Genomic DNA, 68,682 nt, shown 5'->3' with positions numbered 1-68,682 from the left:
GGCCTGCCTTCTCCTCCTCCTTCCGGCATGCCGTGTTGGGAGCTGGAAGGCCTTGCTCGAGCTGTGGCCCGAACGTGATGTGTGCGGAGCTAGGAACGTGCCTGCCGTTGAGCGGATCTGGGTTTCCAGAGCTTGCCGATGGGGATGGATGTTCTGGCGGTGGGTCTCGGGCCATGTTTGGTTACATGTCAAATCACAATTGCACAAAAAGACAAACGTCTGCATGGAGTACTAAATGAAGTCTATTTGCAAAACTTTTTTAGGAATGGGTGTAAATTTTCGAGACGAATCTAATGAGCCAAGTTTCATCATGATTGGCTACAGTGATGTTACAGTGACCGCGCTCAATCATCCTCTAATCATGCGGTCAAAGGCCTCATTAGGTAGAGCAACTGCTACAGTACCACAGTTGTGGATGTAATTTTATAATTAGACTTTATTTAATACCCCTAATTAGTGGTCAAAGCATCATTTCTCTCTCATCAAAACATTTTCACACTTCAACCAAACATGGCCTCGTACTCTCACAGTATCGCCGTATCACCGTGGCCTTGTTTGGTGATGCTAGATTTCTAGCACGCACAAATCCCGAAAAAAGAACCTCGCATGCATGAAGCACTAAATGAAGTCAATTTGCAAAATCTTTTTAGGAATGGGTGTAACTTTTCACGACGAATCTAATGACGGTAATTAATCGATAATTAGCTACAGTAACCATTCTCTAAATCGCGCGGTCAAAGGCCTCATTAGATTCTTCAGGGTCACTAGCACGGGTTCCGAAATTGGTTTTGTAAACTGACTTTGTTTGACACTATAATTAATGGTCAAAGTTTATACTATTCATATGGTGCTAGAATTCTAGCATGAACCAAACAGGCCCCGTATCGCACGAACAGTGACGTTGTTTGCCAACCGGCACCCTGCCGGTTTGGACTTCGGGCCCTGTACCGGCCATGCCACGTGTGCACTCTTCTGCAACTTCTAATCCAGTACTAGGGCCTTATTTGGCAGGGCTCCAATAGCGACTCCAAAACCGGCTCCAGCCAGAGCCCTGCCAAACGATGCAAAATGCACCGGCTTCAAGTCGGGAGCTGCCCATGGAGCCGGTGGCGGCTTCCACAGGCGGGAAGGAGCTCGGAAACCTGGCTCCACACGACTCCAGCAGCACCCCACCGTTCTGTCATCCAAATGTATCTCTAAACTTCAACGTAATTACAACGAATTTGCCACTCCCTCATTCTACTTCCAACACCTCTATCACTTCCCCTCCCTCCCACACAAAAACAGAGGCGGCGCCCCGTGAATCCTCTTGGGTGGACGCCGGCGGCCAGGGAGGGCACCTTGGGCACCGGAATCGATGGATCCACTCCGGCGGAGGTCGATCCAGGCTTCGGTAGCGGCGGGTCCCTGTACAGGATGGATGGCACCCTAAGGCCAGGCGGAGCTATGGCGGCTGGCCAAGGCGCGGCGCATGCGCTGAAGGCTGCAAGGGGGAGGGGCGTGGACGCGGCGTGGCCCAGCTCCCCGGCGGCCGCTGCGATTACCTCCCCAAGTGCAGGGGCCGGCGTGGTTGCCGGAGGGGCGGCCATGGTGGGGGAGGCGCGGCCGGAGGGCGCCGACGGGAGGAGGAGGTGTGAGCGGAGGGCGCCGCTTGCGGAGGAAGGCGCGGGCGGAGGCCGCCGCCATCGGTAGGTGGAGGCACAGGCAGAGGCCACCGGCCAGTGGAGGAAGGAGGCACACGAGAGAGGAGGAAACGGATTAGAAGAAGAGAGAAAGGAAGGAAATAAAATAAAAATAAAAAGAATGGAGAAAAAATAAAAAATAGCGAAGGGCATATTGGACATTTGACCTCTTCAATCCGTTGATGAAAATATGGTGAAGTCGTTTTGTCAAATATTTTCCAAAACAATTTCAGCTTCACCACAGAAGCCATTCCGCCAGAAAAATCGAAGCTGGAGCTATTTTTTGAGTAACCGAACCCGAGCCAAACAGAACTAGTCTTGTTTCGTGCTGGGGAAGAGGTCAGTGTGGTGGTGGCTAGGTTCTGTAGTGAAGGGCTTCTTAGGGTCCGCTTCGTTTTTATTGGGCCTGGTTTGGTTTTGTAGTGGTGGGCTTGTTTGGTTACGCTTCGTTTTTATTGGACTTGGCCTGGTTTTGCAGTGGTGGGCTTGTTTGGTTCCGCTTTCTTTAGCTCGCTTTATAATGGCTTCAAATTTTGTACCCTGCCGTACCGTTTTATTGGCCAGGTTGGGCTTACCACATCGTAAATGGGCTAGGCCCGTTGACTTGTTTAGTTCGTTTTGTAAAAATTTCGAAATCAAATCTTTTCACATTTAAAGTATCAAATATAGGCTAATTATAAAACTAATTACAGAATTCGTCTGTAAACTACGAGACGAATTTATTAAGACTAATTAATATATTGTTAGCATATGTTTACTGTAGCAATTTATTGTCTAATTACGGGCTAATTAGACTCAAAAGATTCGTCTCGCAATTTACAGTCAATCTGTGAAAACTGATTTTTTTTTTCATCTATGTTTAATATGCTATGTATCCAAATATATTTTTTGAAAGCACGGCAAGAGGATTGCCGTGGCTAAATTTTATTAGAAATGGAAGAGAAAAAACACTGTACAGAGAGAGGGAAAAAACAAGGCAACGAAAGTCACCTGTATCCAAATATTGATGTGTAAAATTTTTTTACGGAGAAAAACAACACTATGGTGCGTAGAACAACCATCACAGACCTATCAGTTGAACTGTTCCAGAGGCAGAGGTCAATGTCATACTGTCATACTATATTTTTGAAACGAGGGCAGGAAGGCAGAGGTAGTGACTAGTGAGGTACGAGTTCTTTTTACTTGGCCATGCATATACACCTCATACAAACCACTACAATTTGTTGCAAACAATTCGTCACCCTACAAGCTGAGGCTAGTCATCTCGTATCATATGCAATGCGACCTAGGACTGTACTGACAGAGCAGCGCCGGCTTCAACCTTCTCGCTGCTCTTGGTCCCAAGATCCGGCGCAGCGGGCAGGGCGGCCACCGCGCTCGCGTCCCTCTCGTGCCTCCTCGTCTCGCTGAGCTCCGCGACGTGGCGGATCATGTCGGTCAGGTCGGCGTACGACGACCCGCCTTCCTCCACGGCTGCCCTCGCCTTCGCTGCGATCTCCTTGGCCCTCGCCCGCCTCGCGGCCCCCTCGGGGCCCTCGTCCATCAGCTCGGCCACCGCCCTCTCCACGTCGACGCTCAGCACCTGCACCCCCTCGGCCTCCGGGGGCAGGTTCATCGCGGGCACCGTGACGCCGGACCTGACGCCGACGTCGAGGACGTCCACGAGCAGCCGCTCGCTGGAGAACTGGTCGACGAAGTTGGGCCACGTCAGCACCGGCACGCCGTGGGCGATGGCCTCCAGCGTCGCGTTCCACCCGCAGTGCGTCAGGAAGCCGCCCACCGCCGGGTGCGAGAGGATGGTCACCTGCGGCGCCCAGCCCCGGACGAGGAGGCCCCTGTCCCTGACGCGCTCCTCGAACCCCTCGGCGAGCCACGCCCGCGCGTCGGCGTCGGACTTGGCCTCCTTGACGGCCCAGACGAACGGCCGCCCCGACGCCTCGAGGCCGCGGGCGAGCTCGATGAGCTGCTTCGCCGGCAGGCGCGCGATGCTGCCGAAGCTGATGTACAGCACGGACGACGGCGGCCGGGCGTCGAGCCACGAGACGATGCGCCCGGCGTCGACGTCCGCGCGGTTGCCGCGGCCGGCCTTGGCGTCCGCGTCGAAGCCGGTGGCGCACGTCGGCCCGATGGCCCACGTCTTCCGGCCGAGCGCCGCCGCGTAGCGGTCGACGAAGACGCCCTCGATGTCGCGGAACGTGTTGATGACCAGGCCGTCGGCGGTGGCCTCAGCGTCGTCCACATCACGCTGCAAGCTCTCCACACCGGGCCACTGGAAGAAACCCCGGAACGTGGCCTTGCTACCGACGGCTCGCACCGGGAAGTCCGGCACCTCGAACGTCTCCAGATCGTCGGCGACGCGGTCGTAGACGCCGTGCTTGGCCAGGTTGCGCGTGGCGAGGAGGTAGTAGGCCGCCGGGCAGTGCAGCACCAGGCGCGGGATGCCGTGGCGGGCGCACACCCCCGCCGCCCACGGGCTGCACGAGTCGGCGACGACGCAGTCCGGGCGCCGCGGCAGCGACCGCACGTACTCCTCCAGCGGCGCGTCCATCTTCCAGACGGACTGGAAGAAGGCCACGAAGTGCTCCCTCTCCACCACCATGTCGACGTTCTCCATCCCCTCCGGCAGCCCGAGCCCGGGCCCCGGGAACGCGATCTCGGCGAGCTCGACGTCGAGCCCCGCGCGCCTGGCGCTCTCGACGGCGGCCCGGTTGCGCGCGGCGTTGACGGGCGTGGTGACCACGGTGGCGCGCGCGCCGCGGGCGGCGAGGAGGCGCGCCAGGTCCACCATCGGGATGATGTGGCCCTGCGCCACCAGCGGCACGAGCAGGAAGTGCAGCCCCGCCATTGCCGCTCTCGCGCTAGCTGCCATGGCGGGCGCGCGCGCGCACTTTATAAACAGAACTGCTACCGACAGCTCGTCGACGCGCGGCACGACCGATGCCGAGGCTGCAAGCCCGGAGAGCTCGAGGTTGACGGCGTGACGGGCACAACCACGCCTGGCGTGCACGAGGATCCAAGGAACCCTTCTACTGGCCGAGAAGGGCCGACGACACGGAGCGTGAGGCCGAGCCACGGGGTCCCGGGGAGATGGCACGGGCGCACAGTACGTCAGAGAACATGGCAGGACAGGACAGGTCAGGTCAGGTCAGGTCAGGTCGCTGTAGACTGTGGTGGCTGGTGGGCGCAGCGTCGTGTTTGGAGTTTGGGTTGGCGACACGGGATGTTGCGGCGGTGGCCAGACTCTGTACAACGCAGATGGCAAGTTGGCAACCACGGCGGGCGGAGCTGTTCTAGAAGAAAGGGGAAAGCTTCAGTGGCCAAGGAGGGGTTGAAGCGCTGACGTCGGCGCCGAGCGAAGCTCCGCTGTCGCCGTCTCCGGAGTCCAGCGTCTCTTGGCCTCTCGTGGCAAGCAAGTCCGCGGAACCACATGAATGGTCGCCGCAGTGCACATCTCGTGTTCAAATCATCAATGTGCGGTGCCGGTGCCGGTGCCGGTGCCTGACCTGTCTGCAAGTGATACTGCCGTGATACTGTCTCGTGTTCCAATTCGATACAGCCTTTTCTTCTAGAAGAAAGAAACAATATTGTTTCAAAAAAAAAGAAAGAAACAATAGGCTACACTGCTACAAAAGTACCTTATTTGCTAGTGCTCCGACTGTCTTCTAAAGCCTCTACTTCTTGGGCAGTCATGATACAAATTGTGCATCTTAGCTCGGATAAGCCGTTCAAAGATACTCCCCTCCGTCCCAAATTACCGATCATTTTAGCTTTTATAGATGCATCTATAAAAGCTAAAATAACTAATAATTTAGGATGGAGGGTAACAGAAAATTGATCCCCAGTCGATACATCAGATGTGGAGATAGCAGGTCACGGACTGAAATAAGATGCATGGCATATCGTCATGAATAATGATGATCAAAGAAGGAAGTGGACATAGGAGAGCGAACAAAGTAATAGACCAAACCAAACGCCAAAGAGGAGAAACTTTCAACCAGCATGCGCCAATGCATCAAAATCAGACAAGAGACTATCTTTATCCTGGCAGTAGAGAAGCAACCGAGAATATCCTAGAAATTTATATAATACCTGCCGATGATGTGACAGATTCCCATGAGTAACCACAACAAAGTATTTCTTGGTAGGCAGTAACTATCGTGCAAAGTTGCAAGTGCATCTTTCCAAAATGATGAGACCCAATGACCCAGTTTTGCATAACCTTTGCCCCAACAATAATGCTGGCAAGTCGAACCGAGTATCACCAGCAAGATCAAATGTTGCTGCCTTTTTCAGGCTGAACCATGGCTAAAATGAAACATGCAAAAATCATTTGGGCAACAAAAACAGGATACCATAGGTAGGGGATAGGACAGCAACACCATGTAACGATTTGGATGTGACATATCAGAACCAACGGTGATTGGATTAAGTATTTGCTTACCCGTTTTATCCACAGGAGTATTTCAGAAGTGCACGGCTATAAATTACGGGCCATGCGACATATTAGGCAGTAACACTGCTAATCTCCACCACCTGTTGTCCAGTCGGACAGCCTGAAAATCACTATCATGGTTCAGGACTAAAAGAGCTCTATCCATATAGTTTTAAGTAACCACGTTTCTATAAGTGACGTGTGAACATGCGTCACCAAAGCTGTAGGCAAGTTGATCTCCTGCTGGCCTGCCACCGCACCAATTGAGCCCCGACGCTTATCACCTGGGCATGTCGCTTTCATAACACGATGAGGCCCAGGCACAGGCACTGCATATATCTCAGTTGCCATCTCCTTCAGTTCAAACAGCATACAACCTATCCAGAACAACTTGCGCGTGCTTCTGCAGATCTCATCAGTCCTAGCTTCATTTCACCATCTTACAACCATGGCCTTTGCCGGCCAAGCACTCACCGATAACCAGGAAGCCTCAGAAAGGAAGCACTTCGTGCTGGTTCCACTGATGGCACAGGGCCACACTATCCCCATGACTGACATGGCACGCCTGCTAGCCGAGCATGGTGCACAGGTTAGCTTCATCACCACACCGGTGAACGCCACAAGGATGGCAGGGTTCATCAACCACGTGCAGGCAACGGGCCTCGCAATCCAGTTCGTCAAGCTCAACTTCCCCGCTGTTGAGTTTGGCCTGCCTAACGGATGTGAGAATGCCGATATGATCCAGTCAAGAGATCTGTTCAAGAATTTCATGGAGGCCTGCGCAGCACTTCGGGAGCCACTTACAGCATACCTCCATCAGCAACACCCATCTCCAAGCTGCATCATATCTGACATGTCACACTGGTGGACTGCTGACATCGCAAGGGAGTTTGGTATCCCAAGGCTCACGTTTAATGGCTTCTGCGCCTTCGCATCCCTTGTAAGGTATTCTATGTTGATATAAGGCAGGCATATGTTCTTATTAAAAATACCTGCCACCCAAAAATAGGAGTGAGAAGACATAGATTCCTTTTAGAAAAGAAGCACATTAGCATACAGTTAGGAACATCTTTTTATGACTGTAAAACAAACGAAAAATAATAATCTGAGTACTACTGCTTAGTAGCAGTATTTTAGTTTACACTCGAACGTGTTACATAAAAACTGCCAGTGAATACCTATAGTATAACTATATCTTGCAGGTACATCATTGTCCGCGACAACTTATTGGAACACGTTGAAGATGAGAACGAGCTCATTAACTTCCCAGGATTCCCTACGCCACTTCAGTTGACAAAGGAAAAATGCCCTGGAAGCCTATCTGTTTATGGTCTTGAGCAAATCCGTAAAAACATTTATGAGGAGGAGATAAGATCCAGTGGTGTTGTCATGAACAGCTTCCAAGAGCTGGAGACTTTGTACATAGAGTCCTTTGAGCAGATTACAGGGAAGAAGGTCTGGACAGTGGGGCCAATGTGTCTGTGCAACCAGGACATAAACGCAATGGCTGCAAGGGGAAACAAGGCCTCAATGGATGAGGCACAGTGCTTGCGATGGCTTGATTTGATGAAGCCAGGTTCGGTGACCTTTGTTAGCTTCGGCAGCCTTGCCTGTACTGCACCCCGGCAGCTTGTTGAGCTGGGACTAGGACTGGAAGCTTCCAAGAAGCCATTTGTCTGGGTGATTAAAGCAGGAGATAAGTTTCCACAAGTTGAGGAATGGCTCGCAGAGGGTTTCGAAGAACGAGTGAAGGACAGAGGCTTGATCATAAGGGGCTGAGCGCCACAGGTATTGATCCTGTGGCACAAGGCCATCGGAGGTTTCATGACACATTGTGGGTGGAACTCAACAATAGAGGGCATCTGTGCAGGCATACTGTTGGAATATAAGTGAATTGCCCACCTCTCCCCATCAGCTTAAGCTTTTGGGTTGAACTGGTCGGTGCATGCAACTCAATATGGTATCAGAGCCAGAGATCTCGTGTTCGAAACCTGGTTAGCGCAATTACAACAACAACAACATAGCCTTTTTTTCCCAAGCAAGTTGGGGTAGGCTAGAGATGAAACCCAAAAGAAATAAGTTCAAGGTTCAGGCACATTGATACCTTGGCCTGGTTAGCGCAATTAAATAAAATAATTGCTGCTCGCTCCTATTCCACGTTTGAGGCATGAGGGAGCCTCCACGTGAGGGGGAGTGTTGGAATATAAGTGAATTGCCCACCTCTCCCCATCAGTTTAAGCTTTTGGGTTGAACTGATCGGTGCATGCAACTCAATACATACCAATGATCACATGGCCACACTTTGCAGAGCAGTTTGTGAATGAGAGGTTGGTGGTGGATGTGCTGAAAACTGGGGTCGAGGTTGGAGTGAAAGCAGTGACACACTGGAGGCAAGAACAAACGGAGGTTACAGTGACAAGGGATGCGGTGGAGAAAGCAGTTTCCAAGTTGATGGATGATGGGGAGGCTGCAGAGGAGATGAGGACAAGAGCGAAGGAATTTGGTGTTAAAGCAAGGCAGGCTTTGGAAGAGGGTGGATCTACATATAACAATATAAATATATTGATTCAAGAAATGGGAAACCAGGCAAATGCATCTGGCTGAGCGTAAGACAATACAAAAGTCCGATCATTATAAATGTATTTTCAGATTAGCCAATATTCTGAATCAGGCAGACTATCTAGTGATAAGATCAAACTCTTAAGTTACCCCACAATCTGGTCTGCACATTGTTACTTAGTTTCATAGCAATCAGCATATTGTGATGAGTTGTATCCTTTAGAATATGCTAAGTTGCTAACCTCTTCTCTTGTATGCCTTTAAACCATACTTCAGGACTAACCTCAATAACTCCATTGCTCGAACCTGTTGTTTGTTCTCTTTGAAAGACCACACCATACTAAGAATGAAGGTTACTCTAAAATAAATCTTAACAAGTAAAGATATTTATCAACCAACTGTGTGCATCTCTACACATATCACTGTTTGAAAATTCCTCATGGCATTAAAGGAGGTATATAAAAACTGCGTTTCTTAGATCTTATTAAGATTTATCAAGATTCACGAAGAAGGTGTGAACCCGGACTTAAATACACTTTGTGTAGCTCAATATTTCAAATTCGTTAGAGTTTCAAATCCAACAGGATCAAACCTATTGAAGCCACAGATCTGAGAAACGATGAGCGTACCTTGTTTTATGAAAGCCCAAACTGTAAGAATCCACAAGACAACCAATTAATCAAATGTTTGATATCATGCAGCTTTGCCAAAATAAACTGTTTCACACCATAGACAAGCCAATGCTACAGCAAGTATTTCTTCAATGGAAAACTCTACAAAGTTAAATCTAAGAGTTACATAATGGTGACATTTAAAGTACCTAATAAATTATGTAGCACTATTTGAATTTTCAACATGCAATAATCTGAATCGGAAATATTCTGAATAAGACAACGAAATATTCAGATGAAAAGAGAGAAAATCCCCTTCAATACCTAACAGACAAAGATAGAACACATTTCTTATGACATGTCGTAGAACATGTATTAGTACCTTTCTTTAAACAAATGATGTGCCAGCAGAACCATCAGCTATGCCAAGGTTTACATCAAGGTGTTAACATGCAACAAGAGGAGCTCAAACAGAATATAACATGAAGGCTCTCCTAGATTAATGATACTATCAATCTTCTCGTTTCACTTCCTGAACTGCAGTGAATACTACATTTCAAGTGAAAGCTTGTGCTCGCCATCAAGTGATCACTCAAAGCTTAGGCCCCATATATTCAGTCGTCTTATCTAGCTGATGCATATGATGTTACCAATAGTCTTTACAAGAACAGAGTCCATGTCGAAAATGATGGAAGCGTGTCCTGTCCCTCACAACTATCACCCTTCCATACAACCTTGATATCAACTTAATTGCATTATGGCAATCCAAACACATCCTCAAGTTTTTCACAATCCTTATCACAGTATTAGGTTCTGAACTGAGTAATGCAAAAGCAATTGCTAGCTTCTCGCTGTGCCAATAAATAACCTTCTGCTTTTCCTCCTCTGCAACTTCAACAAAGACCTCAGTTACATCAGGAAAATACCCAACATTCCTTAAATCGGCGATTATATTCTCCAACTTAGAGTAGATTTCGTTGCTCATAGGATGAGACCGCTCACCAGCTACAAATTCATGAATCATGCCATTCATTTCGATCAGACTGCAACCAGGTTCTTTCTTTATTCCTTTCTTCATTATTGCCTGCCTAAGCCGTCGGACATCTTCCCATCTGTTAGCTTTTGCATACATGTTGGACAAAAGAATGTAAGCTGTGCTGTTCTCTGGATCCAGCGCAATGAGGCGCTCTGCTACCGATTCACCTATCTCTGAATTGCCATGAACCCTGCAAGCTGCCAGCAGGGTCCCCAAAATAGTGGAGTTGGGTGTCATTGGCATTTGATCTATTGTCTCCAATGCTTCCGTAATTTTCCCAGCTCGGCCAAGAAGATCTACTATGCATCCATAATGCACCACATTTGGGGCAATATTATAGGTCTCAGTCATGCTGTGAAAGAACTCCTGTCCTTTGTGAACCAAGCCAGCATGGGTGCAGGCTGTGAGAACACCAATGAATGTCACCTCATCTGGAGCTTCCGAAACACTGATCATTCTGTGGAACATGTCAATTGCCTCTTCCCCATGACCATTCACCGCGAGACCAAGTATGATAGCTGTCCAAGTAAACTTATCTCTGCTGTGCATCCCGTTAAATACATCCAATGCTCGCTCAACACTTCCACACTTGGAGTACATGCCTATAAGTGCATTGCCAACAAAAACATCCATCCTAATCCCTTGCCTGCTCATGTAAACCATCACCCATTCTCCGATCTCCAATGCACCTAGCTGCGCGCAAGCAGTGATCACGCTCACCATGGTGAACTCATCTGCCGTCACATTGCTGTACTGCATCTCACGGAACATCTCCAATGCCTCCCTGAACCTGGCAGCCTGTACATAACCATCAATCATTGCAGTCCACAGAACAGCGTCCCTCTCAGGCATACCGTCAAACAGTTCTCTGGCTCGATCAACCTGGCCTAATCTCGCAAGCCCAGAAACCAAAGATGTCCAGGCCACCACATTCCTCACTTCCATGTCCTCAAACAACCTCCAAGCCGAGTCTATGTCAGCGCAATCGACGTACATACCAACCAGGGCGCTCTCCACCTTCAGGTCCGGCAACACCCCGCTCTCCACCACACGCTTGTGCACCTGCACCCCGAGCAGCAAGTCCCTGCCCTTCCCGCAAGCAGAGAGCACCGAGACGTACGTGACCGGCGTGGGCGCGGCGCCGGCCCGCACCATGTCAGCAAACGCGCGGCTTGACTCCCCGAACCGCTTGCCCCTGCAATGGCCAGAGATCAGCGCGTTCCACGCGACGGGCGCGCCGCGCGAGTCCAGCAGCGCCGCGCGCGCCGCCGCGCCGTCGCCCACGGCCGCGTAGGCCGCGACCAGCGCGCTCGCCTCGTGGGCGCCGTGGCCCAGCCCAAACTTGACCACGTGCGCGTGGACGGCGCCGGGCGCCGCCGCGGCGGGGCCGCCCCGCCGCGCCACCGCCTTCAGCAGGGGCGGGAACGTGTAGGCGTCCGGCCGGAACCCGCGCGCCAGCATGCCCGCGTAAGCCGCGAGCGCGTCCCCATCCGCGGGGGCAAGCTCGCACGCCGCGCGATAACCGGCGGCGGCGGGGGGGCCCCGGCGCGGGATTCCGTCGAGCAGGCCGCGGGCGCGCGACGGCCTCAGCAGCATACACGCCGCGGCGCGAAGTAACAGTGGGTAACTCGCCGCCGGTTACCGCGCAGCGGGGGACCCCGGAGGGGGGTGGGAGGGGTGTGGGGATGCCGGAGGCGCCGCGGTGGCTAACTGCGGAGAGGGCGCGCGCAACGGCAACGCGAGCCGCCGTCTGGCTAGCCTGTGCGCGGGCCAGCGCCGGCGGACGGGTAGGTGTTTTTTTTTTTGAGTGGGCGGACGGGTAGGTGGGTGTGGGCCTGTGGGGTGTGGGAGAGGATGGGAGGGAGATGAGGCCCGCCAGGACCACCCGATTGGGTACGGAAGCGGCCCCCGAGCAGGTAGAGACCGCGGGCTGCGGGTTGGTCGCGGCCTCCTCTGTTTTCAGGTGCTCTGCTCGGCTTCCGCCAGAGCTCAGCTCAGAGCTTCAGAGAATGATCAGAGTGACAGCGGGAGGAAAGCAAGAGAGGACAGAGGAGGCAAGAGGCTGCTCGCCTGCTCGGCCGTCCGATCACACAATCACCGATCCGCCGGTCAGGCCACAGCCGTCAAGATCGACGGTGCAAAGGCACGCTCAGCGCTGGATCTAGGCCACGTAGTTTACGAAGCGAAGATCCCGCTCTCGCATGGAGACGAGACGGGAAGGTGCAGCAACGACCTTTTGGTCTCGGGCATGATTGCGTCGCGCCAACGCGCAGGTCCGCACGAAAAGGACCCCGGTGGCGCGGCGCTGCACGTACGCACGCCGTGCGTGGCGACGCCGGCATTGGTGCCGTACGGCCACGGCCACACCACCATGCCATAATACCATCCGGCTGCGCAGGAGATGCGATCGCGGGGCGAGGCAGCCACGCCGTGTCTCGCCCTCGCCGCCGTCGCGGCGGGCGTGGCGCGTGGCCGCCTGACAGTCGTGGCTCTGGCATCTGGTTTGTCTCCTCGATTAGCCGGGGTCCCATGCGAGCGAGAACTAAACCATGCAAGCCTGCCCATGGATCCAACTGCCATTCTGCCAAGATGCGAAAATTGAGCATGCATGGTTCAGCGGAGAAAAGTGTGTGTGCAAGTAGCAAGCTGGTAGGTGAAGTGGTAGCTGGAGCACGGGGACAAAGAGGCGCCTTTGGCTCCGTTGGGGACATGAGGTGATAGCCGTTTTTGTAACCCCTTCTCGTGAGTCAGCACTCCCATCCGTCAGTATATATACATGTTGCATGTGGACAATTACCTAGTTAGATAGATACTATAAATGTACGTGATCCTCCATTCCCTTAAGCAGATGATATTTTACAGGAGTGGAGTCAAACTTTGGTCATTAATAAACAGATTAGCATTTGATGCATGAAAACCGTAAGTATTAGCAGTTCTGCAAAAGTTTTCACAATAAATTCTTTTCCAGGGATATTGAGCATTGAATCTATAGACTGTAGTTTTTCCATACAATATCTACATGTAGTTTTAATTTGTGAAGCTCTGGCATGGTAAATATGTTGTTTTATAACATGCCCTCTGAAGCCTGTAATTCTGCCATGAATTCGGCAAACAATATAATCAATCTCTAATTGTAAATTTCATACATTGCGGTCGTTTAAAGTAACTGCGGTAGGTATAGTACACCCTGCTGTTCGAGAAGGCCAGGGTGTACATTACGGGCGGCAGCAGCCCCTGGAACTCTTAATTTGGCCTATAGTGAAATTAAACCAACCAAGCATGTAACCGTTATTCGTAGTACAGATGTGCAAGTAGTCCATAAAACATGTACATGTGGTGGACGACTACGTGGTCCTTTCGAGCTTTGGCCCAAGTGTGGTGTGCCGATGATACAGTAAATTGAGCTGGCATTGTGTGCACAGTAGATTCGCTTGCATGGCTCTGGATGTACTACTACTCCTTGTACAAGGTCCACACACAGCTACTCTACACTCATGCCCTGGTGCACATGCCGCTGTTCTTGTTTCTTCAAATCCACTCCATCTTATCCAACCCCATTAACCTGAGGAAGCTTGGCCCCCAGAGAACATGAAGCATCTGTAGACTGCACTGTACAGGCATGCTTGTGAATAGTGGGTTTCAGATTTCACCTCCAGCTAAAACTTGGTTTAGGCCCATTAGCATATGACAATGCCAATAATGATATATAGCAACACAGGCATTTTGTCAATTTATACCAACGTTTTTTGGACGTGTTAGGACGCTAACGATGGTGGCGTCCGCGGCCATTACCTGTGCGCCCACTCCGATCCAAGCACGTCAGCGTCTACCCCCCCTGCACCACAGCTTGTTCTTTGGTCCATCTGCACAGGGACACTCAAGTGAGTGAGCCTGCAGCTGCAGCTGCTGGCACGTCTCTCCCTCTTGCTCACCAACTACTATTACTACACGCTCGGGCGAGGACATACACGATACACCAGTCGAGAGAGCTCTCCGAGCTTGCGCGCGCGCGCCCCGCCAGCAGCCATGAAGTCGGCGTCTCAGAGCCAGAGCCCGAAGACCCCGTCGCCCCGCGGCAGCGGCGGCGGCACGCCCGGAGCCGGGGCCGAGCACGCGCGCTCGGCGTCGGAGCCGTGGCTGGCGGCGGCGGCGGCGGCGGCGAGCGCCAGCGACGACTCGTGCGTCAACGACGTGGACAACTTCGCGCGCACCGTGGCGGCCGTCAAGTCCAAGTCGGCGTCCTGCGCGCGCCCGGACATGCTGGCCTCCGTGCTGTCGCACTACGCCGCCAAGTGGCTCCCGGACGTGGCGCCGCCCTCGGCGTCGTCCCCGGCGTCGTCGGCGTCGGGGCGGTTCCTGCCGCCGGAGAGCCCCACGGCGACGTGGCTCAAGAAGCGGCTCCTGCTGGAGTCCCTCGTCGCGGCGCTCCCGCCCGACCCGCCGGCGCCGGGGTGCAGCGGGGCCGCCGGCGACGACGGCATCACGTGCGACTTCCTGCTCAAGCTGCTCCGCGCGGGGAGCATGGTGGGCGCGGACGCGGCGCTTCTGCGGGACCTGGAGGCCCGCGCGGCGCGGCGGCTGGACCAGGCCACGCTGGGCGCCGTCATGATCCCGGCGTTCGGGCACGCCGGCGGGCACGCGGCGCTGCTGCTGGACGTGCCCCTCGTGCTGCGGCTCGTGCGCGGGTTCCTCAAGGAGGGCGCCGCGGCCGCCTCCTCCTCCGCCAGCAAGGCCAGCTCCGCCGCGGCCGTCGGCGGTGGCGGCGCGGCGGCCGCCAGGGTGGCCCGGCTGGTGGACGCGTACCTGGCCGAGGCCGCGCTCGAGGCCGGCCTGCGCCCCGCCGAGTTCGAGGAGCTCGCCCGCGCCGTCCCCGCCCACGCCCGCCCCGCGGACGACGCGCTCTACCGCGCCGTCGACACCTACCTCAAGGTGCGCGTGCGCTCGCTCGCATCCCTCCTTTCCATTCCTGCTTCCTCCTTGATTGCACTCCATGACCATTGACCATGACTCGGCGCCACACCGCGCGCGCGTGCCCGTAGGCGCGTACGTGCCCATTCCTGCTCGCCGGAAAGGGCAAAAGGCCTCGGCAAGTTTCTCAAAAAAAAAAGGCCTCGGCAACACTGTGTGTCTGTGTCAGTGATAGCTTTTCAGATAACGGAAAATCGTTTACAGATGCACATTGCCGACTTGTCAGTGTTAGTGCACGGTAACTTTGCAGAGTTTGCATTGCGAATTTGCAATCGCCATAGCCTGCTGTAAGATTGGTCAACAGAGGAAATCTTAGCAGCAGAGGCTGTTGATTTCCCTTGGCAACGCCTTTTTGTGCACGGCGAAAGGCCGAAAAGGCACGGGTGGTGGTGAAATCCGAGTTGATGGGCAGTGGCGGGTGCCTTGGCCTTGCCTTGGGTTGCACATAGACCCATCCCATCCTTCCTAGGCATTGCAAGTCTGCGACGTGTGTTCGAATCCGTGCTGGAGACAGTAAACTAGAGTAGTTCAGTACTGGAAAAGAGAGAGAGGTATCAGGCATGCATATTCTGCCTATTATTCTGGACGGCATGCTCATGTGGTTCTGTGTTTGACTGTACTGTGATTTGCATTAGACCATGTAGTGCAAATGCTTAAATTAGTAGGGTATATATAGTACCATCGATGCCCATTTTTATTGCATATTTGCATAGGGGCATCTCCTGGCAGTAGATCCAATTATTCTGCAATCATAAGTTAAGGTCCTGTGTGTACCATCAGAGCAGGATCATTGCAAGCCTCCAGCACACTAGTATGCATATTCTATGATGATTCTATATCGGGAAGGGAGCAGCTACACGCTTGTTATTTTTATCCACGGGTTTGTTTGTGCCTGGCCTGTGAACTGAATGATGGATTAGTTGCTTCCATGGCTTTGCTAATGCAAAATTAAAACCCATCCACTTTGTCGTTAAAGCTCCTGATGTTGTTAGCATCTGTCGCGCGAAGAACAGACCTTTGGGAGAGAGATGTCACGTGAGCTCCACCCGCTACCCAACAGGGAGAGTTTGTACCTGTTATTACACATGGGAATAGGTGCTTCGTGGTATCAAAATCCCTATTGCCCCTTGGTGCTTGGTGCCCTGTGCTGTGCACTCAACTATTCAGATTCAGCCATATTTCTCCTTGTCCTGCTATGACAATCACCAGCAGTGTTACTGTACACCTGCATCTGTCGCAGGAAACTAGATGCGCTTGATGCTAATATTCCATTCAGATTAATCCAAAGTTGTGTGGATACTGGATAGAATTCCCAAGCAAGCAGTGCCTGCAAGGCTGCAGCCTGCTCGGGGATCTTGCAGGCGTGAACAGAAAATCTAGATTAGAACAGTGGCAGGATCTTTCCTTTGATCTCTTGGGCCTGACTATCAGAAACATCACCAGTTTCAGATCGAAATGCAGCCAAAGAAATCTTGGAGAAGCCTGTTCCATTGCTCTGTGCATGTTTTGGAGCTGAAACACTGTCATCAGAAATGGCGACAGCGCTGGCCGAGAGGACTTATTCTCATGTCAAATCGATGATGCACTAGTCGTGAAAAGTCGTGTCAGATTCAGAATTGCTAGTTCTGCGATGCAAAATTGATGGTGCACTAGAATAAAATTGCTACGATAATCATGAAAAAAAAATGGTTACTGACCCTTGGTATGTATGGTTCCATTTCCTTCCCTGATTTCTGTCAGGCGCATCCAAACACGTCCAAGGAGGAGCGGAAGTCGCTGTGCCGGCTGATCGACGCGCGCAAGCTCACGGCGGAGGCCGCGGCGCACGCCGTCCAGAACGAGCGCATGCCGGTGCGCTCCGTGATGCAGGTGCTCTTCTCGGAGCACGGCAAGCTCAACCGCCTCGCCGAGCTGAGCGCCTCCTTCAGCGGCCTGCGGAGCCCCAACCCGGCGCTGGAGCTCCCCGGCCGCTGCCCTTCCAAGCGCGAGGTCCTCGCGCAGCACCAGGAGGTGCGCCGCCTCCGCGAGGACGTCGCCAGGCTCCAGGTCCCTCGTCGTCCCGAGCTTTCCAGTCTGCGCCCAGTTCGATGCTCCGATCCAGTACGCTGACAACCTGACTCCCTGACACTGAAACGGATCTCCATTGCAGGTGCAGTGCAACGCGCTGCAGGCCCAAGTGGACAGGCTGACCTCGGACAGGAGGCGGCGCGGCGGCGGCGGCGGCTTCTTCAAGTGGAGCGCGTTCTGGTTCGGCGGCGGCATGGGCGCGGACGTCGCGAGGGTCGACGACTCGGAGAGCGGCATGGAACGCCGGACGCCGGCCAAGGGGAAGAAGGACAGCGCCGCCTCGGCGACGCCGAACGCCAAGTGGCGCAAGTCAACTTCATGACATGGAGTTGGAAACGGGCTGATGAAGGGATGGGTTGTTAATTTTTGTTTCTTTTTTTATTATTTTTGCTTTTGGTTTGGTTACAGCAATTTCTGGGTTTGAAAGCTCTGTTGTGATACTGTCATCTTGAGTTTCTGTTCATGATGAAATTATCTCACTGAACTGTATGAAGTAGCCTAAAAGCATCAACTTCTGACGGTCTGAAACCACAAGACAAACATTGACTGAAAAATTGATGTTCTGAAAATGCCAATAAATCTCACACTCTCGCAGCGCAGAAACAAGAATAATTCATTTCTTTCACAAATCAACAAATAGTTGTACACACACTAACCTGATCACAGTAGGGTGACCATAAACAATGCAGTACTATCTCACATGTAACAGGCAGAGCCTCAGACAGAAGTCTGCAAGCAATGCTTCACTCACTTATTCAGCTACAGAAACAAATAACAAATGGAGGTAACTTTGCACACACCGAAAAAAGAATAAATAGGTCCAGACGTATGGTGCATTGACTTATTTGTTTACTGCTTTCTTGATCGCCTGCTTGCATCTGCTGAGGAACTTGCCGCTGCTTGTGGACACTGGATCCTCATAGCCATATTTGCAGTCTTCCTCGCCAGCAACCTTAGGCTTCCTGCCAATGCATTCAACCCCTCTTCTCATTCCAAGGATCTTGGAAGGGGATGAGGGCAGTGACCGGAAACCCCTACTGCTATCGGACCTTGGGAACCAAATCTTCTTTTCCTCCCTCTCCTTAATGCCAAAGCTGTCCCTGCATCTTGCTGTTCCCTGGTCAGAAGCAATATCGCCCTCAACCTCAACAATCTCATCAGAACATTCAGTAATTTCATTCCTGCAGCTTTCTTCGTCAATTCTGCTTTGGATGTGCTGCTCTTCCGAAGCATTCTCCTCGTCACCGTCGTGCTGTTCATCTGAAGAATGGTATACAGCAGGACATTCTTGCTGGTTATCTATGAGCATATGAAGCCACTTATCCACATTTCCTTTGCTAATATGGTTCATTGTTTCATCATCTTCAGACCTGGGAACATGTCGGTGATGAAGAGCTTCACTTTTTTGCAGCAGAACTGACTGATCTGTGGGATATCTAGGAGTTGCATACATGCCAACTGCTCTATAGGGTGGACTTGGGGGAAGTGATGAGGTCCTCGGTACTGAAACTGTCTCACTGGCATGATATTTTTCAGTCTCGGACTCGTAGCACTGCTGCATGGTCGCTTTCCCCTTGTTATCTCTTGACCTCATAGGTGTACCAGTTCCCCTAGATGTCATAGTCTCCTTTATTTCTCTTCTCCTGCTACGACGCCCTTTGATCGCCAACTCTTCTAGCTTCTCCCGAACCAATGCTCTGCCTCTTTCAGAATCAACAGTGTTCTGTTCAATGAAGAGATACCTCCTTGGGAAGTTTATCACATTCGATGGTTCATTTCTAGCATTGCTGAATGCTGAAGGGCGAGTTGAGGTACCTTCTACAATTTCTTCTTCACCTAGGGAATTATATGCTTCTGAATTCCTCTGGCCTTCCTCCAGAAAAACCCTCAACTCCTGCTTGAGAGGGCTACTCCTCAATCTTCTTGCTGAAAGATACTTTACACTCTCACTGTGCCTTTCCTCAAGCAATCCATCATCAACACGATATCTCTTCCTTTCTGGCTTTATCTGCCTCTCCAAATCATCCCTCTGCTGGTACCTCTTACGGAGCTCGGTTTCAGATGAGTCGCACATTGCCCTTTGTGCCTCCAATCTGGCCATGAGAGTACTGGTTGCAGCTTGGTTCAGCCTAAGTTGTTCCTTGTACACAACAGACCTGCATTTCGTATCACAACAGATAATAATTTACTAAGCTTCTTATGGAAACATGCTAATGTTCTTTTATAAGGCAATCATGCTTACTGGTGCATGGCATCTCTGATCATCTTTTCCAGCACTGCCTTGTAGTTAGACTGAGCCTCTGCCAAGCGACGGCATTTCTCGACTCGCCGCTTCCTTTTTATCAGGAGCGCCTCCAAGCCCTGGATGGCCACCCGCTCCTCTTCATTCTTCTGCTTCAGCTCATTAGCCTCGTTCTCCAATTCAGCGAGCTCAGCCTGCTTCTTTTTGGCCTCTTCTCTCTGCTTCAACGAGTCCCTAGCCATAGCTATGGACAAGTAAGGATTGCTAATGTAGCCATCAGCATCCGGGTTATTATTCTCCTTTGTTGAATTAGCCCCGTGGCCTGAGATTGCCAAGTTGACATTCTCATCCTTTTCGCCCGTGAATTTCTTAGAAGCTACACAAAGAATGATCAATTAGCACTCCACCGTTCATATAAGAACAGGCATACCAACTAGATAGAACTGGGGAAACAATTACCGATCAAAGGATAATTAAGCCTGAGCGGTCGGTTTGCATCAAGAGATTTGAGCACCGAGTTGTCAGAACCCCTCGTGGAAACGATTGCAGCAGGGGCAAGCCCCACTTTCCTTGTCATCTCAGAGAAGTGCTGCGGGAACGCGTGCGCCTCCACCACCTGCAGCGAGCTCAATTCCTCGCTGGAGCCATCGGCGAACAAGAACGCGAATGCTCTATTTCTGCACATACATGAAGATCCATCAGTACAGTAAGGCAAGCCAATATCAGGTCCGTAACTTGTCCGCTGCGGCGGCCGGCTTACCTGAAGTCGGAGTTCTTGGAGGCGAAAATGGAGAGGAACTGGTTGACGGAGATGCCGAGCTGCAGATCCCACCACGGCATGAGGAACTCCAGCTTGTTCTGTTTCTTCCTGCACACTTGCCACTGCACGATCCGCAGGTTGCTGGGCACTGTCTTCCCTCCCCCTGCAAAAAACCACAGCAACGGTCAATCGGTCAGAACTTGAGGAGCGTCAGACTGACCAAAATCAGACACAAAAAAAACTCATCAGATCGCATCGTTTTCTTACTTGCGCAGGGGAACCAGTGGTCGATGTCCCAGCCGAGAGGTGAAGCGGAGTCGGCGTGTAGGTAGAGCACGTTCCCGTACGCGTCCACCCGGAAGAGCGCCGGATCGAACCCCGCGTTCCTGCATCCAAGCGCCGCAGAAACCAATCAGCCGAGATGGAGGGTGTGGAATCGCGAGTCCGAATCAAATGGCGACGCCGGAAGCAGCAGCAGAGCCGTCTGAGGGTTCGTCACGCACCCGAGGTGGTCGAGCTGCTTCCAGAGGAGGTTGGCGAAGCCGCGGGGGTTGGCGGTGGGCGGCGCCTCCGCGTCGGTCACCGGGAACATCTCGTTCATGTCCTTGGCCCGCAGCGCCTGCGCCCACGGGAACCACTCGGTCAGCTCAGGCGCACTCGGATCACACACAGGCGGCGGCGAAGGATCAGGCCAGGCGACCATTGGAATCTACACACGTACCTCGTGAGGTTGGAGGACGTAGGGGAGGAAGGCGTGCGGCGGGCCGTGGCCGTAGGGCAGGCCGACAGCCGCCCCGCCGCCGCCGCCGCGGCAGAGCCTGGCGTAGGCCTTGGGGTACCCCAGCGCGTCGTCCACCGCCTTCTCCTCCTCCGTGAACGCCGCCGCCATCGTCGCCGCCGCTGCCGGTGCGGGATGCACGCACGTACAGCTGCCTATCGGGATCGGGAGCGGGAGCGGAGGGCGTGGGAGTGCGGAGCAATTTAGCAGGACTGGATTGGCAGGCGCGGACGAGGGGAGGAGCGTTTGGGGTCCGAGGAGACGGGATAGGGACGGGGAGAGAGCCGTTGGGGGTTCAAATCCGGCAGGTGGGGGGCAAGTGGGAGCGAGCGGGACGGCGTGGCCTGGGGCGGTTGGGAGGCTGGCCTGTGGGTCCGTCGAAGAATGATTTGGAAGACCGTTGGAGCCATCAATGCAGGTGCACAGTGAGGTACGTGCCGTGGAACTGGACACACTGGACAGGTTGGGCGCGGATCTTTTCTTTATTGCGGCGCCAGCTGGATTGTGTCGGGTTAATGACATTTTTTTGTTGCGCGACCGAGTCGGGGCCGCGCAATATTTGATCGTTTGGCTTCGTGATTTCTCTATGTAACAGTAGCTGAGTACAAATCGAATTACGGGTCCCGTGTGGTGATTAAAGAAATAAAAAAGAAGCAGCATTCTCTTCACTAAAGGACATCCATTTACCTTCCACGTATGAGTTACTGCCTGCCGATTTTTCTATTGCTCATGGTTCAATATTTTTTTAAAGATTATCAATTTCCCATAGTTCGATTTGTCAGCAGAGTTTGAAAAGATTCATGTACAGTTCAACTGCTGTTGTGTATAAATCGCCTGCTTCTTCGTCTATGTTCGATTTGGATCAACCCTGGAGCTGTCCGAAATAGAAGAGAATCTGCATATACTCCCTCCACTAAAAAAAGTTGTTTTGAACAAGATTTGGGTCAAACAATAAAAATATAAATCATGAATAACTTTTAAGTTGTTGAGTTTTAAAATATGAAAACCATATGAATAACTTGTCTTGAAAAATACTTTCATAAAAATATAAATACATCAATTCGTGATAAATATTTTTTGTAAAAATAAAAAGTAAAGTTATGCTTTGGAGACCGTACCGCTGTCCAAAATGCATTTTTTCGAGTATGGAGGGAGTATGAAGAAGTAGTCAATAATGCTGATTTCACTCTGATGCATGTAAATTCAAAATAAAAAAACTATAATTATTAAACTGAGCGTCCATATTAAATTTTAATTGCACCATTATCTTATTATGGTGAGATTTTCAAAGCAAGACCACACTTGCTTATGTTTATACGATATTTTTTTAAAATATTTTTTTAATAATAATTAATTAATTTTAGCTATTGGGAACAAATATTTTAATAACACAAAAAAAACTTAAGGATGATGAACAAATAAAAATGTACTACAAATAAAATATTAAACATCATGCATATTTGATTGTATATGATAAATAATAATAATAAATATTACGAACAAATGAGTAATATCACTGAACAATTTAATACAAAAAAGAATAAATAATTTAGAATTGTGAATAAATTAGTTACATCAAGATCAATAATTTTACATGAAAAAACTGGTGCATGCGTCACAACCCTAAAAATAGCTGGTGCATGAGCTACTTGATTTGCTGAGGGGTGGGGGTGGCGGTGGGGGTGGGGGAAGGATTGGCGGGGGAGTCTATTCGCCGCATACACGGGGGCCGGGGCGGCGCCGATGCGTCGCACACCCCCGCTGCCGGCCTCCACCCACCGAGGTCCGGCCTCGGCCAGTCGGCGGCGCTCCCACGCCGTCTTGTCCTCCACCAGCTAACCCGCATCCACTGTCGGGTCACCGCCACCCCCGGACCTCTCCTCTAGATTCGGTGGCTATTGGAACCCCAGCAACCAGGAACCTAAAGTCCGCCACCGCCCACCATCACCCCGGCTGCTGGCGACCTCGCCGGCCGCCGCTTTCCCCACCAACTGCCCCTCCTACCCCTCCTCCTCCCCTAGCTCACCGCCGGCGGGGTCGTTCTTCTTCCTCCCCCACCGCGACACAATGCATCTGCCCCGCATATGCGGGGAATAGATTTCCCGAAGCTGGCTGTTGGTGGGAAGAAAGAGTGGTTGGGATGAAAGCATGGGCAGGGAGGGGCCTGAGGGCACCTGAAACGCGGCGCGTGCCCCGGGTACCAGATGACACATGTCGGCCCTCCGGATGGATGGGGAACTTTTTGGATTCTACTGTAGTAACTTTAACCTTGAGGCCTCTGGATGCATGGCCGCATGGGAACACTTTTTGGAACTCTACATTAACACCTTGAACCATAATGCTATTTATAACTAATGTATCCACTTTGGGAGTATTTCCTTAATTTTGTATTACATTATGCTTCTCCAAACAATTTCTCGCGGAGCTATAACATCTTGTCATGAACATGGAACAATTTCGCATAAAGTCGTAGCATTCTCCTCATGAGAGAGAGTTTTTTTTGGGGGGGGGGTCACAAAAGACCGCTAAAATGAACTTCAAATAACAAACCAGCCCCACCAAAGAAACTTGGATGAACTCTCGGAAGCTAGCACAACCAAGATTACATACTCACCTTACAACCCAACTAGATCAGTTTTGTTTTTTCCAATCAGTCACCTACGCGTAGGAAGCACCTTGCACCATGCAAAGTGAATCGTTAGAGACATTTCCATCAGGAAAAACTTACCACCACCCCATGCTCTTGATCGTTTCATGCATTCTCTCTTGATGGCAAAAGGATCATGCGCCTCTTGTGTGGCATCAATCACTACTTTTTTTTTGAACTCGGCAATCACTGGTTGCATTGGTTTTGAAAAAAGAGAGAAGCATGGAAACAGTGCTTGTGCTTGTGATAAGTGTTCGGTGTGTATAATTCAGAGTACATTTTCAGTAAATTTGAAAGGCATCATCCTTTGCAATTGGCATGAAACAAGAGCAAACCCGATCACGCTGGGATGTGCCGCACGTCGGCAACTCCAGCTTTGGCACTTGGCACCCACATGAGTATGTGACCGTGCTGTGGTCTTGGTAACTCCGCTGCCGGTGTGAATTTGTCGCGCACGCCGCTGAGAGGAGCCGAGGCCCGAGCCGTGCTGGGTGAGCCGAGCTGATGAACATCACTAGCGCGAAGCATTTCCTCGACCCTCGAGCCGAGCAATGGCATCTCTCTTCCACACTTCTGCCAGCCGCCAGACAGACTGCAAGGTGGGCATATCGATCCGACTGCCTCTCATGTTCCTTTCTTTCTTCAAAACCCCTTCTCCAAACTCTGCTTTTCGCGATTTATGTGCATTTGGCCGCATCATCAGCCTTTAATGTTACTTTTCCTCTTAACCCCCTCCAATCTATGTTGCTCATGATGTTTTTTTGTGCGATTTATCTCCGGTTGCTTGGCCGCGTTGTGTTGTAGTGTTTCCGATCCCCTTCGTCTTTATGTTGGTTTAATTAGTTTTTGGTGGATGCGGCTGATGCTGATCGAGCAGTTCAACATTTTTTTCTATTTGCAGTTGGCCGTGTGTGTGTGTTGCTGCTACTGCTGCTGCGTTCGCGTTCGCATTTGTGTTCGCGTTCGCGTTCATGTTCATGCTGGTTACTTTCCTGGTAGAGGGCTAGAGGCTGCTGCTGCTGAGCATTTCCACTTGTTTGTTCTTTTTTTCTTTGAGATTTATCCCTAGATGGAGGCATTGTTTTGTTGCATTTGCCGATCGTATTCATGCTAGTTTAGTTAGTTGTTTTCTCATAGGGACACGGATGTTGCAGAGCACTTGAAAATGTTCATGTGTTTTTTTCCCGATTTATCTCGGTCCCGTCCTAGCTGCGTTTCTCTTTTATGAAGAGGAGAGCAGATCAACTTCCTTTTGTGTTTATTTCTTACCCATAATGATGTGAACAATCCAGATGGCGAAGGGCAAGGGCAAGGGCAAGCCCTCGTCGGGTGGAAAGCGCTCCAACAAGGCCGCCATTGCGGAGAAGACAACAACTCCAAACTCGTTCAAGAGCACTTATGAGAAGATGCACCGAAAGAACCTTGGTTTGAGTTTTACTGTTGAAATATGCAATGCATACTTGGAACATTCTAAAAGATTGTAGAAATCGTAAGAAACTAACTTTGCAGTGCATGAGATATGATCATGCTAAGGTAAGAATGTTCTAGAAGAGTGAAGATCAAGTATGAGTAACAATTTTCATGTTTTATGGTGAAGTGTGAAATTCTCTAGAGAAAAGATACTTGTATGATAGAATAAAAGATGAAGAAAACTAAATATAGAAGAGTGTAGAAGATGGACCCATGACAACACCATATGAGCCATGAAGTCCTATATATATGGAGTCACTACCCTCCCCCAAACCATGCCAAGTAGAAGCCATTTGGAGATGACATAGGTAGCCACCATGGAGAGTTGAGTGACATGCCATTGGATGGCATGGGTAGAGTATGGGAAGGTAGCCACATAAACACTCTATCCTGCTGGCTAGGTGAAGGTCTTCTTGGTATTGGGTTAGGTGACATGGCAGACTGTGAGAGTCGTTATGTTGTACTAGGTTATGATGAATAAAGAGTTGAGTTTTCAAATAGAGTTGGTCTCCCACACTGGTGTCTAGGTGAAGGTCTTCTTGGTATTGGTATAATATGGGCATAGGATTCACAAAATTTAGCTAAAGGTCTTTTTGGTATAGTATGGGTATAGCTCAACGAAAGAAATGGTATCACACTAGTTTGGTATCACTTCTCGAAAGTCAATTTCTCGAAAGTCAATGTGAAGTTAGAGGTATCGATTTCTCAACATTCACCAATGTTGTGCTAGCGGAAACACCCTCGAGGCCGGCCAAGTGGAAAACCACCAAGCTGATGACTTCCCATAACCACTGATCCAGGGGGGCGGGCCCGGGTGATCGTAGGAGAGGGAGATGACATGGGCGTGGTGGCTGTGGTGGTTATGGTAGGGGCCGCAGGCCATAATTGATGGTAGTGCTTTGTGATTGTTGTGATTTCACTCAAGAGTATTACTTTGTGAGAGTGGTTTGTTTGTGATTTCGCTCGATAAATGCTATGTCTGTGTCAAAATATTGATATAGCTCTTTTGTTTGTGAAATGCTTATGAATTTGTAGTGATATTGAACGAACAGGGGAAATCAAACTTGAGAAAATCGTTTAGTTTAGGATGCATAAATGATCAGATATAGAAACCTCAGTTACTATTGAGCTAGCTAGATTGGATATTGTTCAGCGTATTTTTCAGTAGTACAAATCAGGCACAATGTCGTGTTTGTCTGTACGTGATCTTTGCTAATATCTCATATTTTCCTTTTGAAAATTGGACCTCCAGAGCACGACGCGAAGGACGGCGACGAGCATCACGATCATGGGCACACTCCGCCGGTACTCGTCCCACTCGTATATCTCCGAGTTCTCGTAGTAGTTCACCACAATCTAGGGCCGGCCTTGTGTTTTCGGGGGACCGGGGCGAATCTAAAGTATGAGATCCCTACTAAAATAATATCAAGCTTATTTTGTATTATTTGGTAAAACTATTGTATAGTAATATTATAACAACGATTCAGGACTAGTAGCTATTTTAAAGAATAAAGCAAATGTACCATAAAAAAACTAAAGGCTAATCAATTGAGACTAACCTATTTTCTTAGCCATCAAGGGGTGCACACGTTTTTTTTGGAAAATTGTGAAAAGCACACAAACAATACATGATGGAAGAAAAAGAATGGATTAGTAGTGATATGAATAATAGAAAGGGTGATTAGGTGTATTTGTACCGGCTAATTGCTTGTTTAAGTTAGATATTTCATATATATGTATGTAACTATGTATATGAATCAGTAAATGTATACTAGGTTGGGGGGCCTTAGCATCCTGGGGCTTGGGCGGCTACTCCGGATGATTACACTGGGGGCGGCCCTGCCACGATCATCCGCAGCTTGATGCGGAGCACCGGATCAAGGCCCAGTGGGGTGGCCCGGACAAACTCGCCGTGTCCTAGGCGCGGTTTCGTCATTGATCAAACCTTTTCTGAGTTGATCAACAATTTGCAGAGAATTACATAAGTTGATAATAATATCGTGTTACTCCATATTAAAAAAGTATAATTTCTGAAAAAAATTATACCTTACTTTTTAGGGGGTTTTATATCTTACTTGAAATTGCATAGTATATTTGTAGAGTTTTTTTGGACCATGATTTACCGTGTAGAATCCAGCTTCGATTATTGCTGGTAGAATCCAGTACAAGCTAACGCGACAGCGACACTTTCGGTGCAACGGGCTGTGAGTCTCGGCCCACTTTGGTTTTTGCTCGTCGTCCCCGCCTGTTGGACCAAAACTGTATCGGGCCTGGGAGTAGGGCGGAGGGCGGCCCAAAGCCTCGCCGACGCTGCACACTTTTTCTGTCCCAACCCTATATGTCTTCCGAAAAAAATTTACTGTCAAAAAACTCTACCCGGGGGTGTGAAACGGACCCCACCGTTTTTTCATTAAGAGGAAGCCTAACCGGCTAACCGGGTAGAGAAACCCCCCAAATCCTGGCCCATGCCCGCCTTGCGGCGAGCACAGCGAGGGGTTTTTTTTTCGGGTGCGGTTACCTGTCACTTGAGGTGACGTTTGACGAAGCCATCGCCTGAAGCCAGAGCGACTGCACGCAGTTCGTCGGTTTGGGCTGTTTCTCAGCCGGCCCATTCCAGAGGTGCATTCGTGTTCGTGTTACGCACGTATGTTGTTGTTCGTTGTTCCGCGTTTGTCCCGCTGTTTCCACTTTTGTTCCGCGTTTGTCCTGATTCAAATTTTTTGGATTCAAAATTTAATACTAGTTGCCAAATTAATAAACACTATCGGGAATTTAATACTGGTTGCCAAATCAATAAACAGTATAACAAGATAAAATAGAAAAGAGAATATGCCATGCGTGCAGATATAGACAAAATGCTGACATCATCCATGTGCATGCATAATCTAAAAACTAAAAAAGTTATAACTGTAAAATCGAAAATCCAAATTAAATTTAGATTGCGCCATTATCTTTTTTATGATAAGATCTTCAAAATAAGACCACATTTGCCTATATTTACTCGATATTTTTAAAACATTTTATTAACACTAAATAATTAATTTTAAAATAGGGAACAAATATTTTGACACCACGAATAAATAATTATTCATACGAACAACAAAGTTACACGTCACGAACAACAAAGTTACACGTCACGAACAAATAATGATGTACAACGAACAAAAACAGTAAACGGTGCGAACATTTGATTATATAGGATAACTACTGGAAAATGAATATCGCGAACAAATGAATCAACATTGTCGAACAATTTAATCTACAAAGAGAACAAATAAATAAGCGTCACGAACAAATTAGTTATACATAGACACAAATAACAATGTATCCACATTTTGAAAATATCCTTATAAGCATATATATATATACATATTAAACAAGTTAATATATAAAAATTAAATTATAAAAGAACTCTACAGGACAACACGTTCACATTCTACAACTTACGTATATTCATAGTTAATAAGTTAGTTAAATAAAAATATGAAAAAAATAATAAAGAATAAAAAACTAGCTTACGGGAATTGTTGGGCGTGCTGCGCTGCACCTCCTGTGGGCTTGCTGCTGTGACGCACACATCCACGTGGGCTGCCTGGCCCAGCTGTGCTGGTGCTGCGCGCCACCGCGTGGGCTGTTGCTGCGCGCCGGCCCACCTGACTACTGGCGCTCGTGAATCTTTCAGGCAATGGTTGATGAATTTGTAGCCCGCGCAATACATAGCTGTAGCGGGTTTTTTGCGATGGTTGATGAATTTGTAGCCCGCGGGTTTTTTGCGATGGTTGATGAATTTGTAGCCCGCGCGATACATAGCTGTAGCGGTTTTTTTTCTCCCAGCAGTCTGAAATTCGCTTCTAATGAGATTCGAACTCAGGACCTGTTGGGAGCGCGATGCTACCGGGCCGGGCTAGCCAACTCAACCGCCCGGCCTTTCGCGAAATTTACTGTCTTCCGATGTATAAAATTTGTGCACTGTTTATAAACCGTCGGATCGGGTACTTTCTTCCTCCGCTGCGCACATGCACATGCACCGAGCAATAAAAGAGACGGCATTTGACGGTGGCTGGTGGACACGTGTCGTCGTACAATTCGTTTTGTTCTGGTAGGAGTAAGATGCTTTTAGATTTCAAACTTGCAATGCATTTTTCTTTTAGACCATAAATACTTTTTAGAATGTATTTAAACCACTGTGTCCCTGAGAATTAATCTAAGACATTGTTTAGATGCATAAAGTTTTGGATGTAAAGCACTATAGCACTTTCATTTATATTTGATAATTATTATTCCGCCATGAGTTAACTAGGTTCAAAAGATTCGTCTCACAAATTATAGACAAACTATGTAATTAGTTATTTTGTTTAGCTACATTTAATACTTCATACATGCATTAAAAGATTCGATGTGATGGGGAATCTTGTAAAATTTTAGAATTTTGAAGGGAACTAAATAAGACCTGAGATCCAATATGAATATATTTTGCTATTTTTTAAAAATTCAACATTTTTATGAACTAGGTCAACATTTTGAGGAGGCTACTTCAACATTTTCCTACCAAATGTTGAACCAGTTTATTTGAGATGTTAAATTTCATTGGATGAAATGTTGAATCTAAAATTTAAAATGTTGAATATACTAATTTAATGGTTTGAATATATTAGGCCCCAAAATCTGTTTAAAAAATAACAACCGCTGCCAGATTTGAAGAAAAAAAGAGAGGAATGGATCTGAACCTGGTACATGTTTCTTGACGCCGTGCTGGTGAGTAGCTCTCCTGGGCTGCGATATCGCAGTTGCTGGGCCGTCGTGGGTCGTGCGATGCTAGAGCTTCCCATTGCACTGAAGATACAAGGCAGGAAGGCACCCAGTTTCCTGTCAAAATGGTTCGGTTAACATAGATTGATTGGCAAGCATTTACCTTACTTTACTTTTACTTCTGCATATCGTTGTGGATCCCATTATTCTGAGATCACAATTTTCGTCGTTTTACCAAGTTCATTCCATTTCTTTTTCTAGACCTTGATTCGGAAACCTGTGGCTACTTTGCATGACATCGTTCAGTAAAGGAGATGTTAACAACGAGACAAATACATTCCTCCATTTTCCTTGGCAATTTGCAACTGCCATCTGTCCGCAAGACTCCTGCACCACCACCAAAGTACTACCGGCCACCCACCGTATCATACTCTGATCGCCTGATCCAAGCGGTGCTAGTACACTAGTCCCTCTAGCTCTCCCAATGGCAGTATCCCTTTCCAAGATTTGGATCAACCCCTGGGTCTCCCGCAAGCAGCCGGAGAGAAGCCTTTTGCAGGGCACTTTACTTGACCACCCAAAGCCCCTTTGAAAGCAGCAGCTTCTGTCTGCATGGACGGACGGACGGACGGATGGATTCCCTCCAAGATGCCCCTTTTCTTTTCCCTTCTTTTCCTTGTCTTTGATACCTGTAAGCACCTTCCCTTGGCCCCCCTAAACCCCCCTTTAAAGCTCAAGAGCATTGATCCCCTCTCCAAATCACCCACGCGCCCTAACCTTATCCCCCATGTGCGATGCGCATCGACATTCTATCCATCTTCCCCTTGGCCTCTCGCTCCTGTTTGCATTCCTGCAAGTATCTGAAAACGACTGTTGCCTCTGAAACTCGATCAGACCAGAATTCGCAGCAGGACTGGGGATTCAGAAGTGAGTGGAATGTGCTGCCTACATCTTAATACAAGAATTTGCAGAAAAGCTGGGGAGTTATAAAGTGTCTGGCCTGGCTGATCAATGCAGACTTGCAGCAGCAGCAGGGGTGTTGTTCAGGTCCAAAGGGTTTTGGTCAGAGTTCATCAATGGCTCTGACTCTCCTACCAGCAGATTAGTCCTGGGAGATGTAAAGCGAGCTAACAAAGGACCTGCCAGGCTAGGTCACTGCATGTCATGCTGAAACAGACATCTCGCTTATTAGCTTATGGAAGGAAACTGCAGAAGAATTTTGCCGCAAAGATGAACTAAAGATAAAAAAAATCAGAGAGATAAAAGATTTCTCTTTCTGAGAAGACCATGTGAAATAACTAGTCATGTCACTTGTTTTTCACGCTTATGGTTCTATGCTCTTATTTGCATATTCATCTGCTGTTACCTACACCGAGACGTACGGAGGAATCGATCCGTTTCATGCAGTCCAGTCAGGGCTGTCGATGCATTAGGCACAGTAGAAAACGATGCAGCTACCAGGAGCAGCTCATCTATCTACAACGACGGATTAAGTTCAGAAGCAAAGAGGGAATCGTGTCACTGCGGTGGCATTTCAAGGCTCGATTAATTCGTAAAGAGAAAGGAGATGGAATCACTCATCTTCGTGTCGGTGAGAAAGATGAGCTGCTAACCAGAGGATTAAACGGGAAAAACAACTGTCAGTGAGAGGTGTTTTGAGCTTTAGCCTCGACACAGGTGGCCTACTTCTCGGAGGTGACCGGCCGTGAGGTCATTACATGGGCTTAAGAAAGGTTTGTGCCTGCTGAGGATGAAAAGGGAAAGCCGGTCCGACCACTCAACGAATGTTTCACTCTTAGTGAATGATTACTGTATTATCTTTCTGAAAGGCAGGCAGGCTCTGAAACTCCTGCATGTACGGTGGTTATCATTCCATTTCGCCTTGTTGCAAGCGTCAAGCTGCAGATAAAAAAGGCTCGAAATTTCAAATTGTTGGGTTCTGTCGGCGTGGGTCAAAAAAAAAATATTCCAAAGTGGCTGCGGTCTTTGTTTTTTTATTTATAAAAAAATGAAGTACCGCAACAAGTTTAGTATTCAACAAATAAACCAAGAACACTTGACGGCACATGAAAGAGACAAATCTTCAGAAACAGACAGACAGATGCTCTAGCAGTCTGATATTGGAGAACGTACTGATCTTTGACATGTCTGAAACTAAACTTTCCAGACAGTTGATCCACTGTTTCTTTCAGACCTGAAATTCAGAGAAAACATGATCCGATCGATGCATAGCAATCTGATCAAACAAAAACTTTTATGAGAACTCTGCGTAATCGTGGTTCAATACCACCACAGCTCGGCCGAATCTCCACACCTAATTTCATGAGGGCGAGCTGCAATTCTTTAGAAAATTAGAAGCCACCCATCCAGTGGGCGGGCGCCACAAGAATGCCAATCGAGCTCGCGGATATGAGGAACATTCACCGCGCAAATCCGGATCGCGCGAAGGAGATATGGTTTTCTGTAGGAATTCCTTCCCGGATCTCGCATTCTCGCCACTTGACTGAAAGTTTGGATGCGAGGATGGTCCTTCGCCCCCAGGGAACGTTAACGCAGGCGACAATTAGCATCCCGTCAGATTCCTGATGAGCCCTGGCCGTTCTTTTTTACGCCCCTAATCGCTGCTTTTCTTTCTCTCTCTGTCTCTGCTCCTGCATTTCGCTTCAGAGAATCATGCCCTTCTGCGCGCGCATCATGGCGATTGGCGAGGTAGCCCATAACACCTTGATTATTCCCTCGTCAGTCATGAGATCGAATCGCTGAACAGGCCCGCGCCCTCGCCCAGATTGTTTCTGAAGCGTTTGCATTGTTCTTCAGCTGTTCATGTGCAGGATGTGATGAACAGAAGACGCAACTGAAGGTGAAAAGAAAGGAGGAGACTAATTATTAGTACGTGAAAAGAAGATGAAAATAATCGAGTGCTGTTGGCTCGAAGCTCGAAACAGAATGGCGAAGCGAGCAGAGAGGTAGGGTGGGGGAGGGGTTCGCGCGCCCCGTCGCACCAGACAAAAGGGATATTCACAGGACGATTTGGGCAGGCTACCACTGACGCGTGTCACGAGGAGAAAGTGCGTAAAGCCCCCTCTGCGGCTCTGCCCAGTCCACCAACGGTCAGAGGCCATGTACATCTTCTCCTTGACCAGGAATATCACCCGGCTACTCTACGCACGGGTTCGGCAGCCTACACCGTGCCGGATCAGTCCAAAATACAGGAACAACTCTGAGGCCCTGTTTGGTTAGTACTAGCACGAGTAGCACAAAAATTTTGACCAATAATTAGGGGTACTAAACAAAGGCAATTTGTAAAACTAACTCCACAACCCTGCACTACTTCGCGAGACGAACCTAATAAGGCCTTTGACCGCACGATTAGAGGATGGTTACTGTAGCATCACTGTAGCCAATCATCGATTAATTACTATCATTAGATTCGTTGTGAAAAGTTACACCCATCCGTGAAAAAGTTTTGCAAATAAACTTCGTTTAGTACTCCATGCATTGAAAATTCTTTTTTCGAAAAATGTGCGTGCTACTCGTGCTAGCTATCCAAACAGGGCCTGAATACTCCGTTTGCATGAAGTTGAACTTAGAACCTCCACACACACACTCCTATTTTATTTGCGAGTCTCCACACCAGGGGCGTAGACAGGGGGCGGGCAGGGGCCTGGCCCCTCTGTAGCTCCCAAATTTATATTGAAAATTTGAATTTTGATTAAATTTTTATATAAATTAGCATGATTGGCCCCCCTAATAATGAAAAAAAATTCTGGCTCCGCCCCTGCTCGGCACCTTCCCTTTGGGGTTGTAATTAGCGTGCTAAGTAACTCTGTTCTTTTATATGAACGTATGTAATGGATACATGTTTGAGTTGTTTTAGATGGGTGGTCAAAGTTTTGTAAAGTCCTTCAGTTAAATTTAGAAAGTTAACTATGCATGTGTATTTAGAAAGTTAACAAACAAACATGAATTAACTTTCCTCTTAATGAAACACGTGTTCAGGCACGTTCGCGAAAAAAACAAAGTGAAAATCGTTTCTGATATTAAATTGTGCGTAGGATGTGTACCTTCAGACTTCAGGGTGGAGCTTCATTGTTAAGGTCAACACAACTATAGAATTTCAAATGCATGCTATGAAAGATCTTGGTTGCTTTGCTGTTTTAAATGATAAAGCAGCTCCTGAAAGTTTTTAAAATCGGCTGTGTACATCTAAAGGATGTCGATCGAGACATGATCACACGAGTCATGCCATGCTCTTAACGAAATAATATCCCCATTATCTAACATAATTTTTAATATGTTGCCCTAATGAAATAAAATCCAGTTATGTAAATTTAATTTACTTTGAACATTGTTTTATGTACAAAACATGCCCCCCTCTAATAGGTTCTACAATGCTACAGTTGAAGCTCAGAAAATTATGTCCAAGCACTTTCAGTGCTCCATTGAGGATGTGCATATATAGCAGGTTAAGCCTAGCTAGTGTTCAGAAGGCTTCTAAGTATGTTGCACTACTCAGGTACCGGTAATTTGATTGTGCACAAGCAACGTACGCTATGAATTATGAACACTCCTACTTTTGAAAATACCTATGTATATAGGTACATGAATGTATGCGTGTAGACATGTACGGTGTGCATGTGTGGGGTATCATAGTACGTATACGTCGTATCAAACTGATTGTTCACGTAGAGACGGGGGAGAAAGGAGGAGAGAATCCAGAGAAAAGGCAGGGATTGGAGCCTTGTACCTGAAGACTGCCCCAAGAAAGCGACCAACCCTAATTATTGCACAGGGAATTCGATGCACCAATACACAGAGTACACAAGTTCACAACACCTTTCTCCCCGGCCGGCCTCTTCCTTCTCTCCCCCCCCTCTCGATACTCCCTTGTTCAGCAACACCAATACACCATACGGAGTTGCATTCTCTCTCTCCTCATTCTGTCTGTGTCTCTAGAGAGAGAAGCGGAGAATCTTCTTAGCTTCCTTCCCACTTCCTAAAAAGCCAAGAGTAGTACCAGCAGCAGAGTCTCTCTCTCTCTCTCTCTCTCTCTCTCTCTCTCTCACACACACACACACACACACACACCGTGTTTTCCTTTGTGTCCTCCTTTGTGCGTGCTTGATATCCCTCCCAAAGCCTAAGATATTCCTTGCTTGAGCCGTGCTAATATATTCCTTGTGAATGCAAAGCCAGCCGGCACCCTCGATCTTCTCTCGCACACAGGGATAGAGGAAACACAGGACATGCATACATGCGTGTTATTCCCATGGCTAGCGAGGAAGAGCTTGTGTGTGAAGGGATGCGCCACCCTTTTCAAAGCAAAGAGGGAGGAATCTTTTTTCATATCTTTGGGGGCTTGAATTATGTGTGGTATATGCTGCTTTACTGCTTTACCATCCCCTCCTTTGATTAATCGTGCAGGAATCATCCATTAGAACCCCCAAAAACAAAAGTTGACAATGCGTGAGCATCTACGGTGTTTGAAGTTAACAATTGCTAGATTTTTAGTGTTAGCGGTTTCGCTGCATTCTTTCGGTTTTTGTAATGCGAGTTGCGAGTTGGAGGAGGAGGTGATGTGATTCTCAGGTAGGTATATCTAGTGATTATCCCTGTGTTTTGAGATCAAGATTAGGTAAAAGGTAAATATTCTCCCAAGACACCTAGTTGGGTTCTCTCTTAGACTTGCAAGGTTCTCTTTGGACTACTTTGAGCTCATCTTTAATTTCCTTTGAATCAAACGCACCCACCTAAGCTTTTCATTCTCCCATGGGTGGACAATGCAAAAGCTAGGATGCATGGATGTTAATTCTTTCGCTGTAAAAACCTTTGCAAAGTTAACTTACCACAAAATGAGCATCCACCGAAAAGATATTGCAAATGCTCGTTGGGACAACTGGACAAGAAGACAGCATGGCCATGTAAAAGTTCCAATTTTTCAAGCATGCATGCTTATGAGAAGAGATTCACATCACTAGAACTTTGAATGACAGAGCTCGAATTGATTTGAATGGAGCTACCAGAAGCACACACAGGTGATCGTCTGGGAGGGGAGACTACTGACTAGTAGACGAGACTAGAGAGAGAGAGAGAGAGAGAGAGAGAGAGAGAGACGTGCGTACGAAGAAGAGGCCCAACCAAAACCACATGGCCTCATCTGTGTGGTCGTTGTGTTGTGCTGGGAGGAGATAAGTTTTTGATTCTCTTGCATGTACATGATGCATGAAACCTCCTGCATATGCAGAAGCTTTTGCATGCAGATGCCTTTGATCTTTGCAAGAAGTTACCATGCCTTTGCTTTATCCCCCTCCTCCCCCTTGCCCTGCTGCTGCTAGCTAGGAACCTCTTGCAAGATCACAACATGGCTTTTCCTTTTTCTCCCCCTCTAAATCCACCTTTATTCTCTCCCCTCTCCCAAAACTCACTCTTAAAAGAAGCCGATTCCCCCTCTGATCCCTCATCAAACACACTCTCTCATCACATTCACATTCTCTCTCTACAGCCCTGGTCTTCTCTCTCTCTCTAACACACAGAGCCGCTACTTGATCATATTCATGTCTGAGAAGTAATATACTAGAAGCTTGTAGCAGCTACTGCCAATAGTGCAAGCAAGCTCCAACACGAACACGTATACTTGCACTAGTGTCTAGTGATCCTAGCGGCTGCGCTCGGCAGTATGGCGTCTTCGCCCTCCGACCTAACCCTAGACTACAAGCCCAACGGCAGCGGCGGCGGCGGCGGCGGCGGCGCGTACGCGGTGATCCCGAAGCAGCAGGAGCCGCTCGTCGACGGCCACCATCTGACGACGGAGCAGACGACGCAGAAGCTCCGGGAGTTCCTCGCCCGCCTGGAGGAGGAGCGGCTCAAGATCGACGCCTTCAAGCGCGAGCTCCCCCTGTGCATGCATCTTCTCAATCACGGTGCGTATCGTTCATGCTTATCGGTCGGCGACATGGATGTATTCATTATTCTCTGTGGCTCATGCATGTCCATGAATGCATGGCCGTGCGTGACAATGTGTTGATGGGTGTGGCTGGTGCATGAGCAGCCATGGAGGCGTACAGGCAGCAGCTGGAGGCGTACCGGATGGGGAGCCTGCAGGGCGCGCCGGCGAGGCCGCTGGTGCTGGAGGAGTTCATACCGCTCAAGAACATCGGGATCGACGCCGCCGCCGACAAGATGGGGAACCCGCCGTCGGAGAAGGCGAGCTGGATGGAGTCGGCGCAGCTCTGGAACGGGCCAGGCGCCGCGGCGGCGGCGCCGGAAACCGCTGCCAAGGACCCGCAGATGCCCAAGGAGAGCTCGGAGCACCCGCTGCCGATCGACACGCTCGGCGCCCTCGACGCCGCCGCCGCGGGACAGCGCAACGGCGGCGCGTTCCTCCCGTTCGGCAAGGACAAGGCCGCCGCGGACGGCGCGGCGCTGCCGGAGCTCGCCCTCGCGCCCGCGGAGAAAGACGCGGGCGAAGCCGACAGGAAGCCGTACCTTGACGCCGCCGGAGCCAACGGTGGCCTCGGCGCGCGGAGAGACCTCCAGAACGGGGCGAAGCCGCCGCCGAACGCGCCGGACGGGCAGGCGCCGCCGCCCCCTCCGCAGACCCACCGGAAGGCCCGGCGGTGCTGGTCGCCGGAGCTGCACCGCCGGTTCGTCAATGCCCTCCAGATCCTCGGCGGCGCCCAAGGTACCCTCGCAAACAACCCCTTAATTGGGTAGAGAAAATGCCAAGTGCATGCGTGCGTGAGCTAAAGACAAATAAAACCTGTTTCTTCTTTGCAAAAGTGGCGACCCCGAAGCAGATTCGCGAGCTGATGAAGGTGGATGGCTTGACCAATGATGAGGTGAAAAGCCATCTTCAGGTAATTATAATCTCATCATCCATCAATACATGCACGATCATGATGAAGTAGCGATAGTATATCGAGTGGTTAATCATGGGTTATTATGATTTTTCTTGAAAAGATGGGTTATTATGATTAGCACGGTTGAAAACCAGATCGAGTAGTACGGACACGAGCATGGAGTGTTTCTACTGGTGTTTCTAAGCTGAGTATTCTTCTGACCTGTCGTGCAGAAGTACAGGCTGCACACACGGCGGCCGATGCCGGCGCCGCCGGCGCCCGCGGCCGCGGCGCCGCAGCTGGTGGTGCTCGGCGGCATCTGGGTCCCGCCGGAGTACGCGACGCAGGCGGCGGGCCAGGCCATCTACGGCGCGCACCCGGCGACGCAGCCGCACTACACGGCGGCCGTGGCGGCGGCGCAGGAGTACTACCCGCCCCCCGCGGCGGTGCACCACCTGCAGCACCACCCGGCCGCCATGGTGCACCGCGCGGCCGCGCCACCGCCGGCGCCGCATGCGGCCGCGTACAAGGCGGCCATGGCGGGCTCGCCGCCGGAGTCATCCGAGGGCCGCGGCAGCGCGGGCGGAGGCAGCGTCGGCGGCGGCGGCGGCGGCGGAGGGAGGGAGAGGTCCGAGAGCATCGAGGAGGAGGACGAGGGCGAGGACCGGGAGGACGACGACGACGACGACGACGTGCCGGCCGCCAAGCCCACCGGCGAGGAATCCGCCGGCGCCGCGGCGATCAAGTACTGATCAACAAATTAACTAGCGTGCCCTACTCCATTACTGAATACTTAGTAGCTAGATTAATCACTATTAGCTCCGGGATTTCTCTAAAAGTCTGTGCTGTTGCTGCATCACCGGGAAAAGTGGATTTTTGTTCGCGCCCGCGCGGGGAACGGACGCCGATCGATCTGAACTCGCTCTACTCCACACAACATGTGAAGTGGGAGTGGAGCGGAGTGTCCGAGATTGTCTCATTCGTGATGTGATACATGAGCGGGGGGCTTTTCTTTGCTTTTGGGGGGGCTTGGCACATGGGTCTCTCTTTGAGTTTTCTGCCTTTGCTTTCCTTCGAGCTGGTAAATATATTTTGTCATGAAAATATGGTCAGCTAATCTAGTCGGTAATGTACGCTTGGTTGGGTCTGGAGATAATTGGGACATGTGGATTATTGGACTCTAGTATGTGATCATTTGATTGTTATGCTTGTACCCTAGTATTGTGATGAGCCCATTGCGGACCTCTGGATAATGCAAGCTAAAATTGCAGTTTTGCAGATGTACTTTCTGCTGTGAGAACATTGATGAGTGATTATTATTATTATTATTATTATTATTATTATTATTATTATTATTATTATTATTATTATTATTATTATTATTATTTATTTAGTACCTTCATAAGAATTAAATTTTGAGGAGTGCGTGAATTTTAGTTTATTTATTTATCTGCAAGGAGTAGTTCCTTGTTGCGCTGTTGCATTTGTGCTAGGTGAGCAGGTGTCATGCGATTTTGCACTGACGGGCCTGCTCAACCTCCCCAGGGTTTGATATTTGACATTCATTTCACGAGCTTTTCAAGATTTGAGAGTAATATCGCAATGACATGTGTGGTCAATTCAGATTTTGAACATCTCTCGGTTTATCGATGGAAATAAGCGATAATCCCACTAAACGTCTTACTTATTTTCACTTTTATGGTAATTCGCTTCAGAGATTTGAACTACGAATAGCGAGAATCAAGAAACGAGAAAATCTTCACTTTTCTCGACCACGCTTAAACTATAAGCTAAGCGAAAACAATGATCGTATTTGGGCGTCGATTTTCCAAACTTCTCTTGCCAGGACCGCATGAAAGGCAAACTAGGGCCCATATGGAGACCCAGCCTCTTTCCTCATGGGCCACCAATTCAAACGCAAATATAGGAAGGCCCCGTAGCGAAGTCAAAAGTTTGTTGACGAAACCTGGCGAACCGTCCAAGCCCAGCACGGAGACGAACGCAAGGCTAAAAATCTCCTCGTTCACGTGGACGACACATGCCGCCGTCCTCGCCGGCATGACATGCCATGGACTGCCGCGCAGCGGCCGCGATGCCCGCCGTGGCGGCCGCGCGCGCCACCTGCGCCGCCGCGTCAACTCTCTCTAGCGCCCGCCCCGGATGTTGCACGCACCAATGGCCCAAACTACCCCCTCTCCGCCTCGCCTCGCGGCGGCACGGCGGGGAAGGCTTCTCCGGGCCGGGGGCGTTCTGGGCACTCCACGCGCTGCCCTCTGCTTCTGGGTCGCTTCCATCGGAAGTCAAACTCTAATTCTATATGTCCACCCTCCAAGAACCGTAGTTCTGAGAGGCAGAAAGGGATTGGCAGGCCGATAAACAATGTGGCCGAAGCATCCATGGGGGTGACTATAAGATTGGATTCCGAGTGATCCAATCTGGTCCACGAGTTGTTCTGGATCTGGCACATTCTGGTCAGAAATCCATGCTCTGTACTAGAGCAGAGAGGAGCCAGTGGTGTCTTGGGCTTTTGGGTACAAGCCATTGGATGCTGAAGGGGACTGAAGAAATCTCCATGTTGAGGTCAGCAACCAAATCACTCTACGATCCTGTTAGCAGCGTAATTGCAGAAATTTTGCTGCAGGGCTGTCGTCGTTCTTCAGATGTCAGCATCGTCACTCCGCACAACTAGTGATGTAATTCTGTTGTTCTTGTTGTTTCAAATGCAGGGCTGAGAATCTCTGAAACAGATAGTTGAAGGGGGTCAACAAGAACAACAGAATCAACAATGGTGTCCAAAAAGCTGCAGTACATCGGCGCGTTCCTGCTGCCATTCTTTGCCATCACCACCTCGTTTGATCCCTTCCGCCAGAACCAGCAACCGATGGGTCCGATGGGCACCGGCGGCCAGGTCCCCTTCGTCCCCCACGAGTACGTCCGTTTCGCCGACGTCAAGCGGCAGTGCCGGTCGGTGCTGTCCTCCGCCTCCGAGCTCACGTTCGACGCCAACCGTGCCAACGCCCTCATGCCGGAGCTGACCTTCGTCAAGGGGGACTGGAAGCAGGACGCCGACGGCGCGCTGCTGATGCCGTTCGACGGCACCGACGCCGCGGACGACGGAGCGCCGGACCCGTTGCCGCTCGCCTCGTTCACGCTCACGCACGTCGACGTGGGGCGCCGCGGGAGGACGGCCCTCAACGTCAGCGGCGTGCTCGGGGTCGCCATCTCCCGCAACGGCACCGGCCCGGAGATGGGGCAGTACGTGTCGCCGGAGCTCAAGGTGTGGCCCGGGAGCACGGAGCTCAAGATCCTCTTCGAGGGCGTGTACACCGAGAACGACGGCGGCGAGAGCGTGCTCTGCATGGTCGGCGACGCCCTGCTGCCGAGGCGCGGCGGCGACGCCGGCAACCCGTGGGACTGGGCTAAGAACACCGGCCGCGACAACTTCCAGCCGCCGGTCACCAAGGATGGCAGCATACTACTCGTGTTCCGGTACCCGACGACGATGACGCTAACGACGCGCGCCGTGCGCGGCGAGCTGACGAGCACGCGCCACAAGTCCGACGCCGCCTACTTCGACGCCGTGCACCTGCTGTCGCAGCTGGGTGCCTACTCCAACTACAAGTTTGGGTCCGAGAAGCTCGTGGCCAAGGCGTGCATCCCGCACCCTTACCGCGACGACATCCTCGGCGGCGGCAGGGGCCTCTACAAGGACAACTCCTTCTGCGGCATCCTCGACCGGTTCACGTCGGAGGACCTGCTCACCGTCGTGCCCAACTGGCGGTGCAACGCCACGGACGCCACCTGCCGGAGGCTCGGGCCGTTCGAGACGGACAAGGCGGTCGACGCGACGGACGGCGCGTTCACGGACGTCAGCGTCGTGATGCAGGACGTCCGGTGCGAGCCGAGGAACGCCCCGGACGGCGAGAGCTCGGCGAGGGTGTCGGCCGTGTTCCGTGCCGTGCCCCCGTGGGAGCACAAGTACGCGGCGGGCAAGCGGAGCGGGCTCGGCGGCATGACGCTCTCGGCCGAGGGCGTGTGGCGCGCGTCCACCGGGCAGCTCTGCATGGTGGGCTGCCTCGGCGCCGGCGACAAGGCGTGCCATTCCCGCGTGTGCCTGTACGTGCAGACCACCTTCACGGCCACCCGCCGCAGCATCACGGTGGGGCAGATCACCCGCATCGACGGCGGCGGCGGCCCTGCCCACTTCCCGCTGACGATCAAACGCACGGTGCACCCGACGGAGCTCTGGAACCGGTTCGGCGTCTCCGGCGGCGCGCCGCTGAGCATGGCGTACAACTACACCAAGGTGAGGGAGGCCGGCGAGTTCCTCAGGCGGAGCGAGCCGTTCGACCTGGGCACCGTCCTCGCCAAGTCGCTCCTGAGCTACCCCAGGGCAGCCGCCGCCGACGCGATGGGCCTGTCCAACCTCGCTGACGACCTCACGCTCCACGTCCCGGCGGTGCCCGACCCGTTCCCGCGCGAGCGGTTCGAGCGGCCATTCTTTCAGCTGGAGGTGCTCTCTCTCGGGTCACTCGTCGGCCGGAACTCGCTGGCGGCGCAGAGCACGCCATTCTCTGGCATGCCAGGCAAGAGAGGAATGGGCGGAGCATCCTCGTCGTCGTCGTCGCAGCCAGAGTCGTCCTCGTCGGCGTCGTCGCAGCCTGCGGAGGCGGCGTCTCTTCTCAACGTGTCCGCGGAGCTCTCGCTGTCCGGAGAGCCTTACGCGAACGTGTCGAGCCTGTTCTTGGAAGGCGTGTACAACCCGGTGAACGGCCGGATGTACCTGATAGGCTGCCGGAGCATTCAGGCGAGCCGGCGAGCCTTCCCGACGTTGAGAGAGGTGGAGGACGGCATGGACTGCTCGATCGAGGTGCGGGTGGAGTACCCGCCGACGACGGCGCGGTGGCTGATCAACCCCACGGCGAAGGTGCGCATCGCCAGCACGCGCGCCGCCGGCGACCCGCTGCGCTTCAACGCGACGGCGCTGCAGACGCTGCCGATCCTGTACCGGGAGCAGCGGCAGGACATCCTGTCCCGGCGCAGCGTCGAGGGGATCCTCCGCGTCGCGACGCTGGCGGCGGCCATCGCCGCGGAGCTGAGCCAGCTGATGTACATCAAGGCCAACACCGACGTGATGCCGTACGTGTCGCTGGTGATGCTGGGCGTGCAGGCGGGCGGGTACAGCGTGCCGCTGATCACCGGCGCGGAGGCGCTGTTCGCGCGCATCGCTGCCGCGGGGTCCGACGGCGTGCCGCCGCCGTCGTACGAGGTGGACAGGAGCACCCTGTACTGGGCCATCGACTGCGTCGTCAAGATCCTCATCCTCGCCGCGCTCCTCCTCACGCTCCGGCTGGCGCAGAAGGTGTGGCGGTCGCGGATCCGGCTGCTGACGCGGTCGCCGCTGGAGCCCGGCCGCGTGCCCAGCGACCGGAAGGTGCTCCTCTACACCTCCGCCGCGCACCTGCTGGGCTTCACGGTGATCCTGCTGGTGCGCTACGCGAGCGCGTACGGCCGGCCGCCGGCGCCGGACGGCGAGGCGGGGTCGTACTACATGGACGCGCGCGGGGGGACGCACGCGCTGCGGGAGTGGGCGGTGACGCTGGAGGAGTACATCGGGATGGCGCAGGACTTCTTCCTCCTCCCGCAGGTGATCGGCAACGTGGTGTGGCGGATCAACTGCAAGCCGCTGAAGAAGAGCTACTACGCCGGCGTGACGGCGGTGAGGCTGCTGCCGCACCTCTACGACTACGTCAAGGCGCCGGCCATCAACCCCTACTTTGCCGAGGAGTACGAGTTCGTGAACACGAGCCTGGACTTCTACTCCAGGTTCGGCGACGTGGCGATCCCGCTGGTGGCCGTGGCGCTGGCCGCCGCCGTGTACGTGCAGCAGCGCTGGAACTACAAGATCATCAGCAGGACCGTCAAGACGCAGCAGAAGAAGCTGCAGCACCTCGGGTCCAGGGTGTACGAGCGCCTGCCGTCCATGTCGTCGGCCAACTTCGAGGCCGAGCTCGTCTCCGGCGTCAACGAGGGCGCCGGCCTGCGCCGGGACACCAGCTTGAGCTGAGCCATGCCGCCCATGCATCCATCGACCAGCTAGCTAGCTCGTTTGCTTTCGTTTTTGTTTTTTTACCTTTTTTGGGTTTGTAATGCTCTTTGTTTGTTTTACACTTACGTCCTCACAACAAAATGTGTACTATAGTAGCTTAATAATTTTTATTTCTTTTTTTCATGTTCCTTTTTTTTTAAAAAAAATCCCTGATAGCTTCGGTTCACAGTTACATACTATTCAGCAGTCATGCTCATGTTGTCACGTGAACTGCATGCCGATCAAATCGTCATGGCATCGCTTATAGATTGTCAAGGATGCTGAAGCGATTTGCAACCTCCGATATTCTTTCAAGTACACTAGTCTACAAGTACTAGCTCTCTGGTTTAGTACCAGCAATTTTCCGGGACAGAGACAATCTGGCATTGTATTGGGGCTACATGTAGGCGAAAGAAAGGGTGAGCTCGAGCGACAGCTTCGCCTCCTCCTCCTCCTCCCGCCGCTGCTCCGGCTGCTGCAGGGTCACCGCCTCCGTTGTGCCGCTGTGGGAGGAAGGCTTCTGATGGTCGGAGCTGCAGCGCGGGCCTGCCGCGCCGTCGACCACACCCTGCAACGGAGATGACAATGAAAATACTCAAATACAGATCAGCGCGGCATGGTGAATCTAATCAACCATGTAATTCGTAACCAACAAAATACCAGCACTAATTTTTTTGTACCGAGGGGTAAAAAAAAATTTGATGGCGTGCTAATGGATGAGTACTATACATGCACATTGCCAGAACGCAATGCAAGCAGGATGTTCTCTCGCCATTGGTTGAGAAGAGGAAGCGAGAACGAAGCATGAGGGGGTCCCATGCCAGCGGGACCCGCACGTCAGTGAGGGGAAACAAATCCTCTGCAGTAAAGAGGATTTGTTTCCCGGGGGAGACGGGGGGACTGGTACCTGGAGGCGCGTGACGTTGCCGTCGTCGTCGACGTAGTACCCGGCCTCGGCGCAGAGCGCGCGGAGCACGTCGTTCTGGTCGGCGTGCTTGGGCAGCGTGTACCCGGCGTGGGCGCGCAGGCAGGCGAAGATCCTGGCAGCCACCTGCCGGCGCCGCCGCTCGCGCTGCCGGTTGTTCTCCCTCTCCCGTGGCGTCGGGTGCCGCAGCGACGTCGTCAGCCCGCCGCCCCGGCCGCGCCGCCGCACCGTCCACGGCCCCTGCGTCGAGCGGATGCACCCCCTCCGTCCTGACACCGGCGCCACCTCCGTTGCCACCACCGCCGCCGCCGCCGCCTCGACCTCATCTCTCCCGGCTCCGACCTCCATTGTCGTCGATCGGTCACAGTCACTCACACCTACACCTCCACACGACGTACTGCTCTCTGCGTCTCTGGCTCGCTCTCTCACTCAACTGTTGGTTCTTTGCAGGGGCCGTCCACAAAGGCACTCGTTGGTTCTCACAGCAAGAAAGACACGAGTATTTATAGGGAGAGGATCATATGTGTTGTGTGTGTGTGCCTATGGACTGAAAGCTGCTGTTTCTTTCACATTGCAAAAAACCAAGTGCTCCTAGTTCATGAATGCTTTGTTGCTATGTGCATGTAAGTTTCTTGGCATCTCTCTCTCTCTCTCTCTCTCTCTCTCTCTCTCTCAATGTGTGTGTGTGAGTGAGAGAAGGAATAATGTAGTTGGGAGCATGTAACATCTGTGTGAGCACTTGGGCTGTACTCTACAAGAGGAAGCAGGAGATGCTGCAGGCTATTGCCACAAGAAGGGGAATATTTTCGCCGCAGTACATCCAATTGTTCCTTGCCCCGTTCTGGAATCCTACCTGCCTTTTGAGTTCTCAGCCATGGCTTGTGTCTTTCTTGCTGGCAGGTGTGCACTAGTGTACTGCCTAGACTGCTGCTGAGTAGTGCCTAGAGAGAAGCCTAACAGTCAGAGGAGGTTACAGTCTTACATGCATATGCATCCATGCGTGCAAGCATTCGTAGCCCCTATTGTGCGAGCAGCTCTTGCTTTCTTCGGAGATGGTGTAGTACCTATAAGCAGATCAAAACCGAAAGTTTTCTAAGTAGTTGAAACAAAAGAAGTGTTTTTTCCTCTTTTCTGATTTCTTCTCTTCATTGTTCAGTGTTCATGCATACGTTCCTAATATTCTTTTTTTCTGATCTCAAAAAATATATTCTTATTTTTTCCTAGTACATTTTACTCGCTTTGAGATGGGAAAAGTCTGGTTTACACCCTCCAACTATCGCAAAAGTCCGATTTTCAACCTTCAACTATGAAACCGGACAACAAAAACCATCTAACTGTCAAAACCGGGAAAATTTGGCCCCTAGGGTGGTTTTTCATTTTGTGAGAATTAAAAATATTCAATTTTACACTAAAAAAATTATAAGTAATTCATTTTAAGTCAAAAAATTATAAAATGAGTATCAAAAGTTTTCTAAAAATGTAACCTATCTATTGTCACATGACTTGTGAGCTATTCAGATCTATTTTTTTATGTTCATAATATTTGTTTGCTTGCAGTTATGCCTATTATTTTTAATAACTAAGATTCAAATGGAGCAATAATAGATAAGTTACATTTTTAGAAAAAATTTGGTACTAATTTCATATTTATCTGATTTAAAATGAATTAGTTTTGATTTTTTAGATTTAATTAGATTTATTTAATTTGTTTTAGAAAATGTAAAACCACCTTCAAAACCACCCAAGGGCCAAATTTGCCCGGTTTTAACAGTTGGATGGCCTAGATTGTCCGATTTTGTAGTTGAAGGTTGAAAATCAGACTTGCAATAGTTTGAGGATGAAAATTGGACTTTTCCACTTCGAGATTGACTAGAGTACACGGTTAGGTGGTCAAAGAGGGGCAATGAGCAATCAGATTTTGATGGCTCATGAGATATCTACCTTGGAATCTCGAAATTACCGTGCAGGCATACATGCGTTTGTGCTCAAGGTTCAGGTGTGCCAAGCTGCTCCGGCTACTGGTTTCCTTTGACCGGTGTTCATGCACATCGGTGTGTATCAGCATGCAGGATTAGCATTTAAGAGCAGATGTCATTACAAAGGGAAGGAGAAGTTGTAAGGAATTTGAAATCCGCTTGTGTACAGATACGTAAAAACAAAGGAGTAAATCAAAAGGAAATGAAAGTAAGTTACCATGCCATACTTCAGGGTTCAGAGATGCAGCTGCATGTGTACAGATAAGTAAAAACAAAAGGAGTATAAAAAGGAAATGAAAGTAAGTTACCATGCCATACTTCAGAGTTCAGAGATGCAGCTGCATCTTTCACTGGCGAAGAAAAAATTTTCAGAGCTTCCTTCCTGTATAAAGTAGTCAACATTTACTACTGTTTAAACAGGCAGTAAGTTTTGTGATGCCGCTCTACAGGCATACGAAGTTCAATGGAAAGAAACTTTTCTTCGTGCCATGTTTAGATCGTTCCATATGCTGAATACCATGGGCATCTTTATCCGGTCGCCATTTGGCAGAAAATATCCCAGAATGCGCCAGAGTTGGATCGCCACTTAACTATTCAGAGGTCCTATGACAAATAAGTAAATGATTCAAGTAATCTCCCGTCTGTGTACTAATTAGGCATGCCCACAGCCTCATAAGTAAAAGATCAATGTTTACACTTCAGATGCCCAAACCAATGCCTCCGGTGCAATGCAAAAGTGTTTCATTTCAGATTCTCAAAAACCTTTCTTTGGTATGGAAGAAACTAACGGGCACTTGTGGGGGGGTAACTAACGAGCAGGTGGAGACAAAAACGTCCAGAACTCAGCGAAGAAAGAGTGAAAGACGGTGAAGTGAAAAGCTAAGCAAAAAGCAAAAGGAGAGGAGCTCAGGCTGCACCATCATGCTCATCTCTCACATGTCAGAGACACACCAGCATCCCTGATTCCTGGGATCAGACACGGGAATATTTACGCGGTGCCAGGCGAATAAAATTGTTAACGCAGCACAAGAGACAAGGGGCAGCTTCGTTCTCTCATTCTCTGCTGTACTACTCCCCTCTCAAATCTATCAGTCACTGAAATCCTCTGCGCACCAGTCTGACCGGGGCTGGCGCCACCGTGCCGGAGCCTCTTCGCTGAACTTTCCCGGCGGCGATGATTGCGCGGCGGGGCAGTGGCAGCAGGGTTCCAAGAACTGACGCGCAAAAGCACAAGCCCTTTTCCGGCAGCCTCCGCTCTCCCTTGGAATGGCGCGAAGAGCACCAACCTCGGCGTCGTCTTGCCACCGGGGAAAAGGGGATGGCGTCGTGCGCCGTCTGCGTTGCGAATTTTGAATGAAATGGCTCTGCTTCCTGACCTCGGACATTGCCGCCGCCCGTGAGCCGCTGACGGTGGTGGTGGCGGCGCCGTGCACGTGGAGGTAGAAATTGGGAGCTTCACCGCCGCCGATGAGCGATGACGCGGCCGGCGACTCATCCGTCGGGCCGTCGACACGCGCGGCTAGGCCAGCGGCGGGGCCGTAAGGTTCGAGATCAGAGGTGAGCTCTTCGGCATGCAGAAGCAGGTGGCCGCCACGACGAATCCGTCGGCGCGCCGCGCGGAGCCCGCGGCCGCCGATGAACCATGGCGAGGACCACTGCCGCCGGCCACGTCACATCAGCATGGTCCTAGAAGGACCAAAGTGCACCGAAAGCTGCCACGTGAGCTGACGGATTTGGATCTTCTCAGAAGAACTATTTTTCTTGATTTAGATATATTGATTAAATGAAAAACTTTATGTAACAAAAGTTGTAGATATTATTTCATAGAATACAGAAGAGTTGAGTTTGTATTTTTTTGATTTTTCTACGATTTTATATCGATTTTAAAAATTCACTGTTTAATGCGCCCTGGGCGCCAGGACCTAAATGTAATTTTTTTTACATTTAGGTCCTGTCGCCCGCCCATTAGGGGGGCGACAAGCACCCATTTTTGAAAATTTCCCTATTCGACATATATTTTTGAAATTTTGTTTTTTTAAATATAAAAATGAAAAAAAGGCAGGGTTGGGTTAAATGGAAAAAGTTATTTTTTGCCTCCTTAAACTTTGGTCCGAGTCCGTTTTTCCTCTCTGAATTTTAAAACCAGTCGACCAGCCTCCTCAGACTCTCAAAACCGGTCGCACGACCTCCTTGAGCGGGTTTAAAGGCGGTTTTGCTATTTTTCTTTTATGTTTATTTTAACTGAATCTTCGAAAAATCATAGTAAATCATAAAAAAATCATAAAATAGAAAATTCAATTTTGTTGGACTCTACATGAGTATATATATGCAGTGAACATATTATATGGTATACTTTTGCAAAAAAAAACTGCTATATATTTAGATATGTATTTTTCTATAATTAATTTATAACTACAGTTTTTGTGATGCAATTATTGTGAAAATTTTATGGTGGACTAATCATTATATAATTGAGCTGTAGTAAAAATTCTATGATTATTGGATCATGTATAACTGAGTTATAGATTTATCTAGAGATTCGTCTAGATTTTTCTATAGTTTTATCTAGTTTATATAGATAAATCTATAGATCAGTCAAACATTATCCAATAATTATAATATTTTTATTACAGTTCAATCATATAATAATTAGTCCACCATAAAAATTTCAACATAATTGGCCGACGAAAACTGTAGTTATAAATTAATTACAGAAAAGTATATATCTAAAGATATAGAAAAAAATTTATACTAAAATATATATATCATATAATATGTTCACTGCGTATATCTACTCATATGGAGTCCAACAAAAATTGGATTATTCTATTTTATGATTTTTAACTATTCAGTTAAAATAAAATATAAAAGAAAAATAGTAAAACCGCCCTCAAACCGGCTCAAGGAGGTCGTGCACTGGTTTTGAGAGTTCGAGGAGGCTGGTTGGCTGATTTTAAAGTTCAGGGAGAAAAAACGGACTCGACTCAAAGTTCAGGGAGACAAAAAAAAAACTTTTTCCGGGTTAAATCCTCTTCGTGGGCTGGTGAACTTGCAGCCACGTATCACAGTCTCTCTCTAGAATCTACAACAGCGATCCGTCGGCCCAAGAAACGGACGGGACGTCGCGGCGACGGCGACGGCGAGGGTGTCCACGATAATTAGAGTGGCGAGAGTTTGAGCGCCGCCACCGCCGCCGCCTTTCTCATGGAAACAACCTCTATCTCCTCGTCGCCCACCAGTTCCACGCTGACGATGGGAGATGGAAACTCACCCCCCAGCTGCCTCCCTCCCCACCCCCAGCGAAGAAGATTACGGATCATGGACATGGAAGCAGAAGTTCGAGGATCTCATTGCCTGCGACCCCAGCCGTAATATCATGCCAAAGCATCCTGAATCTGCTTCCTATATCAAGGAAAAGCTTCAGGTACATGCATGGATCAGTTTGTTTCTCTTCAATTCCCTGAAAGAAAACTAACATCGGCTACTGATTTTTACGCCGTCGGTCAATGTTCTTCAATTCATTTGCTTTCTACTAGTAACTCCTGATGCATGTATCTCTTATTGTAGGAAATGTTCGCAAAGTACCTAGGTACGGTATCCCCTAGACTGCGCCCTGCATATGAGAAGGATAGCGTCAAGGAGCTCTATCGTGTGTGCAATTGCTTCTCGCACTTCATGGGCCTCCGTGAGTTCCTGTACCCGGAGATTCTCTGTACCATGGCCTCCTACAACGCCCTGCGATGTGCTAGGCTGGCGCTGAAGGGCGGCGCTCCGTTCCGCGGCCGCCGTGCAGACCCCAACGGCCGCCACCGCTACGGCTTCACGCCCCTCCACGTGGCCGCCGAGAACTTCAGCGTGGACATGGTCAAGCTCCTCTTCCGGCACGGCGCACCGGCAAACATCCGCACCGAGGGTGAGGATGTCGTGGAGGGCCTCCTGGCTCTTCATGTCGCCGTTGAGAATGCCAGCATGCACAAGTACCTCGAGGACCATTGGGCTGATGGGGACCATATATATTGTTAGCCTCATCTTCCTCCTCTGTCTGCCTGAGATGGTTTGTTCACATCCTACGGCCAGAGCATTTTTTTTTGATATACTAGCCCCAATCAGTTCCCCTTAATTATTTGCTGCATCCATCCACTCATGCATCCAACAATATAACCTGCGTTCTAGTTTAATTATTTTTTCCATGTTATTGCCACTCGCAGAAGATGTTCTTGGACACTACTAGATTAATTGCCAAACAAACAGACAACATTGTCGATGAGGTATGGAATTACATTCGTACGGAGAAGCTTGTTGAGGCAGCAATTTTGCTGCTGGCAGCTCAGAAGCAGCTCCGTGGCTGCCATAACAAGAGCTCCAGACAGGTCTCTCTGAATGGGTTTGATATTGTTAAAAGCAACCAGCGGCGAATTTAGGATTGAAACTTAGGGTATGTCATGTTAAAATTTTAACATACAATTCGGTATTCGGTACAATCTAAAAAAATCCGATGCACAATAAAAAATTCCACGAGCAATTCGGTATACAAGTAATTAGGTTCAATACTTGCATAGATTACAATATAAATAGTAGAAGCAAATTAAAGGTGTGTTTGGTTGAGCTGTGACTTTTGGAAAATCTGTTGTGAGCTGTGGGCCATAGAAAAACAGCTGTAAAAAAAGCAGAAGGCCATCTAGTTCGGCAGCTGTAATTGTTTATCAGAAAACTGTTAAGGGGACCCATATATCATCCACAATCATCTCAATGCGGCCCTCTCAAGGAAGGGGAGCGGCGTGGGGAGGGCGCGGAGCCTCAACAACGATGAGGGTAGAGACGCGCACTCATCAGAGCAGGACCGCGCACCCGCCGGACAAGGCTTGTGGTGCGCTGGCGGGAGAGGAGGTGAGGGGCGCCGAGGAAGCGGTCGCGAGAGGGAGGAGAGAGCGACGTAAAAAAACACAAACCGGTATCTACATAATCAATGGCAAATGAGTAATTTGTATGCCCAAAAGTCAGTAAAAGTAGGAGAAAGTGCTTTTGGATCTATACTAATGAAAAGCTGACTTTGGAAAAAATGTTGCCACCGGTAGAAACAAGAGTAATTTTAGAAGATTGTAAACCATATCATAAATCTTATGCCTCCCAATTTGAACTAGAACTGAGAGGTCATCAAGATTGGTAAGACCTTTGAAGCTGTCCTCATGTCTAGTGTCATCAATATGATTGTCAAGTTGCAATTCAATTTTATTAATCCCAGTCAAAGAAGTCATTAGAAAGAGAAGGGCTGGCTTAGGGTATGACACGGCATACCCTGGCCACCCACTGGGTCCGCCAGTGAAAGCAACATTGATGAAGCTCTCGACACCCTACATCTTGAGGTGTTGGCTATGGTTCAAGAAGGAAAAAAAGGCAAGGCGCTTAAGAAGCTAAAAGACAGAAAGAAGCCCTTCTTACAGCACGTGTTCTAGTTGGTACTGTCCATAAAACTCGCAAAGCTGCTGCCCTTCTTACAGAACATGAGGTTTCTTTGAATGGTTTTGATATTGTTAAAAGCCGCATTGATGAAGCTCTTGACTCCCTACATCGTAAGGTGTTAGCTATGGTTAAAGAGGGAAAAAATGGCAAGGAACTTCAGATGCTGCAAAACAAGAAGGAAGCCCTTCTGACGGCACATGCACTAGTTGGTATTATTTAGAATTAAAAAGTCCATTTTTGACCATCCAACTATTGCCCGAGTTTAGTTTTGGCCATTGAACTCCAAAACCGGGTATCTTCGACCATCCAACTATCAAAACCGTTCACTTTTGGCCATCCGGCGGTTTTGCCACCTCCACGTCAGCAAAATCGTTCACTTTTGGCCACCTCCACATTAGCAAAACCGCCGGATGGCCAAAAGTGAACGGTTTTGATAGTTGGATGGTTGAAGATACCCGATTTTGAAGTTCAATGGCCAAAATCAAACTCGGACAATAGTTGGATGATCAAAAATGGACTTTTTCCTATTCAGAAAGCTGGTGAATCTCTTGAGGGGTACATTCAGACCTACCCAGAGGTACTGGCCAAATGATTTCCCCTTTGTTTTATAATACCTACGACCTATGGGTTTTTCCTATTTCTGTGTTCTTCAAATGTTCTTTAGTGTTTATTTCCGTGATTATTTCCTATGATCTACCAGCCAGGTCTCTCTGATTATTTCCGTGATTATTTCCGTGGATGCCATGTCGAGCACTGTTATGCAGGACTTTTGACTAGCCATTGAGTTGTTAGCATGCCAAATCAATTTGATTTACTGACTTGATAACCTTGGCTGCTTAGTATTCGCATAAATTTATTTAATGCTTGGAACACCATTGTTGACTATCAGCTGTACTACTACTTGTGTTTAGAGATTTTCTTATTGAAGGTTATGTGGTTTGCAATCACCACCACAGTTCAACTGAAGATGTCTGAATATACATCTGAATATTTCCTTGAACATCTTTTAATTATTTGTTTTAACAAACATTTTTGTGAAATGTAGGTGTCCCATGAGGAGATTGTTCAGCATGTTTCATCGCTTCTAACAAGTAAAGGCATCGTTTATTCTGGAAAAGGCATTGACACTGGAAATCTAGAATGGTTTGGCATCAATCGGGATCACTTGTACTCATTCATATATTTTATGCACACCTGCTGTTTTTCTAAATTCTTACCTTGTTGTCTTGAAGCTACCAATATGGAGTGCCGATCTATACATCAAGGTCAGAGAGCGGTATGCTACAATTTTGTTTGATATTATTTCCTATTAAAATTATAAAGGAATATTAGTTGTGCAACATTGTTATGTTTCCACCCATTGCAAAATTGTCGGATTAGGTGGATATGCACCTCTTCTCAACTTTGCAGTACCAAAAGGGTGCAATCAACCTCCGAACTATATCAACTATGCTTCCCATTTCATAAGTTGATTCCTAACCAATTTCATTGCTGAAATAGGGGACTGTGAGAAAACTAATGAAACTGACAAGTCATCTTCCAAATTTGCTGGATTAAGTAGGCTCATTAGATTCGTCTCGCGATTTGCAGCTCATCCATGCAGAAGATTTTGTAAATAGACTTCATTTAGTACTCCATGCATGTGTCGAAATATTCGATGTGATGTTTTTTTGTGTTTACGGGGTTTATAGGATGTGAACTAAACAGGGGCCTTTGTGCTGTTGCTTCCATGTCCCGGAAGGTGTTGTTCAAGCGCACTTGAGAAATACTACGCCGGTTGAAGTAGGTGAGTCGCTGACGTTGGTGGTGGTGGTGGCGGCGCAGTGCACGTGGCTGTAGAAAATTGGGAGCTGCATCGACGCCGATGACGCGGCATCTACCTTCGTCGTGTAGTTACAATCAGCTAAGCAGCTGCACTCTCCTGCACCTCTGCAGCTGGCAACTATGGAGGGAAAAGCATCTCCACGGGTACATGCGTCCACATGACTTATCTCAACCATCCATTCATCTCACATGATATCCATCCAACCGTTGAATTTTTCATCCACCCATGATTCCCTCACCTACTCCTGATTCGTCTAGCCGTTGATTTCAAGATGAACAATCCGGATAGATCATGTGGTCACAAGTATATGTGAAAAATTCATGTTGTAGCCGTCTTAAATCCAATGCCGCTGAACCTGCCGCGTCTCCTCGCCTGCAAAATAGAAGCTAATAAGCTGTGGGACGCTTGTATGCCTGCTGAGTGCTGACACTAGGCACGCCATGTAACAGATGAATGGTGCTCTAAGCTATCCATGCAATTCTCCCCCATCTAACCTACGAGTATCTGTAACCTGGGCCCCGGCCAACTTGGTGCCCATGCACATGTTCCGTCACCGGTTTGCCAGCATCTTTAGACTGATCCCGGTGATTCATCATATAAAAAAAACGATCAGCCAAGCAGGCAGGCATCGACCAACCAAATCGGTCCACCGGTCCTGCGCAGTTCAGGTAGAGGCGTAGATCATCGACTGACGATCGTTGAGGAAAATGTGAGCAGTCTGTTCTTCCTTGGTCGGATCAGCTCGGAGCAGTCGCCGGACCGGCGAGGCCAGCGCCGGGGCCGTCAGGTTCGAGTTCAGAGATGAGCTCTTGATTATGCAGAAAAGCCGGTGGCCGGCACGACGAATCCGTCCGCCGGATTGCGGGAAATTTAAATATTTGCCACTGTTAGAAGAGCTCATGGTCCAGATATCTGTAACATCTCAAAAAGTCACCAAATCAAATCACGCGCTAAATAATTTCAAAACATCTTTTCAATCGTTGAGCTCAGTCCATTCAAAATCGATCCCCGCCCGATCTCCCGAAAACCCGGTCCCGACATCCAATCACTGTCCCGTCTCCCTATTTGCCCTCGTCCCGCGCGTCACGCCCGATCGGCGCGCGTGCGGGTCTGGCCGCGGTCGCTGCCGCGATCCCCGCCATCTCTCTTTTTCTCTCTCTCTTTCTTTCTCTCTTTCATTTTCTTTCTCTTTTTCCTTTTTCCATTTTCCTTCTTTTTCTCTCTTTCATTTTCTTTCTCTTTTTCCTTTTTCCATTTTCCTTCTTTTTCTTTTTCCTCCTCCTCCTCCCTTCCTTCCCTCTCTCCTCTCCCGCGCGCTGCAGCCCGCTCGCCGCGCCGCCCCGACCACGCTCGCGCACGCCCGCTGGCTACCCCGGCCGCTCCCCGTCCCTGTGCGCGCGCGCCCCGCCCCCGACCTGCCCACGCCGCGCGCCGCACGCGTTTCACGCGGCCGCCATCACCGCCGTGCCGCTCGCCTGCTGCCAACGCGCCCCCCACGCGACGCGCGCCGCCCGCCGTGCCGCTCGCCGCTTGCGGCTCGACGCCGGCCGCCCCCGGTCCCGCTCGCCAATGCTCCCGGGCCCGCCCACGCACGCCAGGCCCTGCTCCCACGTGCACTCGCCACGCCACCCGACGCCAAGAACCAGCGCCGCCCCTGCTCACCCGTCACTCGCCGCGCCCTCCGCCGTCAAGCTGCACAGCGCCGCCTGCCCCGCTCGCCGCCTGTCCGAGCTGTCGCGTCACCCCGTGCCGACCTCGCCGCCCGCGCCACCGCTCCGCGACGCTGAGCAGCACAGCAGCTCGCCCCCACCGCCATTAAAGCCGGCCACGAAGCCCGCCGGGCCGCCACCGACGCGCCCCGCCTTCCACCGCCTCGGACGCCTATAAAAGTGGACGATGATGAAAAGAAGCAGGACATGTTCAAGAGGGGATTGAACCCAGAACTCCGGACCCTGCTTACCCCTCAGATCTACCCGGACTTCAACACTCTGATGAACAAGGTCATTCTCACAGAGAGGGCCAAAACTGAAGAAAGGAAGGATAACAAGCGTAAGTTTCTGGAAGGCAAGGCCCGCCAACATGACCGCTTCCAGAAATCAAGAACTTCTAGCTATATGGCACCAAGATATCAGGCCCCAATGCAGTATAGGACCCAGTCTCAGGTGACAGCCCCACAGGCCCCTAACACACAGTTTAAGAGCCAGAACACCATAAAGGCCCCGCAGAGCAATGCAAGCCAGGTCACCACCAACAACAGTAATGTTAGGGTCTGTTTCAACTGCCGAGAGACAGGGCATTTCATTGCTAGCTGCCCATATGCCAAGAACAAGCCTGCTACATCAGCCTTCTCCAACACGGTGAATGGACCAAGGCCAGTTCTGTCAGGTGCCAATCGAGTGCCCATCCGCAACAACAGCAACACCAACAACAACAGTCAACTGATGAGACAGCCCCAGCAGTCATTTGGACGAGCTCACGTCAACCACATCAACGCGCAGGAGGCTCAAGGAGCTCAGGGCGTAGTGCTCGGTGAGTACCTAGTCAGCTCAGCTCTTGCAACAGTACTATTTGATTCTGGAGCATCACACTCGTTCATATCCTCAAGTTTTGTGGAAAAGCACAATATACCTATAGTACTACTAAAAACACACCTATTAACTCGGACGTTTGGAGGTGACATCAAGTGTCAACTAGGATGTTTACGGGTAAGGATCATTTTAAGTGGGGTATAATTTCTAGCAGATCTAGTAGTACTTAAGTCTAAGGAAATAGACGTGATCCTTGGAATGGAATGGTTAAGCCGACACAATGGTCTCATAGGTTGTACTGACAAAGTGGTACACCTAACGAACCCAGAAGGAGTACGAGTAACCTGCCATACCCAGGAAAGTGGATCTAACCCAATGGTGTTTAGCATGGAAGCCAAGTCCTTGGAAGAAGTCCCGGTAATAAACGAATACCCAGATGTTTTCCCTGAAGAACTTCCCGGAATGCCACCAGATAGGGATATAGAGTTTGTCATCGACTTTGTCCCTGGAACCTCTCCTATAGCCAAAAGACCCTATAGGATGACAGCTTCTGAATTGGCAGAACTAAAGAATCAAATGGAAGAATTACAACGAATTGGCTTCATCAGGCCAAGCTCGTCGCCTTGGGGAGCCCCAGTCCTATTTGTCAAGAAGAAGGATGGGAGTATGAGGTTGTGTGTAGATTATCGGGCGCTGAACGAAGTTACCATCAAGAATAAGTACCCCCCTCCCCAGGATTGATGACCTTTTTGATCAGCTAAAAGGAGCCAAGTACTTCTCTAAGATTGATCTGAGGTCGGGATATTTTCAGCTCAAGATTAGAGAAAGTGACATCCCAAAGACAGCATTTGTCACCCATTACGGGCAGTTTGAGTTCACCGTAATGTCTTTTGGACTAACTAATGCACCTGCTTATTTCATGAACCTCATGAACAAGGTGTTTATGGACGAGTTAGATAACTTTGTCGTAGCCTTTATCGACGACATACTTATTTACTCCAAGAATGTCCAGGAACATGAGCAACATCTTAAGGTAGTTTTGGAAAAATTGAGAGCAAACAAACTCTATGCAAAATTCAGCAAGTGCAAATTTTGGCTAGAGAAAGTGATTTTTCTTGGACATATTCTGACCGCAGAAGGAGTAGCAGTCGACCCTGAAAAAGTCGAAGCAGTTTCCAATTGGCAGCAACCAACTAATGTTAGTGAAATCAGAAGCTTTCTCGGATTAGCTGGGTATTATCGAAGATTCATTGAAGGATTTTCTAAGATAGCCCGGCCCATGACAGAGCTGTTCAAGAAGGATAAAAAATTCAACTGGACAGAGTCATGTGAAAGAAGTTTTCAGGAATTGAAGAGAAGATTGACAACTGCCCCAGTGCTGACCCTACCGGATATTCATCAGGATTTTGTTATCTATTGTGATGCATCCCGACAAGAATTAGGGTGTGTCCTCATGCAAGACGGGAAAGTTGTTGCATACGCTTCCCGCTAACTCAGGCCTCTTGAGCAGAATTATCCAACCCATGATTTGGAATTTGCAGTCGTAGTGCATGCCCTTAAGATTTGGAGACATTATTTGATTGGAAATAAGTGTGAGATTTACACCGACCATAAGAGTTTGAAGTATATCTTCACCCAGCCGGATTTGAACTTAAGGGAAGAAGATGGTTGGAATTGGTTAAGGATTATAATTTGGAAATCCATTACCACCCCGGCAAAGCGAACGTAGTGGCCGATGCCTTAAGCCGGAAATCCTATGGACCCAAGGATGATCATCTGCGAGAGGAAGTGGCATGATTGAATGTGCACATTGTCCCTCGAGGCTCCAGCCACGTGCTGAACGTCCAATCCACACTAGAAGACAGAATTAGAAAGGCTCAAGTTTCGGATAAGGATTTAATGAAGATCTACAAACATACTAGAGAAAACAAAGCACCGGATTTTCTAGTAGATGATAAGGGAACCTTGTGGTATAAGGATAGAATTTATGTACCCAAAGAAGGGGGCTTCCGGCAAGTGATCATGGATGAGGCTCATAACTCAGCATATTCCATTCACTCAGGATCCACCAAAATGTATCTGGATTTAAGACAAAAATACTAGTGGAATGGAATGAAGGCGGATATTGCACGATTTGTCGCCCACTGTGATACGTGTCAGAGGATCAAGGCCGAACATCAGAAGCCAGCAGGATTGTTGCAACCCCTACCCATTCTGGTTTGGAAATGGGATGAGATAGGAATGGACTTTGTAGTGGGTTTGCCCAGAACACAGAAAGGACACAACTCCATATGGGTAATAGTTGACCGACTCAATAAAGCGGCTCATTTCATACCCGTATGGACCAACTACGGTGGAGAAAAGCTAACCAAGCTGTATGTGGAGAACATAGTAAAGTTGCATGGTGTGCCTAGCAAAATTATTTCAGATAGAGGAATCAAATTCACCTCTAGGTTTTGGAAAAGTTTGCATAAAGCCATGGGCACCAAATTGGATTTTAGCTCCGCTTATTACCCGCAAACAGATGGCCAGACAGAAAGGGTGAATCAGATAATGGAGGATATGTTGAGAGCATGTGTCCTTACCTATGGCAAGGATTGGGAGCAGAGTTTACCTTATGCAGAATTTTCATACAATAATGGTTATCAAGCAAGCTTGGGCATGTCACCGTTCGAAGCTCTCTACGGGAGAAAATGCAGAACTCCTCTGATGTGGTCAGAAGTTAGAGAACGTGCCCTAGTCAGACCCGAACTCATAAAGGAAGCGGAAGAAAGAGTTGTCGAGATTAGAGAAAAGCTGAAAGCAGCCCAGTCAAGGCAAAAGAGCTACGCAGACAAGAAAAGACGGGAAATAAGTTTCAACCCAGGAGATTTCGTTTATCTTAAGGTTTCTCCCATTCGAGGAATCCGAAAATTTCAAGTACAAGGAAAGTTGGCCCCTCGGTACATTGGACCGTGCCAAGTTCTGAAGAAGGTCGGAGCCGGAGCATACCATCTAAAGCTACCGGAAGAAATGTCAGATATATACCCAGTGTTTCATGTGTCACAACTAAGAAGGTGTTTGAGGATACCCGAGACGGAACACGTACCAGTAGAAGCAATAGATTTGCAACCAGACCTACGATACCAGGAAATACCGGTCAAGATTTTGGACACTGTCACTAGGAGGACAAGAAACTCTGAAGTACGGATTTGCAGAGTTCAGTGGAGCAGACACGGAATAGAGGAAGCCATATGGGAACGCGAAGACGCCCTGAAGAAGGAGTTTCCCCATCTGTTTAGGAGCCAGCCGGATCTCGAGGACGAGATTCATTTTAAGTGGGGTAAGTTTGTAACATCCCAAAAAGTTACCAAATCAAATCACGTGCGAAATAATTTCAAAACCTATTTTCAATCATTGAGCTCAGTCCATTCAAAATCGATCCCCGCCCGATCTCCCGATCTCCCGAAAACAAGGTCCCGACATCCAATCGTTGTCCCGTCTCCCTGTTTGCCCTCGTCCCGCGCGTCACGCCCGACCGGCGCGCGTGCGAGTCTGGCCGCGGTCGCCGCCGCGATCCCCACCATCTCTCTCTCTTTCTCTCTCTCTCTCTCTCTCTCGCTCTTTCTTTCTCTCTCTCTCTCGCTCTTTCTTTCTCTCTTTCCTTTTCTTTCTCTTTTTCCTTTTTCCATTTTCCTTCTTTTTCTTTTTCCTCCTCCTCCTCCCTTCCTTCCCTCGTGACTACCCAGACCACGCTCGCGCACGCCCACTGGCTACCCCGGCTGCTCCCCGTCCCTGTGCGCGCGTGCCCCGCCCCCGGCCTGCCCACTCCGTGCGCCGCACGCGTGTCACGCGGTCGCCATCACTGCCGCGTCGCTCGCCTGCTGCTAACGCGCGTGCCCCCACGCGACGCGCGCCGCCTGCCGTGTCGCTCGCTGCTTGCGGCTCGACGTCGGCCTCACCCGGTCCCGCTCGCCCCTGCTCCCGGGCCCGCCCACGCACGTCAGGCCCTGCTCCCACGTGCACTTGCCGCGCCGCCCGACGCCAAGCAACAGGGCCGCCCCTGCTCACCCGTCACTCGCCGCGCCCTCCGCCGCCAAGCTGCACAGCGCCGCCTGCCCCGCTCGCCACCTGCCCGAGCTGTCGCGTCACCCCGTGCCGACCTCGCCACCCGCGCCACCGCTCCGCGACACCGAGCAGCACAGCAGCTCGCCCCCACCGCCATTAAAGCCGGCCACAAAGCCCGCCGGGCCGCCACCGACGCGCCCCGCCTTCCACCGCCTCGGACGCCTATAAAAGGGGCCGAGGAGCACCCCTGGCGCCTGCCTGCCTCTAGCGCCGCCGCCATGCACGCCTTCACCAGCCGCAGCCCCATCGCCGCCCCGCCTTCTCACCGCGTCCCAGTCCAAGGTGAGTGGGGGAATCAAATCCTCTCGTCTCCCTCTTCCTTTTCCCCCCTCCACGGCCGTCGCCGAAGCTCAGGCCGACCGGATTGGCCGCCGCCGGCGCCTTGCCTCCCCCTCCCCTATTTCCTAGTCGAAAGGAAGGAGAGGAGGGCAGATTTGCCCTTGGCCCCCTCCCCTTCTCTCTATTTCCTAAAGAGTCCCTCCCCCTTTCTAACCATTTTGCAAAAGAAACCCCCTCTTTTATTATATTTCAAAATAAACCCTTCCACCATATAAAATTAATTCTAAATAAACCCCTACCTTTTCCAGAATAACCCAAACACTCCCCAGAATTCTAATCAGGACCTTTCACTAATTACAAACAAGTCCCTGGATCCTTGTTTAGACCCTAAACACCCCGTTAACTTATCATTTTATGCGCCAAACAATCTCCGATCGACCTGAAACTTTACCACGCCAAACCTAACATAATTTTGGCCATGCCATTAGGAAATCACCCAAAAATATTTCTCCTATCTCCATATCTCAATCGTTTCTGATTCGAGCTCAATGATAAAACTTTTATTTCTTTTTTCCTGATTGTGTGCTTGCTTGTGTGCGTCATAGATCACGGTGTGAATGAGGGAGAATCCGTTGACGAATAGTACTATGAGCAAGCGAACGAGGACCAGTTCCGCGACCCCGAACCCGAAGGACAATACCTTGAGCAGGACTTCCCGGAAGGCTTTGAAGACGACAAGTTCAATCCCGCCCTTTGATGCATGTTTTATCCTAGTTTTTATAAACACAACCTATTGGCCTGTTTTATAAAACTGCATATGTTTTGCCTGCTGAAAACATGGTTGGATAGCCATCCCTTGATTTGTTATAACCATTCCTTGACCACCTAGATTAATGTCTGAATGTGTTTGGACGTTAATCGCCGCTAGAATGCTTAGGACCTTAAACACAATACAACTTGTTTTATAAAAGAAAAATGTGTGAGTGTGTGGGAAGGGAAAAATGTGGGATTTTGAAAGATGAGATTAGACGAGATGGATGGCACTTCTGTGTGAATTGCTGAATGGTGTGCTCGTGCCTGTGTGGCAGAGCAAGGAAGGGAGATATCCATCTTGTCACAACTAATGACCGAGTTGGTGTGTCATCTCACCTAAATCCACTATCGTGCAAACCACTCGACCGTTGAATGGGCAACGGCTTAGCATAAACCCCACTAGTTAGTCTGATAGCCATCAGAAGAGCTGAGAGTAATGGGTGACCAAGGAGAAGGGATTAGCTCTGTGTAACTTATGCCCCGGTTAAAACCTCTGTGATAGGTCAATGACCCCTTGGTGGTGTTGGGGATTGGACCTTCGGGTCAAGCCCTCACCCTCGGAAATGCTCCCTAACCTGGTTGTAGGGCCCCCAACGAGATGGAACCAAGCATACCCGAAGGTATCGGATGAACACTAAGAAGCGCAAACTCAAAGACCATGACCTTCGGTGCGAAGGATATCACCTTCTGTAGGCCGAAGGTGACGGATGGCTGCCCAGAAGCACAAGCGCAAACACCAAAACCTTCGGCAACGAAGGATATCGCCTTTGTCCGGCCGAAGGTGACGAAGGGTTGCTCAGAAGCACAAGTTCGAAGACCAGAACCTTCGGGTCAAGGGATCAACTTCGGGAACGAAGGTGGCGGCTGATTGCTCGTCGATGGATCCTTCATGGCTCTGACTCCCGGAGGTCCCCGAAGGTTGTTGGAACCTTCGTCGGTTGTAGACATGTGTGTGAAATGTGAATATGTGAGAAGGTCAGATTTGTACACCTCTCGGATGCGTGAGAATGTCGGATTTGTAAACCTCTCACCTTGTAATTTTACCTCGAAGCTGGCTAAGAGTGAGCTATAAATGAGTTGGGAGGGGGCAATTTAGGAAAACCTAGCCGAGGGCTAAGGGTATAAATAGCCCCCTCTCCACAGTGTAAAAGGTTGAATTTTCTAATCATTATTGGAGAGTTCGGCACCTACTTTCATTATCATCATTCATACTGTTCATGCTCCCTGTCTGGGCGTCTAAGAAGCTAAGATCCCAACAGGTGGATCCCGTGATGGCTAGTCAGGTCTAGCTAAGGTGAGTAATGGCTTTATTGGGATCTACACCGACACTACGGTGTTCGAGCTGTGGTACCCCGCTTGTGGGTAAAGTTGCACACCTCTGCAGAGTTAAAATCTATTCGAATAGCCGTGCCCACGGTACTGGGCGAGTTACGGTGTGGTCACATAACTAGTGTTTCTTCTGGGAATGGACGGGTTGGCGTGAGTTGTTTTGGAAAAGTGTCCGGCAGTTGTGCCGTGTGCTACGGCGGATGAGGAGTCCGGTAGCAACTTAAAACTTGGATCCTGTGCGGATCAATACTACGTGTTACTTGGTACAAGAAAACTTGCTTTGAAAATCCTTTCTTTTAAATGAACCCCTGCATCAAAATTTGCTTTCCACAAATAAAACCCTAGCCTCATCCTTGGTTTACCCTGTGCATTATATTCTGTTTATACCCCCCTCCGTGGGTGTGGTTGGACTTGCTGAGTATGTTTGTACTCACCCCATTCTTAATTTTTATAGAGGAAGATACATACTTCGTTCCCGAAGACGTTGAGTAGAGGTTCCGTCCTGCACCCAACCTTGCCTGTGGATAGGGTCACCCGCAGGAAGTTCCGTATGGCGCAAGACTCTGATGACCCCCTCTTCGTAGTTAATATCATTGTGTGGGTGTTAGTTGTTATCCTCGCGATAGTGGCGCTTCACTGCCCACTTCCGCGTAGAGTTGTACGGTGATGTACCATCTGATGTAATAAAAGTGTTATTAGCCTCCTGGGACTGATATTGTATCACTTTTAAGTCTTCTCTCATGAGGGGACACTTCAATATCCCTCTTAGATTTGGAATAACAAATTTGCCATCAGACGGGATTGAGAAGCCTAATTTTTGCCACTTTGAGCCATTTGGACGTCCATATCACCCTGCCAGCGTGGAGGTGGGACGCGAAATGACCGTCTTGCCCCTCCCAGGATTCCCCTTCACCACCCCCTCGGTCAGGCCCGCCGGTCAGTTCTATCCCTCCCCTCCCGTCGCTATTGTTGCGAAACAGTGCCTATACACCAACAGGCACCCCTTCACTGACGATCTCATCCACAAGACAGTTAGGATTAGAGATTAGATTAGCGGTTAATCTTTCCCAAAGAGCTCTTGTCCTTTGGGGAAATTGTATGTCCGTACAAACACAGCCCTTGGGGATGTGTCCCTTCACCATGTATATAAACATTTTCTGAGATCAATGAAAAGACTGTTCTTCCCATTCACTTGTTCATTTACATTTCACTTCTAACACGTTATCAGTGCTGTCAATGAAGGTGGCTATCGTGGATGCCGCTGGAGTCCAGTTCGTCGTGGCCGCCAGGTTTCTCCACTCGCACCGCATCTGCAGAGCCAGCCCCCGTCTCCTCGCCGAGGCGTGGATGGTGCCGGCCCAAGCAATGCAGCGCCACTAGCGGTCGAAGCCCTGGCGCCACCAGTTGTCGAACCACTGGCGCCGCCCATTGATGAAGTTGTTGCCGCACCGGTCGATGTTCCGGCCTACATCCCCATGGAGCCCATATCACCGGTGCCGACACCATCACTGCCCCGGCAATGGTGCGACTTCTGCGAGATGTACACACAAATCCCGCACACGCTCGATCCGTGGCTCCTTGCCACTCAGGCCGCTCCCGCGCTTTACGCCGTAAAGGAAGAAGAAGAGGATGATGTGGTACCCGGTCTTGGTATCCGCGACCCATTCAATACTGCGGCAAGGACGGGTATCTCCCCGTACTTCTTCCTTGACAGGGCCGGACCCTCGGCTCAGCCGCCGGCGGCGACGCTGCCCTTTCCTCAGCCGGTGAAGACCAAGGATGACGAGATGGTGGCCACCCCGGGCATCGGCCCCTTAGCGCCTTCACTTGGTACATGTGCTGTAACTTCCCAGGTTTTAGAAAAATTGAAATTCCGGAAGCTCCGGGTTCAAAAACAGGAACCTCCGGTTTTACTCTGCTCCAGTGGGCAGAGCTCCAATCATGGCGCGCCGCACGTCGCCACCGCCGCCGGCCATCCTCGTTCCACGTGACGGCCATCCTCACTCAGCGGATGTCCTTATCCGCTATCTCGCCGCTGGCCTTATTCCCCGTGGAGTGCCGTGTTCCTCTTCGTCTTTTCTTCTTCCTCGAGCCGAGCAGAGCCGTGCCGCCGCCGCCCCGTCCATCCCCGGCCGTGCCTCTCTCCGATTCCTCATGCCCAAGCCTTCCTTTCCTCTTTCTCCACCTCTGCCACGCCTCCCCAAGCCCGGCCGAGCCCTACCCCGGCAGGAATCCATCTCGCAGCGGCCGGCCGCCATTGGAAGCCGTCGCGAGGAGCTCCGCTGCCGGCCTCGATTCGTCGTCTCCGGTGAGTCGTGGCTCGATTCCACACAAGGGAAGCATCTCCTCGTCGTCCTCGACCCGTTCCCCTCCTTACCCAGCCTCTTCCATCGCCGCGCAGAGCCTCCGGCGAGCTACTCCGCCCGCCGCCGCTCCTCTCCGTCGCGCCGCCGCCTCATCGCCGTTCCTCGTTGTCTGCCGCCGGGGTGATCTTCGCCTTGCTGTGGAACACCCCGTGCGCGCCTCCTCCGGCCCGCTCCGGCCTTGCTCTGCCGCCGGAACACGGCCGTGCCGCCGCTGCGCCATGGTCGCCGCGTCGAAGTCGAGTCGCGGACGGTCCGGCTCTTTGGAGCGGATAGTTCGCCAGTGACCGGCTGAAACCGGAACCGCCGGTTTTAGAAACCGGAACTTCCGGTTTTGGCCTGACAAGTGCTTGAAACCGGAACCTCCGGTTTGAAATTCCGGAACCTCCGGTTTTGTCAGGGTTGCATATCCAAATTGTTATCTCGTGTATATCTTTTCGTGCATATCATTTCATGCATTTTAGTTTTATGCATAAGCATAGCATCGCACTAATGCATGCATCTCTTTCATGCATTATAGTGACTGAACCGTCGGAGGTCGAACCCGTGGAGCCCACCGAGTCCGTTGAACCTGAACCCGAAGTCCAGTTCGTGGTCGAGCCTGAAGCTAATCAAGGCAAGCAGCTAAGTATATGTCCTTGCACCTATTTAATCTGATTTAGTTTAGTTATCTCACTCGGGTAGTATTGGGTTATATAGTATGTATGTATTGCATTCTTGTACCCAATTTCATGCATTGTTCTTCCTTGATTTGTTACTCATGTTCTTGTCACTTGTTAGTCAGTTAATTACTTAACTTGACTAGATGCTTAGCTCTGCTTAGAATACTTATATCGCTTGCTAGGAAGGAATGTCTTGTAGTATCACACTTACCGATTATCCTTGTTGCACTGGTTCGGTTTGGTGGTAAGAGTTTGGTAGTATCGAGATTCGAGCGGAATAGTAGGGCCTAGAGAATGAAGTCACATGGGCATAGTCCGCTTGGATTTATTAAGGACTGAGTGGATGACGTCGGTTTTGAGCACCTTTCCGTGCTACCACATATCCAATATAATGGTACGGATGAGCCAATTACCTTCTTTGACTTGATCATTGGGGCTCGGTCCCAGATACGTGGCCAAGGGCTATGCAGGGAGGCTTAGTGTGTCCCCGGGTGGAACTTTGTGTAGGAAAGTTTAGAGATGTCCCCAGTGGAACTAAGTCTCCACGCGCAAGCTAGGCGTACCCTCAACGGTTGAGCCTTGTTGGGAACGGTTGACGCGAGTACCCCCTGATCCAACTTTAGCGGGTTGGGTGAGTCGCATTGTCCTTGTGTCATGTGGGTAAAGTAGTACACCCTTGCAAGATTTGAATCAATTCGAATTGCCGCGCTCTCGGTTATGAGCACACTCTTTATCCCATGAACTCCTCGTAGAAGTGCGGACATGTTGGAGTGGGTTTTAGTAACTCGGGAATAACTATGTTATTCTTAATATGTTCTACTAAAATTTAATGGGGGTTTGGGCAAGATTAATTAAGTTTGCTAGGTGATAGTCTAGACAGCTCCTGCTTATGCAATAATTACTTAACCCTAAAGCCTTTACTTGAGCCTTTGCATGATCCTTGTTTATTTAATCGCGTAAGTCTTGCAGAGTACCTTTATACTCAGGTTGCTTCTAAACCTAGTTGCATGTGAACCAGAAGTGGTGTTCAGCCACTTCTACCCCGCTGATCCAGATGCGGGGGAGGAGTAGGTCGTTGAGGCTGGGATGGTGTCCTTGAGCAAGACATCATCATCGTAGTAGGTTTTATTATAATCGAACTCCATAAGAGCATGTAAATATAATAATCTTTAAATTTCTGTTTAATATGGCTTTCGTGAGCCCAAGGCTTGTGTTGGAAGTCAGCTGAACCCTCCTATGTTGAACTTGTAATATAAAGTTTTGAACTCAGGTAATGTAAAACTGCTCTTTGTGGTTCATTGGCGATGTATTCGATTGTAAACGGTATGTGTATATGCTGATTCTGGGCGTATGTTGGAGCACATACCGGGACTACAAGATTTAATATTATTTTAGACGAATGACGTGTTGGTTATTCGTGTCTCTAGATGTGAGGTAACACGTGGCATGATCTCTGGCAGGCACGTGTTAACCCTCATCTGGAAGATAATGACTGGCGATTCGCTTAAAATAGTATTAAATTGGGTGGTTCTCACACGCGTGGCAGCTGCTGCTCGAATGAAGGCGAAGGCCCTCCCGGAGGAATACACTGCGACCACTGCTCCGGCACTCCGACGCCTCCTTGGCCGCAGGATGGCAGCGGTGGACCGGCGCCCCGACATCCGCAGGGGATCCTGGAACCCGACGGCTTTCAACCTCCCAAGCACAGAGGTGCTGAACATGGGAGCCTACAACAACGGTTTCTACTCTCCCGATGAGGGGGAGTCCTCCAACTAAATCAAGCGAGCAGCGGCGGCGCAGTGGTGAGCGGCGGCGGGGCGGTCAAGTGGCGGCGGCTGTTTCCTGGTGTCCTGCGGCGTGGAGTAGGGTTGGAGCCCCTGCTGCCTGACCGATATGCCTCTTGACCGTGAAGACAGCCCAAATGGCCTGCACCCTGACCTCCCTCCCTCCCTGCTCGCTCGTCGATGGACCATGCTGGCCCAAAATGACCGTGGATTCATTTCCAATTACTACGGCTGGCTGGCCCATTATTTTATTATTGTTTAGTTAATTTAATCTCAGCAATAATTCGCATAAGACTCTGTTAGTCCCCAGTAATTATGTGCTGTACAATTACGTGCACTTATGTTTAGTCGCTGATTTTAAATGTATTTGTACCTATGATATTTTATCATTTTAAAATATCCATTTGTGATCTTATTCAAAGTATTTGTCCCAGTATGTATGACAAATCCAACACATAATATCACCGTGATCTTGCAAATTTATATATTCATTTATTTCTTTTGCAATCGATCACTTTATTTGTTTGCGAATAAATAATGGATGCGGCAATTTTGTGTGTATTTTTCTCACATTTATATAACACGCATGTTCTCTATTTGTTTGTTGGCCATACACAAGGTAGCACCACTGTTGCTGCTGCGGGATACTAACTATCCTCAATGTGTGTACCCAACAACACAAATTAGAACATTTGGTCTACATC

The 68,682-nt window shown here is 49.9% G+C and overlaps 7 protein-coding genes and 2 pseudogenes across 8 annotated transcripts; 5 read left to right on the top strand and 4 right to left on the bottom strand.

Moving 5' to 3' along the window:
• Positions 1-2,776: 2,776 nt before the first annotated feature.
• Positions 2,777-4,683, bottom strand: LOC120705824 (UDP-glycosyltransferase 73C5-like). The gene has a single exon (XM_039990356.1). It carries the CDS (start codon positions 4,549-4,551, stop codon positions 2,968-2,970), a length of 1,584 nt encoding a protein of 527 aa, XP_039846290.1. The 5' UTR covers positions 4,552-4,683; the 3' UTR covers positions 2,777-2,967.
• A 1,403-nt stretch (positions 4,684-6,086) lies between these two features.
• LOC120705823 (pentatricopeptide repeat-containing protein At2g29760, chloroplastic-like) lies at positions 6,087-12,124 on the bottom strand. Its single transcript, XM_039990355.1, has 3 exons — positions 9,667-12,124; positions 9,303-9,323; positions 6,087-7,106 (listed from the first exon to the last, which is right to left on the bottom strand). Exon 1 carries the CDS (start codon positions 11,914-11,916, stop codon positions 9,931-9,933), a length of 1,986 nt encoding a protein of 661 aa, XP_039846289.1. The 5' UTR covers positions 11,917-12,124; the 3' UTR covers positions 6,087-7,106; positions 9,303-9,323; positions 9,667-9,930.
• Positions 6,495-8,978, top strand: LOC120705825 (annotated as a pseudogene).
• A 2,096-nt stretch (positions 12,125-14,220) lies between the features above and the next one.
• On the top strand, positions 14,221-17,883 carry LOC120705822 (coleoptile phototropism protein 1-like). Its single transcript, XM_039990354.1, has 3 exons — positions 14,221-15,249; positions 17,029-17,334; positions 17,438-17,883. Exons 1-3 carry the CDS (start codon positions 14,347-14,349, stop codon positions 17,675-17,677), a joined length of 1,449 nt encoding a protein of 482 aa, XP_039846288.1. The 5' UTR covers positions 14,221-14,346; the 3' UTR covers positions 17,678-17,883.
• Positions 17,884-17,950: 67 nt separating this feature from the next.
• Positions 17,951-21,403, bottom strand: LOC120705821. Of its 2 annotated transcripts, XM_039990353.1 has the most exons (8): positions 21,079-21,403; positions 20,861-20,976; positions 20,625-20,743; positions 20,358-20,520; positions 20,057-20,274; positions 19,598-19,973; positions 18,894-19,511; positions 17,952-18,725 (listed from the first exon to the last, which is right to left on the bottom strand). In XM_039990353.1, exons 1-8 carry the CDS (start codon positions 21,244-21,246, stop codon positions 18,197-18,199), a joined length of 2,307 nt encoding a protein of 768 aa, XP_039846287.1. In that variant the 5' UTR covers positions 21,247-21,403; the 3' UTR covers positions 17,952-18,196. The 2 variants fall into 2 exon arrangements, with proteins under 2 accessions (XP_039846286.1, XP_039846287.1); XM_039990352.1 differs by having other exon boundaries at positions 17,951-19,511; positions 21,079-21,402.
• Positions 21,404-35,085: 13,682 nt separating this feature from the next.
• Positions 35,086-39,139, top strand: LOC120705820 (transcription factor NIGTH1-like). Its single transcript, XM_039990351.1, has 4 exons — positions 35,086-36,921; positions 37,050-37,682; positions 37,781-37,857; positions 38,073-39,139. Exons 1-4 carry the CDS (start codon positions 36,678-36,680, stop codon positions 38,589-38,591), a joined length of 1,473 nt encoding a protein of 490 aa, XP_039846285.1. The 5' UTR covers positions 35,086-36,677; the 3' UTR covers positions 38,592-39,139.
• A 1,114-nt stretch (positions 39,140-40,253) lies between these two features.
• Positions 40,254-44,134, top strand: LOC120705819. Its single transcript, XM_039990350.1, has 2 exons — positions 40,254-40,419; positions 40,566-44,134. Exon 2 carries the CDS (start codon positions 40,625-40,627, stop codon positions 43,904-43,906), a length of 3,282 nt encoding a protein of 1,093 aa, XP_039846284.1. The 5' UTR covers positions 40,254-40,419; positions 40,566-40,624; the 3' UTR covers positions 43,907-44,134.
• A 190-nt stretch (positions 44,135-44,324) lies between these two features.
• LOC120710445 (protein BZR1 homolog 3-like) lies at positions 44,325-45,200 on the bottom strand. Its single transcript, XM_039996130.1, has 2 exons — positions 44,835-45,200; positions 44,325-44,495 (listed from the first exon to the last, which is right to left on the bottom strand). Exons 1-2 carry the CDS (start codon positions 45,198-45,200, stop codon positions 44,325-44,327), a joined length of 537 nt encoding a protein of 178 aa, XP_039852064.1.
• A 4,787-nt stretch (positions 45,201-49,987) lies between these two features.
• Positions 49,988-53,826, top strand: LOC120709432 (annotated as a pseudogene).
• The last annotated feature ends 14,856 nt before the right edge of the window (positions 53,827-68,682 follow it).

The sequence above is a fragment of the Panicum virgatum genome, chromosome 5K, assembly GCF_016808335.1.
Source record: "Panicum virgatum strain AP13 chromosome 5K, P.virgatum_v5, whole genome shotgun sequence".
In the NCBI taxonomy this organism is placed as follows: Eukaryota; Viridiplantae; Streptophyta; class Magnoliopsida; order Poales; family Poaceae; genus Panicum; species Panicum virgatum.
Note: the sequence above shows the minus strand (reverse complement) of the source record. Positions and strands in the feature narration are given on the sequence as shown.

Excerpts from the sequence above, each read along its gene's own strand:
- LOC120705820 (XM_039990351.1), top strand. The coding sequence starts at position 36,678 with ATGGCGTCTTCGCCCTCCGACCTAACCCTAGACTACAAGCCCAACGGC. Across the intron at positions 36,922-37,049 it reads CATGCATCTTCTCAATCACG|CCATGGAGGCGTACAGGCAG; the intron begins GTGCGTATCGTT and ends GTGCATGAGCAG. Across the intron at positions 37,858-38,072 it reads AGGTGAAAAGCCATCTTCAG|AAGTACAGGCTGCACACACG; the intron begins GTAATTATAATC and ends CCTGTCGTGCAG.
- LOC120705823 (XM_039990355.1), bottom strand. The coding sequence starts at position 11,916 with ATGCTGCTGAGGCCGTCGCGCGCCCGCGGCCTGCTCGACGGAATCCCG.
- LOC120705822 (XM_039990354.1), top strand. The coding sequence starts at position 14,347 with ATGAAGTCGGCGTCTCAGAGCCAGAGCCCGAAGACCCCGTCGCCCCGC. Across the intron at positions 15,250-17,028 it reads CCGTCGACACCTACCTCAAG|GCGCATCCAAACACGTCCAA; the intron begins GTGCGCGTGCGC and ends GATTTCTGTCAG. Across the intron at positions 17,335-17,437 it reads AGGACGTCGCCAGGCTCCAG|GTGCAGTGCAACGCGCTGCA; the intron begins GTCCCTCGTCGT and ends TCTCCATTGCAG.
- LOC120705819 (XM_039990350.1), top strand. The coding sequence starts at position 40,625 with ATGGTGTCCAAAAAGCTGCAGTACATCGGCGCGTTCCTGCTGCCATTC.
- LOC120710445 (XM_039996130.1), bottom strand. The coding sequence starts at position 45,200 with ATGGAGGTCGGAGCCGGGAGAGATGAGGTCGAGGCGGCGGCGGCGGCG. Across the intron at positions 44,496-44,834 it reads GCAACGTCACGCGCCTCCAG|GGTGTGGTCGACGGCGCGGC; the intron begins GTACCAGTCCCC and ends TCTCCGTTGCAG.
- LOC120705824 (XM_039990356.1), bottom strand. The coding sequence starts at position 4,551 with ATGGCAGCTAGCGCGAGAGCGGCAATGGCGGGGCTGCACTTCCTGCTC.
- LOC120705821 (XM_039990352.1), bottom strand. The coding sequence starts at position 21,246 with ATGGCGGCGGCGTTCACGGAGGAGGAGAAGGCGGTGGACGACGCGCTG. Across the intron at positions 20,977-21,078 it reads ACGTCCTCCAACCTCACGAG|GCGCTGCGGGCCAAGGACAT; the intron begins GTACGTGTGTAG and ends CCGTGGGCGCAG. Across the intron at positions 19,512-19,597 it reads ATCAGAGATGCCATGCACCA|GTCTGTTGTGTACAAGGAAC; the intron begins GTAAGCATGATT and ends TACGAAATGCAG.